Source organism: Apaloderma vittatum, unplaced genomic scaffold (genome assembly GCF_000703405.1).
Source record: "Apaloderma vittatum isolate BGI_N311 unplaced genomic scaffold, ASM70340v1 scaffold6540, whole genome shotgun sequence".
NCBI classification, from domain to species: Eukaryota; Metazoa; Chordata; class Aves; order Trogoniformes; family Trogonidae; genus Apaloderma; species Apaloderma vittatum.
This window is the reverse complement of record NW_009692798.1, coordinates 32,139-93,789: the sequence shown is the minus strand read 5'-3', so window position 1 is coordinate 93,789 and position 61,651 is coordinate 32,139. Positions and strand designations below refer to the sequence as shown.

Genomic DNA, 61,651 nt, shown 5'->3' with positions numbered 1-61,651 from the left:
TGTCAAATCCGTGTCTCTCCATTTTAGACACGAGGGACGGTGTCAAACACCTTGCACAAGTCCAGGAAAATGAAATCGGTTACTTTTTCCATGTCAGCCAGCACTGTAGCTTTGTCGCAGAAGGCCACTAAATTAGTCAGGCATGACTTACCCCTAGTGAAGCCATGTTGGCTGTCACCAACCACTTGATTATTTTTTATGTGCCTTAGTACAGCTGCCAGGAGAATCCGTTCCATGATTTTACCTGGCACAGACGTAAGGCTGTTTTGGTGGTTAGTCTTCAGCAAAACTTCAAGATTCATGTAAGAAGAGCAAGACAGTACAAAATGCACAGATCTGGTGCAAACATACCCTTCACATATCAAGGACTCTACACAATTTTCTGTGTGTGTGTTGGGAAGGCCAACTGAGACACAAATATAACTGTCTTGCTTTGACTGAGCTCCGTCATTTACCCTCAGCAGAGTATCTGGCATGTTGAGTTTAATCAATAAAACTTTAACAAGTTGTTTTGTCTTGAGGCAGGGCATATATTCTGTGTTTGACACCCTCCCCCCAGTGATCTCCATTTTTAGTAGTAAATTCAAAAATATCTTTTCTGATTCACAGTCTGTCAAGGAGAAAAATATCTGAGGCTGAGCTGTATTCTCTGCCTTGTTTGAGAAGCTGTAAGAGCTCTTGGGCAGTTACATTTTTTTTAACTGTGCATGAAAAGTTCTTGACAGGCTGTGATGCCAGGAAAGTAGATTGTATACATAATGCATATAAATTCTTGTAGTGTTCATTGATTTGGAACAAATTTAATCTTCCAGTGACCTTTCTTAAAGAACAGTGCTTTTGCTGACATTGCTAAGTGTTGAATCCCTCTAGAGTGAGTATGGGAAACTTTGCACATGCAGTAGCATCTTCACTATCTTTGCTGCTTGAAGTGCTGCTAATCCTACCTCTCTAGGCACGCAAAGGAAGCTGGAAAAGAAGTAGCATTATCGATTAATGTGTCATGATGTCAGGATGTTTTTGGAAGAAGGAAAAATGTACAAAGATTGTGGATGAGAATTTAGAATAAATTGTGTGCTCTAAAGAAAGAGAAAATGTATTGTGATGTTTTTCAGTGTTTATAGCATTTTGAAGCAACTCCCAAAAATGCCAAGTAAATGGAAATTGATATAGAGAATTTTAGTGGCACTTGTGCTACTACTGCTTTGGGAATGTGTCAGTATAAAAAGAAAGAAAAAAAGAAAAAAGAAAAAAAAAGAAAAAAGAAAATTATCTATGGAAAGGAATTTACCAGGATTATTTGTATAAAACTTGTTTTTTAAAGCTGTAGGAGAAAGCTAGATGTCCTTGAACTGAAAAATTATGTTTCAGCCCACATTCTAAATAAAAAAAAATGTTTGAAATTCAGTAATGACTGACTGTACAGAAGTATTGTCCTTGGTCATTTCTTGAACCATATTTTGAAATTGTTGTTTAAATTTTAAATCAAAACTAAATTTTAATTAACAAATAAAGCATTCTGTTTTGTTGAACAACAAACTGCACAGGAAAAATATAATCCCTGTTCTGGTTGCTATAGCAGCAGAATCAAAAGCAGCCATAATAGAATGATCTTTAACCTAAAGAAGTAGAAATGCTTTGCTGAGCGAAGTATAGATTCTGGTTCACTAAAGGAATTATGTATGTGCTTATTGTCTTTTGACTAAATGGATTTCAAACCAAGATGAGAAATGTCAACTGAATCACTAATAGAAAACAAAATAGTTTTGCTATATCACTAAGTGTCATGATATTGGTAAACCTTTTGAAAAGAGTACTGCTAGAGATTGTAGACTGTGGCAGCGTCTTCCTCTTCATCTCCTCACCTAGCACATTCCTCAGATGATCAACCATGTCATACAGAAGTGCTGGATCCCATCTGTGACACGTTGCGTTGTATAATGCAGTGAGAACCTTCCTTCCTCTCTTTGTCTGTGCTTCAGCACACCCCATACTCACCCACACCTGCAAAGCTACACTCGGTTTACGTGTGTGGAAGCTCTTCTTTGTCCTGGGACATTGCTATGATACGATTATATTGCTCATCATTAGTAAGAGTCACAGTTTCAAAGTTAAAGTTGTGCTCAAGTATTTTTCTGGCCTGGTACATAACTAAGCACAAGGGAAGCAAATATTTCTTTAGGTTTAGATTGTGGAATCATAGAATGGTTTATATTGAAAGGGACCTTAATACCATCTAGTTCCAACCCTCCTGCCATGGGCAGGGACACCTTCCACTAGATAAGGTTGCTCAGAGTTCCATCCAACCTGGCCTTGAACACTTCCTTTATTTGAAGGAAAAATGCATGGAGTATACTATGTCCTCTGCTGTTTGGAGTGGTTGGGGTTACATAGAAATAGTCACGTAAACACTTCAAGACATGCCATTGAAAGATGCAAATGCACTAATGAATAACCTCAGGTCACTTCTCCTCACCACATTACTGATTTTAATTCGTCTGGGAAGTGGTAGCATTGAACATGATCAGGTTGGTCCTGGGAATGTTACAGAGATGTGGAAAGATGCGTCACCTGTGAGCAAATTAAGAGTCAGAAGCAGTTCCACAGGAAGCTGAGTAGGTAAGCTTTTGCACCTGGTAGGTCACTGAAAATGTGTGCTGAATGTTTGAGAGATTTTGTTGAATACAGTGATGGAATTAATTTTTGTAGTCAGTAATAACATTTCTATTATCTGTTTATTGTAGGTTGGAAATCTCCCAAATGATTATATGATAACTCTTAAATATGTCCCGAAGATGGATAGTCTGGTATGTACAAACACTTCAAGTTAATTTCAGTAAAGTAGCTCAGTGGAACCAGTGATGGCCATAACATTTTGTACCTAGTCCTATGCCTTAGTAAGTTACAATTAAATAATGGTTATTTCACTTGTCATATACTTCACAAGTGTTCATTTAAAAGAAATGTAGGGAGACTCCTTCAGTCACTTCAAACCTTTTTAATTATAGAAATCTTAGAAAAATGTTTATTAATATTAAATCTTTAAACATATTTTCTGGGAAAAATCAAATTATGGGATTATTTCATCATGTGAATAGAAATTTCTTGCTGTCTTAAAGAAGTAGTTTCTTTCTAATTGTAGTTTGGAATATACAGTAGAATGTCCTCATTTCAGCACAAAAAATACTGAGTAGCCAATAAAGAGAACCTTAAGTTCAGCAAATGCTAATTTCAGTAGCTAAACAAATCAGTAGAAAGTGAGGACATTATTTAATTCAGACATGCTTTGTATTATCTGTCTATATAATTCTATAGTTAATGCATAGTGATACTTTCAAATAAGCATCATCTATCTTCTTTGAAACTTTAAAACATTTTATAGTAAAACCTTCTTCATATGACCTTATTTCTTATTCTACTAAATATTTTTTGTCATTATTCCTTAATAAAAATGTTTAAAAAAACGATAAATTAAAAATGCTCCCTTGGTTGTTGCATACAATGCAGGAAAAAGGAGAGAAGGAAACAAGGTGAAAGTAAAAGTTATGCTCAATGCTATACTGTGTTGTTTTAAGGAAAGAAAAAAGTAAGTAAAGGACTAATTTGTCAGTTTAACGGAACAGTATTGTTCCTATCTTAAGAATGTATCTTTGTGCACATACAGGAGTAGATCGAAATTATCTGGTAGATGTAAGAACCTGGGATTGTGTGTACAAAGTTATAATGAAAACCCACTTTGCGTGCAATACAAATATGAAAACGCATCCTATCCTACAAGCTTGTAGCAAATCTAACAATATTCCATATTGATATTGGAGAACAATGCCAGAAGTAACATTCTCTCAGTCCTAAGTAACAAGAAGATGGCCAGAGGAAAAGGAGGTTGCAGGATAGCAAAAGGCCCTGAGCTGCAAGATTACAAGGTATTGTGGCAGATCTGGCAGTGCTCTTGGGAGTTTTGTTGGAAGGTTTTTACTAAAACTTAAGAATACTTTAGAAAAGTCAGTTTAACCTTGATTCTTTAGACAGAAAAACTCTGCAGAACAGATGCTATAGAAGTTGATAGATGCTATAGGTACTAGATCTTGTATAATTAAAACTAATGGAAAAAAATTCATTTCTGAAAAAAGCCCCAAACAATATCTGGAGAAAAACGAACTAAGACTGATTGCCACCATCCCCTGGCTGATTTGCTTTTTGAAATTCAAAGGTTTTGGTGCCTGCTGTGATGAGATTCACATCTGTGGAGGATAGCCGTAGCTGAGCGCTGCTCCCCAGGCTCTGGGATGAGCGCGATAGCTGCTGGTTGAGAGCCAGGCTGGTTGGGGGCTGTTCCCTCCACTACGCTCCTGGGAAGGTTGGCACTGCAGATGAAGAAGGTCAGGGAGCCTGCTTGAGCAATGAGTTCTGGTTGTTCTCACCGCTTAACTCTTACATCACTCTGAAGTTCAGTTTTGGCTGCCAGTACGTGGTTTCTTTTCTGTAGTCTAAAGGCGTGTTGTCTTGCTGCATCATATCCAGAACCTTCGATCCATTTTACAGTTATGACAAGTGGCCAAGAAATAAATAGGAAGAAAAGTTCAGAGCTGGGATTTCCATATTGCTTTTTTTTTGTCCACCACTTTCAGTCATGATGATGGAAGGTGCAGCTCTTGGCTGTCTGCCTTTGCAGGAGGAAGTATTCCAGCGGTATTCACATCCCACTTTGCCAGATTCCTCTCTGGCGATTTCAGGTTGTGTTATGCACACCACAGCAAAGGCTGGCTGAAGAAGTAGGTTTTGCTCAGGGTTCTGTGAGGTCCCTGCAAGGTGGACGGCTTTGCATAAGGCAAATGCCCTGCATTCAGCTCTGACAGGACTGAAACAGTGCCCTGCAATTTTTTTTGATAGATTTCAGTCTTCGGTGCATACATAAAGTGGGAAATGTACCCGAGGTAGCAAATCTGAAATACAGATGACTAAAGGTAAGAAGGCGGGGAGAAGGCAAAGCAGATGGGAAGCCAGTGTAGTGCATGTAACAAGAACAGACTGACTCGATCCATTAAACATAGGGTTGTTGCATTATGCACTAGCTCAAGGCATCTGAGTGGCTGTAAAAGTAGTCTCGCATAGAGTGCACTGTGTAGTCTGAAGGTTAAAAGGCAAAGATGACAGCAGTAGGGGCTGAACTCGAAAGAGGAGAAAAACTTCAAACTTTTAGGTAGATGTAGAAAAAAAAGTTAGTGAGAACTACCTGGAAGTACAAGTGAATTTAAGTTTGCGATTGCCCTAAAATGTAGATCTTGGTCAAAGTTTACACAAAAAATCAGAGTTAAACCTCCATTTCTCCTTGCAAACATGGCTTTTCTGAATTTCATCAGTTTCTTCCCTGTGCTTGGTAGGTATTGAGACAGCAAGTAATTGCACATCTTGATATTACTGAAAATTAAATTAAAGCTTAGCGGGTCAGAGTGGTTCAGTCAGAGGAGACTCCCACGCACATGCTAAACCACGGGAGCAACAAAATAGATTCCCTGCTGGAATCACCAAATGCTCACTAGGAGAAGTGAGAAACTTTTGCCAGCCCCTGCCAGAGGAGAGAATGCACACCCACAAAACCTCAGAGGAAAAGGGTTTCCAGATGTGCAGTTCAGGGAAGCACAGAAGTTCTGTCTCTGTGTTCCTACACCAAAGTAGCAGAAAATGCGTTGTCTGACTCTGAGGGCAGTGGTTCATGGCATGGCGCATCCTGCTTGAACAGGGTATGTTTCAGCAAGCTTTCTCTGATTCATTTGCTTCTGCTTCTCCCTTTCTATTGTTTTGCTTGAAGGAGAAAAAAATCAAGGCAAACGCCACCCATCGCACATTTTGTTTTGCTCTTTTTTAAGTCATTGTTTAGATAATTACAGAAGGTGATAATATTGACTTACTACTTGTTATCAGTGTGTGAGAGAGTTCTACACACGTGTGAAAACTCAGGTGGAGCTGAATAATGTATTCTCTAAACCTGGAAGCCTAATAGTCTGGTTAGTCTTGGACAGTGCAATGTGTGTTTTTCCTCATCAAAAACATTTACGCATCAAGGCAGAACGGCACCCATGTCAGCAAGAAAGTAATTTGTCACCAGCTGATGATATTGGTAGTAGTGGATACATTTTTTTGGAATAAAGAATCTGTATGCAGGTTGATTGCAGAAATTGAGTAAAATAACATTAAATGTAGAAGCAGATACATCACCAAACATTTACGCATTTCTACATTTCTGCAAGGCAGAAGGTAGAGTGGATGGATTCAGTGGATGCCCATCCAATGGGGAGCAATTGGAAACTGGTTTAGTGATACTGCAGGGTTGCTGGGCCAAGATCTCTACATCTGGCAGACTTTAATGATCCTGAGACATTTGCAACTATTGAAAAAATTGCTTCACATGTGGAATAAATTTCCATGACATTTACCATTAAAAATTAAGCAGTTATTGGGAAGGGATTTCCCGGCACATGTTACAGTGTGACTAATACTTTACTTGTTTTTTTTCACTGACCATATTGGGTTTTTCCTAGGCTGGGTGGCTTTCTTGTTTACTTGTCCACTGTTATGTATATCTGAGTAAAAGAAGTTAATGCCTTCCTCTGAGGCAGCAAGAATAATGACCAAGTTTCAGTCATGTGAGCAGCTATACAGACTTTATCTGCAAACTGATTGCGTAGGTGTCAGTGGCACAGATGTGGCAGATACCATGACAGGCTGTGCAGAACACTGTAAACTGTGCAGAACTCAGTAAAAGAAAGACTTCTAGATCTAAAAACTGTTCTCAGGAGTGACATTTAATGAAAAAGCTGAAGAGAAGGAGTTAACTAAGCTAACTAGTTTAAAGGCGGATAAAAGCATACATAGATTTCACGTAAAACTTTTGCAGAAACCTTCTTCCAAGGAGATGTAAATCAAGAATTTTGAGGGTTAACTAAGTTATGTAAGGTAACAATAATAAAATGAACACTGAGATTGGTTTAAAGAAAGTCTGGAGAAAAGTCTTAAAACAGTAGTTCTTTAAAAGAAATAAATAGGTTAATGAAAGCATGGACTAGGTTTCATAGTAGTATGTCCCAAGGCTCAAATTCTTAACAGACTGATGCTTAGCATTCATTAAGAATTTAATGAAGGGATGACACTTAACAGACAACCATAAATATGTCAGTATCAGTGAGAATAGAAACTTTACCAAAAGGACTGAAAAGAAAGTTGGCCACACTGAAGAAGATGGATTTTAATTTAGACTTTCAAGATAATGTAAATTGGAAAGAACAATCTAATCTACTTTTGCACATTGAGCTGCTTAACCAGTTTTTGCAAAAGTCTGATATTTAATCTACCTCTCTGTTTTTCTTTTTATCCCCTGACAGCCTAATCACTGTTGGTTGCATTTGATGGTGCCTGAATTTTCAAGGAGCCTACATAATCTTCTCCAGAAATTTTCAGATATACCAGATATGTCTGATGTTTTAAGCAACTATTCAATCATCAATAATCTCACAAGGATAATTAATGATCTTATGGCATGCCTAGCTTTTGATAAAAATAAGGTAATCATAAACAGAGTTTATGTTTATGCTAGATATTTTTATTTGAGCTTTCTGGATACAGTACTCCATAATAGTTTAAAAATGTCCAAAGCTTCATTAGATTTGTTCTCATTTCTATTCCTGTACATGTGAAATCCTCCTTTGTTTAGAAATGCACTGAGTACACTGTGCTAACGTTGGCTAGTCATTATCTCCTACTTCAAAGTAAAATGACTTACAAGGAATTACAGTGTATACAGTGACCTGTATACAGTTATTTAAATAGTCAAAAATGTAACTGGCATCTTTAAGATAATTAATTCATTCTGGTCTGTTTGGCAGAAATCTTCCTTGTCCATCCAGCTTAAATTTTTAATTTTGCTAGTGATCCTAATGTAAATTTAAATATAATTTGGTTGAAGCTATTAATATACTCGTAGTATGTATCACAGTGTTTAAAGCTCTGAAAGCTTCACCGTGGTTTAATGAACTTTTTTATACAAAGACACAGCAAAGATTAGAGGATATCAGCCTGTTTCCATGTATTTCTGGATTGCAACTGCAGCTGGAAGGATTTCAAGAGTCATACTCAAGAGACATCTGATTCTCTTGTGTGAAAATGATGGGGGAAAAGAAATTAACTTTCTGATCCGTTCTCCAGCTCTAAGCAGTAATTAAAAAATAAGTTCTGTAGTTGAAGGCTTTGTCTCCATGAAAAAAAATGGACAAAATCCATCATATTCTTTGGGGCAAGGATTTAATCTTCCATATATGTTTATTTTTGTCAAGTTAAGGCCTTAGCTGTTGTAATTGCACCTTTTTAACATCCAGAATGAATTAAATGGACTAAGACACTCAGTCTCATGTAGAGTGGCATAATCTTGTAACCTTGTCATATATTGACATTATACTGCTGAGGGTATTTAGACACTCCCTACCTTTCAATTTCAAACTCAATTCTATCCAATCTTCAATGTATCTCTTTTTCTCTTTTTTTTTTTTTTTTTCCTATTCCTGTCCTGATGATTCAAAACACTCAGCTGGGCTGTGGTTGGATAACAGGAGTTTTATTTCTTAGAATGAAGAAGTAAATATCCTGTAATTCTTTAGAGAAGAGTAATCTTAGGCCTAGTACTTTCAGCATTAAACATAAAATAATTTTGGAGCCAAAACTAGGAAGTTTTCCTTAGTACTTATTCAAACTGTATTATTACCACTGTCCTCCTTCTTGGGAGTACAGGGTAACCCCAGGCCAGGTTCAACCTGCTGGCATAAGAAACAGTTCTACAAAAGCCGGAGTCAGGTAAAAATGAAAAAAATGATCTTAACATGGCCCTTAGCCTTACTGTTTAGTCTGACTAGTACATTTGTCTGTTAGACCTCAGAATGATTGGACTTCCTTGTTTATAGTCCTACTCTTATTTTTAAGGGATCTCTTATTTATCAGGGATCTCAGCCTGCTTCTGTGCAGAAGTGTATCCCCGCTATTGTATTCTGTTCCCTGTACTCTTAGGGCAATAGCTATGATTGTGTTATGTTCCTGTGTCCAGATTAAAAAGATTGCAACGTAATGTGAAATCAAGGTAGGTTTTTTTAATGAGGGAAATAGAAAGTCTCTTCATTTTCAGTGTAGGGTGGGAGGCTGCCTTTCATACCTTGGCAATCTTTTAACATCAGATTAATAATTTATTTCTATTTGCAAGGCTGATTTGAAATCCTCAAATCAGAGAGCTTGTATGTTTTATGAAGATGGTACACAGCAAGTCTGGTCTTCTGCAGGTTAAAAATTTAAACTATTTTGTATCATCTTTGGATATTTTTGTCATCTGTTGAGGTGCTGCAATGAGCATCTCTCTTGACCTGCTTTCAAGCTGAATTCTATATTTTGTCCTAGGATTTTATAAAAGAAAATGGTCACCTTTATGAAGAAGGTCACTTCATTCCTGAGGATTTTTTTAGGCACTTTAATAATACCATTGAGGTCTACAAAGAGTTTGCAGACACGTTGGATAAGAATGACTGCATTCTGCCTTCAACAGTAGAAACACCAGAGAATGGTAAGATGGCTCTCATTTTGGGGAACAGAATCTAAGTAGATATAAGTAGGTGATTTTCCTTTGATTTCAGAGATGCTAAGGTTATGATGCTGTACTTCTGTGTCTCCTTTTTACTGCCAGTTAAAATTCCTACCAACACCAAAACTTACATTTCTGTTCTAAGTTGAGTTCTGTCTGGCAGTAATACTAGTGTCATTGCTCCTAGTGACACATCATTCCTTAATATAATCTAAATAACCTCACAATACTCTACTCTGTTTCTTTTCATCCCAAATATGTCCTGGATTGTCTTTTTACATTGTTCTTCCTATCTTCTATTAAAGCTCTTTTAAATTTTATAAGGCAGTAAAGGAGCGTAAGATTGCACTGCTGAAGGGATAAGAAGCTAGAACAAGTTGTAAGTTGCAGCAGCCTGAAGTCACCTCCATATTCATCCCACTCCTCCTGAAAAGGGCCATGTTTACTTCATAAAAAAATTTTTAACAAGCTCAAGTCAGGCTCCTGCAGCTCCTTCTCATCCTTCCAGTAAATGGAAGGTTTATATTCTCTTTTCTTTTACTCTCTTTAGTGACACCTGTTAGCTTTTTAATTAGGGCAACATATCCAGTTGCACAGTTACACCAGTAGTAACTAGAAGCAGATCACTGCCATAACCTAAGAACTTGTTTAAAGCAATTGCTTTTCCAGTGTAGCTATTCAGCAGCAGCTCAGTGTGTAGACATATCTGCCTCTTAATAAGACTGCCTTTTTTGGCTTAATCCACTTCATAAACAGCCCTGTAGCCAGAGTTTTAAGACGGTGCTATAGCCACATCAGAGTAGCCCTATAGCCCATCATCATATCTAGAGAGAACTGTATTTTAAGTTACATAATGCTGACACACTGATTTTCTATTTAGATTCCAGAGTCGCTGTCACAAAAACATTTGTGTTTCCTCCTGTTGCTGCCAGCTCCCTTAGGAATGACAGCATTGGCAGTAACACTAGCAGTAACAGTAAGTACAAGTGACTGAATTAATATATGTGTCGCCATTTTGTTCTGGTAGCTGGTTGTTACGAGAGCTCAGAGGAAAGGAGTGTCATTAATTGTGCAAATTAATGGGAAGTTACTCTTGCCGGATGGTGTACTATGTGTTTCTCAGCTGTCGTATCAAAATGCAATGAACTAGGCCAATCAAAGTTTAGAGATACTATCAAGTTACAATGATGTGACGGCTCTCTACAACTTGGAGAGGACATGTCTCTTCATTTTGGCTGTCATGAGGTCTCACTAATCATACAGGCTCAGCAAACTTGGCTGTCCCAAGACACCTCGTTTTAACTCTCAGAAAAGAAAGTTGCTCCAAACGAACAGAACAGCTGTCCTAAATCAGGCCCAGGGTCCTCATGTGGACAGAGAGGTTGCCTTTACATTGCTTTTTGAGAGTAATGTGAGTCCCAAGCTTGACACCAATTTGAAGACAGTCCCCATGTTTGCTTGCTGTAGTCACAGTAGGGCCAGCTCCACAGTTGGCATTCTTTTGCATAAGGTCAAGGACAAAGTCACTACACCTTTAGCAGCCTGTAATCTTCTCTCTGGCATGGCCATCTCTTTTTTTTCATCTGTCTTGGTAAATGTATTACATAACCAGTCACTGATAGATAAGAGAGCCCAACATTGTTGCTTTAAGAGCCTCAACATTAACCAGCATGACGTATAGGAATCTGAGGTGAATAGAAACAGCAAAATTTTAGGGGTGAAGAGAAGCAGCAAAATTTTAGGGACTTTTAGTGACATCATGTATAACAAGGTGAATACTCTCTGGAACTTTCCATGTGAACAAAAGAAGGGGATTTTCCTTAGAGGTTCCCAAAATGCTGATTAAAGCTTAACCATATTGTTGTTTCCCTTGTTCCTGTTTCCCAGACAAAACAGGATGACAATGTGTATCTCTATTACAATTTCCCCCTTTCATTTCACAAGCGTCCGTGTTATCTAAATGTATGATGAGGAAGTGTGCGACTGGTACTCCGTGAGCTTAAGAAAACATAGGCAAGGAAGCAGTCTGATGTAGACTTGGGGGCACAAATGTAGCTCCTGACAGTGGGACAGATACCACTGAGATTGCGTCTCTTCTACTGCTGCTTCTCTTGGAATGTGTGATCTAGTTATTCTCTGGAGTATTATCGCCATTCATGCTACCTCTTAATTGGCTCACAGCTTCTGTCAGATTTGAAGCCCTCCCTGATTGCTTTCTAATTAAGAGAAGTTCTTAAGTCATCATTCCTCAGAACCCTCTGAGAAGGCTGGAACAAAATCCACCTTTGCCTCCTGGCTGCCAGCCTGCCTCTCTGGAAAAGAGAAGTCTCACTGCCATAAATGTTCAGGTCTCAACATGTGATAATTTTTGCTGCCGTTGCTAGAGGAAGAATATTCAGCTGCAGCCTGAAGCAACAGGAACGGATTGAGGAGCCAAAAGAAAGACAGATAGATTACAGGAGCAGTTCAGATAAAAGGAGTTTGACCCAGTACAGTAACAGGGGGGATGCTGGGCAGCAGGGCATCAATGTGGCACCTGCATCTGTACTGTGCAGGGGAGTACAGAAGCAGGTTTATTAATCTTGTTTCATAGCTGGACTGATAATCAAGGAGAAAAAAAAGCCTAATTAAAATAATGTAGTAAGTCAAGGAAATTGCTTGACTGGCCATATGCTGTACAGGTGTGTTTTAACTGATAATCATTCTCTTAAGCAATTTATTGGAAAATTGGATATCAGTTAACAGCCTTATGTAGAAATGACATGAGGACTGCATGTCTGGGGCTCGGGGTGGTTTGAACTTGTAATCAGATTAAATTACATTAACTTGAACATTGTATGTTGACTGGTTACACTTGAGTCGTCTGTTTGGAGTCTTTTGCAGAGAGGGACTTTTGGTGTCGTTATTGGCATCTCTGTTTTACTCCCTCGAAGTGGTCTTCAGCACTGATTTTAGTTTTGTCTTGGCTTTATTGCTGAGTAAGTTTTCCCTACCTTCTTTGGAAGGAACAACAATGAATAAATGTTATCACTTCCCATGTGAAGAATCCCCAGCACAAGGTCCCTGTCTGTTGGCTTCAGTACTGTTCACAGAACAGCACTGTTGGATTCACATTTCAAAAAGGAAAACACTTGGAGAAGAGAGGAATCCTGAAAAAAAATCTCCAGACACAAACTACTGCAATATTATTTTTTTAGTGACCCTCTTTAATTTGAAACGGTTTTAAATTAGACCATTTAAAATTAATGATTTCTAGACCATTTCTAGACCATTCAGTTTGCAAAGAACCCCTCCAGATTAATAATAAATTTTGAATCTGTTAATAAAGTCTGTGTAGTCAGATGATTTGAACTGCTTAGTTCAAAATTCAACTTAGATAAACCTCAAGTGCATCACCTAATAAAATCATTTGTGAAATAATTATCATAAATATTGTAGATAATATAAATCAGCTAAATTACATCTTTTTCATGTTGTTGCTACATTTTTTGAGTCATATTTCGTGACTTCATTATTACACAACAATAAAATTAACTGGTATAATAGAGTAGAATTTTGGCTAAACATACACCAGAAGTCCTACCTTGAATAAGTGTAAAATGGAGCAATTACTCCATTCTATCTTTTTTTAAAAAAAACATGGCAATAGGGCTGGTTTCATCCTTGTAATGTTGAATATAGATCTGTAACGTGTTCCCACTCCACATCTTCCCTGACAAAATTCTCAAAATACCACCACCCCAAGCCCCAATTTATTTAGGCTGTTTTGTTTTCTTCTCTTTTGTAGTCCAATTTGAATTCAGATTAACTAGATAAAGTCCCAGTCTCATTGATATTTCTCTGGATCATTATACCATGTGTAGTCTAGAAAATTCAGACGAGATGGTTCCTGTGTAAAGAACAACTGTTAGAATAAGAAGTCTTCAGTTCTGATCTCTTATTTCAGTGTTTACACCAAACAATAAATAGTAGTCTTATTTGTTTTTCTCCCCCATCAGATGAATCTCATGTTTCTCTGATTAAAGCTTGAACTTACCAACTGTTACTAACACTTCTGACGCAATTTAGTCCTGCACTATTATTTATATTTTCATGGAAAGTTCAGTGTTCTTCAGTCTTTGCCTCACAATAATTTAGCTTCATTATTCTGTACTGAACAGCTCAAAGCACATGTAAGCATAGAGATCTCTGTAACTGTTTTTAGGAAGGTCTACTTTTATAATTAAACAAAGAATACTGTAGTTTAATTCAGTAATTGCATAATTTGAAAATGTTCACCCATGGCTTAATGCAATTGGTGTTGCCTTCTGTGCCTTTGTTCTTTTGTTCCAACTTTATATTTAATGGAAAACCCTAATGAACAGGTGAGAGCTGCTCTGCATTTTTATAGATAAGATCTTGTGGTAATTGTGTTGGAGCTGAGCATAAGTAAACTGAAAATTCCTTTAAGATATGTATGGCAAAAAACCCAAGCCAGTGCTTTGAATCATAATTGATTGCTAAACCTACACACATGGCTCAAGGTGGAGAGCAGCTCAATAACTTCATTGTGTAGCTGGGTGGCTTTTAATGTAAATATATTTTGTTCACAGCTTAATATCCCAATGTCCAGGAAGATTACATATAAATGTACATCAGATGAGCTCACTTCCTAAGGGTTTCTTCCATAAGGTGCAGAGTGAGAACTCTGAGAGATGCTGGCCTGCTTCCACTCCTCTTTTGCACCTTGCTGTATAGACTATTTTAGGTGAATGAGATACTGCAAAACCAGCAGTTCCTCTGGCGTTGCCCAAGGAGTTCACAAAGTTACTAATACACCTGGTTCCTCCTGTTCCTTCGCCTACTCTGCCTTTAAAACTGTGGGGAGTGGGAATCTTTCTAAGTACAGCTCTAAAGTCTCTAACAGAGGAGAGGATCCCTGTGGAAGGAGTAAAAGCCTATTGGCAGCCAGCTTGCTTTCCTTATCTCCCTTTTCTTCATTAGGATGCAGGTCCCTGGGAGGTTCTCCAGATTGAAAATTCACCAAAGTTCTGATTTAGATGTTACTATAAATAAAAGGCATGTGAAGAAACCTGCCATGACTCATTTCATTCTCTCCAAATCTTTCAAGAGACTTTTTTTCTGGACATGAAAGTGAAATTAAAGAATCCGTTGTTATTTGCTTTTAAAGGTAGTTGTGGGTTACTTACCTTTCAAATTAATTTAAGTTATGAAAAATAAAATCTGTTGTTATTTTTCCAAGGTAGACGGGGGTAGGTGTCTCAATTTGACTGTATTTAAGCTTTGTCCCCAGGTTTCAGGGCCCCACATGGAAAGCTAATCATGAATTCCTTTAGTTTCCACAGATGCTGGAAAAAGCGTTTACATTGGGGATATCTTCTCTGAAATTGGATTTTTCCACTTTTAGATTCCTCTTTGTAAAGGGAGCTCTTTTTGTCTAAGACTCACTGAAGTTTGTAAAAAGTAATGGTAAAAGTAAGGGTACTATACTATCACTGAAAAACCTGGAAGTGCGTGTTTGCCATAACACGTTGCCCAGCTTTGCAGAATAGTCAGAGTGCTTGTGAGGTTATACACTCTACCATAACATGTTATCAAATAAATTATCTATATGACATGAAGAATTTTTCCTTTGTTAATTTTTTTTTCACCTTTCAATTTTTTTCTGAAGTTTATGGGGCAGAATTTAGAAAACCTGACCATCCCCATAGGATTTACACAATTCCGATGCATAACTCAGCAGTATTTCACTGGAAGTAATGGCTAATGGTATTAGACGTACCATTGCTGCATTATTCTTGACTAGAGCACAAGATCAGTATAGAAATTTTCTTCTCAGATAAACAGGGGTTTGGTTGTTTTGGGGTTTTTTTTTGTGAAGTTCAGGCAGACCCTTCCCAACTTGAGTTTGTCCTGTTTTCTTGAAGGTCAGTTCTGCAAGCAAAACTTCTTTATACACAATCTGTGGTGGATTAGGATTGTGAAAAGATATGTCTCTCCAGTTAATTTCTGCTCCTGATTCTAATGTCCGAGCAGACTAATTGATAGCCTCTCTTTTTCAGCTGATGTTCCCCTCTGTAGACTCTGTATGCTGTCTTTCTCTTCTCCTCTGTAGACAGATGTCTTTCACAGTAGCCTAGCATCGGTTCTGCTTGACCCAGGTTTCCTTTTAGTCTGCTGAGTCTACCAGATGCAAGTGAAATTAAAGCCACTATAGTCAGAAACTAGAGTTTTTAAACAGTGTATGTGTTACAGAGATATGTGTAGTACATAAATTACACTTTTTGTTTTCTTACTTTTTAGTTCTGTCAGTGTGACTCTAGAAAACACTGCTGAATTTCAGAGATAAAAAGAACATTTGTGTAAAAGCTTGCAAAATATCAATCAGAAAATCTCAGAGAAAATGAGTTTCCACCCAGTTATGGGAATGCTCCTTCCTAAACTAAAGGGTTTTCTCAGAAGCTGTTTAATAATGTACTAAATGCACATCGCTTGGACAAGTATATCACACCCTACATAGTTAGACATTTACTGTTTGCATGAACATCACAAATTTCTAGTGCTACAATCCATTTTCACCTCTCTATCTAATCACCTACAATTTTCCAGGGCTTGCAGTTTGGTTCTTTTCTTGTAATCTGGCAATACCTCCACCGTTCGAGCTGCAGACACGAAACCTTGAAATGAACTAAAACTGGGTGGATGGTGTCTAAACTAGCAGTTTCCTGTGGCTCACTTTGCATTTCAGAAGGTGGATCCCAGGGTGACTCTGTAGGACTTTTTGCATCCTGCTCTTGATTAAATAAATGAAGGGCCACATTTTAGTCTCAGCATACATATAGCTCTCTGTGAGGGGAATGGAATTGTTTCTTTACATAGAAGACTGGGATTGGGACGCTTTTGTACAAAACATAAAAATGTGATTACAACAAAATAATACACAGCTAGACTTCAAGGTACAAGGGTTTGATCTTACTGAAGTCAGTGGGACCTTTCCAGACATCGGAAGTGAAGTTAGACTTACTTTGTTAAATTAACCTCTCTCAAGAAGCCTCGTGTTTATTGTTCATTGGCGGCCAGACAAAGCGTCTATTGAAAGTCAGTGGTGTGTTTCTTATGGAACTCAAGCAAATGCACAAAATCACAGATATATTCTCTTCTAAAGAATTTATTTGTGTTACAAAGACCTTTAAAAATTGATAAACCCAAAACTTTGAAGTCTGGGAAAGGGAAAATTCTTTACAAATGACACAAAAGAAACGGAACTAGTGTTGGAATTATTCAACACAGCTCCTTCAGAAATGGGAGGAGAATGGGAGGAGAATCTTTGTGGTCAAAAATTTCCTGTGAGATTTTGTATGAAGTACACCTCATGTACACAGTGCTTAGAAGTTTCTGTTCTGCTATTTAAGATGCTGTTATGTAGGTGGTGTATAAAAGTTCTCTTGCTAATAGAGTTGCCCTGAAGATAGTTTTCTACTATAAATCTGTCTTCACTAACGAGAATCTGTAATTACAGAAGAGGCGCTTGGCTTCATTAGCAGCTCCAGCCTGCAAGGGATCAGCATAGCACTGACATCATTGCTGTCTCTTCTTCTTGGCTTTGTTTTGGGAGCCATATACTGGAAGGTAAGAAATACTATGTTTAATTGTGTACATAGTGATACCACATTTTGTAGCTATGGGAGGTGGAAAAAACAGAACCATTCTGCATTTCAAAGCTAGAGATGTCTGTTGTAAGCTTCACTGAACTGTGTGACATGCAAATATAAATCTACGTTGTCGGATTCTTGAATTCCACCACCGAAGTACAAATCCTGTCTTATCAGAATGATAACTGTCTAATTGGAAATTTAAAAAATAAGATTCTCCCGATTTCCTAGTTCTCCTATTATATCTGGAGAAGGGGATTCTTTTGCTTTTGCCCCTTGTGCCCCTGGCTGCAATACGAAGGCTTTGATAGTGAAATTATACTGGTATATTAGATGACAAGATTTGTCCTACATTTTGCAAGATGATTTAGATATTGAAAATCTGAAGCAAACTGAAATACACAACAATTGTTTAGGGAGTTGTTAAAGTAAGCTTTAGGATATTAATATTTAATGCATTTTGTTCCTAGAAAATACATCCCAAATCCAGACCAGAAAGTGATGAAACTACGCAGTGTCATGACTGTCAAGAGGAAAATGAGATAAGGTATATTGGTTCACATTATATACCTATATACAAGTATAAGTTTATCTTTGAGAGCTGCTTCCTGAAGGTTTCTCTGTCTCTAAGACAAACACACAAAAAACCAGACAAAAGTCTTGCTATAGAGGCAGAAGTACGGAAGAAATTTCCACGTACAAAATTGTTTTAAGGGGACATTACCCTTACTTTATCTGTCCTTAATCTTTACTGTGAGAAAGGATAGCTGAGACCCATAGGGAAAGCAACAAAAAAAAAGTGGATTTTGGTATTTACTGTGCAATGTGAACATAGGTTGATACAGAATAAATAAATAGATACATTATATTCCAAAGAATTCACTTCTGTTACAAAATAAGACTTTTAAAAATTGAAAAAAAATTTGAAAAATCCGAAACTTTGAAGTGCAGGACAGGGAAAATTCTTTACAAATGACAAAAAAGAGAATTAGTGTTGGAACTGTTCAACACAGATGTTTCAGAAATGGGAATTATACATTGTAAATAAACAGAAAAAAACATCTTCCTGTCCGTGCTCCTAAATTCTTCTAAATACTTTTCCACTAACATTTGTTAAGTTCTTTCACTTTTTTACATTCCCCAGGGTATATGCATATAAGCATCTATGTTTTCTGGTTTGTTTTGTTTTATTTTGTTTTTTCAAACAGCTAATGAGAATTCATTCAAATCCTAATAACTTTCTAAGGTTGTCCTGAAGTGATTCATGGCTCTATTCATACTTAAACACTCCTTTATAAGTTTTTAGGCAGAAAAAAATCTTTGTAACTCAGTCAATTAAATGTACAGTAGACATAACAGTTAAAGTTATTCAAAGTTGCTTGGACACGACTTGGGCAAAGAAGTCTATAAAATTCAGAAAAGGAGTTAGGGTTATTTTAAGTTAGAACATTCACACTAAAGCATTTTGAGAGTATTAGTTAAGCTCATATTTTGGGGTGCTTGGTCAAATTTTAACTATGAGGTATTAAGGGAAAGATCTGATGCAGATGGCAGAAGGATATGTCATACCCTATAGGCTTCTCACACAATGTGAAATGCCTGGTGCTGCTCACTCTTGAAGGCAGAAGTAGGCAAGATTCTGATCTAGCAGTTTGATCACAGGAGCTGAAATTTTCATATAAGATTCAATAATATATTCTTAAAACAGATTTTCTTTGTGTAGAGTGCATAGAATGAAAGAGGGTGTATTCACCAAGTATATTGGTTGCTACAAATAACTCATCCCTCACCTTATCCTCATAGGGATTAAAACTCACCAAATGGAACATGCATCTTCCTTTTAACTTCACAGAAATTAAAAAACATTGCTTTATAGGAAGAAAAGAAGAAAGAGGAAACAATTAGTTAAATGCAGGATAGGGCCTTAACATGAAATTTAAACTGAATACATTCTCCATCAGATGCCTTCTTAAATATAGGATTTTTTTTTTCTTCCTCCTCACATTGAGAAATTTGTAATATTCAGCTGTAACTAGGAAGACCTAATAGCAAACATAAATTCTCTTACTTTGGGTTCCTTTTTATTGTAACTAACATAAACCTTTCCGTTCTATTTCCTTGAAACAGTAGCATTGTAGTAATGAAGTACTTTTTTTTCCTTTCTTTTTTTTTTTTGTAGTATGTTGCAGCAAAAAGAAAAGGAACATCTACAAGTGTAGCTGTTGCTTTTTCTCCCTCAACACTGTTACTATTTCATGTACTGGTAAGTTGTTACAGCTGAGAGTGTCTTACCATAGGCTTAATAATTTCTGGCTGCTGAGATATAAAGTGATTCAGAGTCCATTTGGGGAAAATATAAAATAAAACTTGTTATCAGTAGGCTTCATTTGTACCTAAGATCTTTAGGAGCTAATGTATTTAATCCTATATCATTAATTTACACATTTGACTTTTAACCTGAATGTTACAAAATGAAATATGCTGGAATTCCAAAATTAGGGAAGGCTACTGCTTCCCCTTTTTGATTTGGCAGATGATATGGAGAAGTCTCCAACTGTTGTCCTACAGCTGTTTCAAAGCAGCATGACCAAAAAACAAAATCATTGAACTAGCAGGTGAGTGTAGGAGAACAGGCCAAGCAGAGCTGAGCTTCTGTGAGTTGTTGCTTACTCAGCACAGTTTGTAGTCCTTGTAGCCTTATCAGACACATCATTGTTGCATTAGTATGTAGGCGTGAGCAGCAAAGGTGAGTGAGCTTTCTCTCTCCCAGCTGTCCTCTGCAGAACGGGGCACGTCTCTGGCAAGGGGCTTCTTAACACAGGAGTTGTGCTGTACTTAACCCACAGCATCTCTGGCAAGGATCTGGAAGATTCAGGCAATGCTGAATGTTTCATTTTTTATTGTGAGTGGAAAGAGCAGCATTAAGAGTATAACAGGCAATCCAGGTTTTGCAGTCCATTCTGTAGCAGTCTCTCACAGGTGTCTTCCAAAGCATTCATTGTGATCAAGTGAGATGCAGCCTGAGAGATTTCCAGTCTCCTTAACTGCTTTGTTCTAACATCTGCTCACTGAGAAGAGAAATCATCACTGCATTGGACAAGGCGTTTGATTTTTCCCAGAGATGTAAACTGGGTTTGGTATTGGCTCGTCCAGATGACTTCAAAGGGGTGTTTGCTGACAGAGATTGCCAGATACCTAAGTGCACAAACTTAACAATCCCATAAAGCCGTGAGAGTTGTTTCATCACCTTAGATGCCATCAATGACATCTTCAGGGTAGTGTGTTCTTGGACCAGGAAAATACACCTTAAAACATTATTTTTTTTTTCCCAGAATAGAGTAATGTCTATGCAAGTGTCATTGAACTTATCTGTTTCCAAAATTATAAGAAAAAATATGTTACACGTCTGTGAAAGGCACTGCTGTTTAGTAGTACAGGGAAAAAGACTAATCTGCAAAATTATAATTTCTATTTTTTCTCTTCAGGCAGGTAACAGTTCCATGTTCGCTTCATAAATGAAGCAGCTTTAAGCACATTCGTATTCCTTCTGGAGTGACAGACTGAGTCTGCATCTGTTGTTGCTGCCCATGACTCCATAGACATGATACAGAAATGAGGACAATTTGTGTTTGTTACTGTGAAACCAACACTGAATTGAACAATGACAAGAAGAGTGTGCACTTAGCAGGACTATATTTTGTGTGAATATCTACCTTGTGTGGCATTTGGAGATTTTTTAATTGCATCAATACTTGCAGCAAACTCTGGAAAACAAAGTACATGTCCTGAACAGAAAGCTTCTTTCAAATGCCTCCAACTATGTGTAATCATTGAATATCATAAATACCTTTGCATCCTTAATTTAAGTTCTGTGTCCTCTACCTTACCTTGGTGTCTTCAGATGGAGTTCTCTGAACTGGCAGAACATGCAGAAATGGATAGAGATAACATACTCTTCAATACTGTATATAAAACTTGAAATCAAAGTCATGCCATGGACCCATGTTCTAGCCTTTTACTTATAAGGAGCTGTGTTTACGCCTGGCAAGGGTTGTGTATACAGCAACATGTGGTCTCTGTCGGGTGCCAGGTGGCTGGTTGCCCTCCCCAGAAAGCCTCAAGAATTCGTCAGTGTTGGTGGTCTTTGTTCAGGAGAAGTGAATACTGGATGAAGACAAAGTAAACACAAGGTGACTGCACCTCATGGAGCTTCAAAGCATTAAGAATAGCTGCTGCGTACGTGAGCACTGGTGAAATTTCCAGCCATGCCAAGGGAAGAGAAAGTAAAGAGTCTGAATTGCGTTCGAACATCAGGATAAAGACAAATCCATGAAATGCATTTTAAATGCTGAAGATGTATACCATTGATACCTTGTCTTTAAATGCATACTATAAAAAATCTGAAAGATCCTGAAAATGTATTTAGCTTTTGCTTACATCAGCTGTAATTAATGTTTGCTTTGTGTTTTAAGTGATTAGTACGCTTTAATATCCTGGCATTCTCCACTCTTAAAGTTAAATCTCTTGAAAGAAGAGAGAAAGACTTTGTTTCCCACTTGTCTTCTGCATCTATTGCTATTATAGCATCCATGGAAGCTGTACAGGACTGATGTACAGAAATGCATTTTCAAGTAAATCCTAAAAATACCATGGTAAAAGTTACAAGTGTAGTTGTGCATCTTTTCATTTTGGCTCTTACCAGATAATGGGTATGAGTTAATTATCTGTATTTAGGGGTTTGTACTTCAGAAGGTAAAGATGGCTCACTTTAGATGACAATCTGTCATCTCTCATTAAACTGACCAGGTCAGCAGGTGTTTTAGTTCAAGTAACTTGAAAACTTTAAGAAAAAAATCCACCACCCTTTTTAATGTTTTGCGTAATGTTGGAGTTCTCTTTAAAGCATATAGCTACTTGATTTTTTAAGAGTTCTTGTGGAAATTTTAATCATCTGCTGAATTTTCTGAGAACCATGCATAAAAAGAATATGACATACATATAATATATTTGTGTGTGTGTGCGTGCATGTGTGTGTGTGTATTATTGGTAAAACTGATTTGTCTTTCATATTTACCAGTGAAGAAAAAATCTCAAAACTTTATTGTGTTTGATGGCAGATCTTATGTGTGCACGTAGCCAATCTGTGTGGACTTTTGACCCTGTTGAGATAAATATCAAAATTTCTTGTGAATTCACTGATACAAGAATTTGATCATGTGGAACAATTTTTTTTTGTTTATACTGAGGCCTTTTTGCACTTCTTCAGTGCCAGAAAAGGATCCTCAAGTCCTGCTCAACTGGTATATATTAGCATATTTCCATTAACATTAGCAGAGCTTTGGAGTTGGCATCATCTGAGGAACTTATACTAGATCAAAAGAAGCTTAGTGTTAAGAATTAGGCCTTCATTTATATTCAGAAGGTGCTAGAGTGCTCACTACTTATTAAGAAATAATTAAGGTTGCTCAGCTCATCATTTCTAAAAAGCAAGTCTATTCCAAATTTTAGCTCTGCAAAAGTCAAGCAACAGAAATCCCCATCTGTAGCTCAGTTTCATATGACAGTGTGCCGTGCTTCACTGACAAGGCCCTCAGACTTTGTATTTCAAACTTTTTTAAGAGTCACCCTGAAATAAATGTCAGCATGACCTAATTGATGGAAAATTTGCACCTTGTTGGTAAGACAGAGAATAACTTCAGAGTGGTTTTCACAGAGCAGGAAAATATTCACAGTAAATGGAAGCAATTATCCTTACACATTTTACAGAAAGCTTAAATACTTCATATTGCTATACAGTACATTCTCAAAGCCAGCTTTTGCATTTGAAGTTTTGCAGTACTTTTCTTAGATTCAGTTAAACAAAAATATTGTATTTATTAATGTTCTTTTTAATAAGAATTTTAGTTTTCCTAAATGTGTTATTTTTCCATAAAATCAAATACATAATGATGTTACACATTAGTGTGCCTCAAATTTTACTTTGGTATTCAAAATGCATATGTTTTAGGCTCTTTGGTTTATTGTTCAATACTGTAGAAAATATCAGTTATAAATTGAAACATACATTAAACCTAGATAGACTGCTGCAAAATGTCCACCTTCCAAGAGTAGTATCTTAAAACAGTAGCTAAAATACTTTCAAATAATGTCAGATACTTTAATGTCTTCCAGGGACCAAGGCAAGTTTAAGGCTACATGAGAATAGAAAGGAATTCGTGTACAAAAGTTCCAACTTGACATCACAAATGTTGCTCTTTGAATATGCATTGAAGTAGTACGACACATGGAGTAGCAGAACTGTTGTTGAAGCTCATGGTTTTCCTGTTTTCTACACCTGCTTTTGAGAGACCTGAACAAAACATTGGGTCTTCTCAATCATTTTGCAAAGCAAAAGGACACTTCTAGACACTTCTAGTGGATACAGTGGAGGGCATAGAACTTGGAAAAGTGTTTGCAAAATTATTTGAAAGTTTCTCTGCTCAATCTGTATGCCCGCTGAGGAGGCCCTTACTTTGACTGTAGTGAAATTTTGAACAACTACTGACTTTCAAGTCATCTTTGAAATGAATGGAAATAGAATAGATTACTGCTCAGTGGGAGTAGGGATGGCAGAAATAGTCCTTTAATTGCTTCTTTTTCCAGTTGCAAGCTATTTAACTTCAGAAAAGTGATCGGTTATTTGGTCTTCTTTTTTGGGTAGAGAAATCTCACACATTAACACAGTTATAAAATGAATGCCCTTCATTTTACAATGAAATTGGGGAAAAGCAAGTGTTGTATTTTTTATATGAAAGTCAACCAAATTTGTTTCAAATATCTGTGTTTTGTGAGAAACTAACATTTTTAAGTTTCCTTTGAAGTAGTTGAACTTTGCATGCAATTAATAGTGGCCTTGTGAGAATTAAAAGCAGATAGTGATATGTTGAGTAACTCAATGTGCTACTTTAGATGCGTGTTTACTTGAATAAATTGACGGTACTCATTTTGTCACAAGGTCATTTTATAAGTAAGCTTATAAGTGATATACTATGGAGTATGTGTACAACCTGCACATTTCTTAGATGCTGATCTCCACCAGCTCTGTTTTCTCTGTTCTCTCTTTGTAATATGCTGAAACTGTTCAGTACACACAGTACAACTACTAAATTGAAAAGCTAACTGTATATATAAAATACAGATATTTTGAGTTAGGTTTACATTTAAGAATTATCCAACATTTTTCAATTCAGGAATCTGACGTCTATTAAATGCAGATCTGCAGTAATGGTGGCATGTTGCTATTATGTTATCAAATTGATGGAACGCGGAAACTTCAGACTCTTTAGTGATAGAGACACAGACATTTGCTGGTTGTATCATGGGCAAATTCCTTTATTGCAATGTAAATGTCAGCACAGTCTTGCATAGCTACATTCTGACTGAAGGTAATCAACAAAGTTTATAAAATGTGATGTGTATGTATATATGTGTCCTATAAAAGATAGATGTTTTCCCAAATCCTTTTTTATACCAGTTCAAATTTGGAATTTACATTATATACATATACTTTATTGTTCTAAATAAAGACATTATGCGCTGCCAAATAATTAGCATTGTGTCAGTCCCGTTTAAGACCTTTTCCTAAGTCCTGTCATCTCCTGGAAGAATTTTTGCTGCAATGTATGCTACTAGAGGCAGACTCCTTCAATAATACATTTTGTTTCTTAATCATGCATTTTGAGTTCTTGTGCCACTAGAGTATATATCCTTATTATCAGCCTTTGGTGCGGGTCCATAGTGTATCTATGATTATGAAAATTATTGCAATTTCAGAATTAAAAGTTTCTTGTAGTTCTTTAATGAGCTTAAATTTGTTTGTGCCCTGCTTTAGGCAGTTTTCCACATCCCTTTCTTGCTATGAAATATATGTTGGGATTTTAATTTACTTTACCACTAAAAAGTCTGAACGTTATTAATGCACTTCTTTTGCAGTGAGTGGCATTTACCAACAAAAAAAAATTGTTACAAATCACAGGGTTTTTCAGCTGAGACCAGAGCTTATCCCATAAGAATGACATCCTTCATTTCAGGTTTCAATAGCTTGTTGTGGCTTTTCTGTAGAAGGCCAGTACAGGCAATGAAGTTGGGAGGAAAAACTTTGCTGCTCAGGTTGCTTTGGCACTTCTCTGCTCCTGAGAGAGAATGAAAGGATGTCAGCCTAAGAGAAGGAGATAGATAAACCTCATGAGGCTCTCAGCCTACCTTGGAAGAGAGGTAAGGAGCCTTGGAAGAAGGAGAGGTGAAGCTACAATAGGAAGATACAGGAGCATCCCAGTTTGAACTAAACAGAACCAATTCTGTTCAATGATTTTACTTTTCAGCTCAGTCTGTTCTAAGAGGCTGCACTTTCTGAAGTTAAAACCATGTTTTTGCAGACAGTGTCTGCTACTAAACTGGTAACACCTGATGTTTATAGTTACTATGAAGGACTGGTATGCAGGAAGACTCTTGCTTATACTTGCTCCTATAGCGACCAAGGTCACTGCTAAATTTTGTGTGACATGTTGGTAGGTGCCAGGAAGTAAAAGGGTTGAGCGGACGTAAAAAATTGCACCTCCAGGGAGAAATAGACAGGATGAGTGACCCAAACCTGACCAACAAAAGTATTCCATTCCATGTATGTCTGATTCGGTATAAAGCTGAGGAATCGTGGGGGTTAAGCTCTCTTGCTCTTGCACTTCTTCAGTGGCCAGCATCTGTGGGTGATTTCACCTTTGATCCCAATCCTGAGTTCCTGAATCCAGTTCCTGTACCTGTTTCCGCTCTGCTGCTGAGCCTGGAACTTCCCTGGTACTGCCTGCTCTGTAGCATCAGTGATGATTGCTCTTGGTGGGAGAGGGATGTTGAGTTAAATATTGGGCTTGTATATGTATTTGTACATATTGTTTTCATTATTTCCTTATTAGTGCCATTATTATTTATTAAAGATGTTTTAGTTTTCTCTTCTAATGCACAAGTCTCTCTGCCTTATTCCCTTTTCCTTTCCCTTTTGAGGGGGGAGAGGGGTTAGAGAGCATCTGTCAGTTGTTTAGTGGCTGGCTCAGCCCTAACTCCTGACAAGGGGACTTACAAATAGGAATGACATACAGACGGACTGATGAGAAAGAGCAGGGAGCAGTGTCAATGGGCTGTGAGACAGAGGAACGGTATTTGGGGATGGTAGAACTTAGGACATGGACAAGAATGAGAGCTACAGCTCTCATGTCTCATGTCTGAGCACAAGAAATGTGAAGCCGATGGACTAGGAGAAAGCCATAGAGAGATGGAGGTCTGCATAGATGTTGTAGCAGAAATTATGCCCTGAGAGGCAGTAGTGGTGACTCAGGTTAGTCAGATGTACAATGGGCTGCACAAACCGGGGATGAGCATACTTCGTGGAAAGCAGCTTTAATGTAAGAAAAGGAGGCAGACTGTAAGTTCAAGATGGCAAAATTAACTGTAGGGTACCTGGAAATGACATATGAGAACTCTTAACAACAGAAAAACTCTTGCTGAAGTCAGGAGCTGGTAACTAGTAATCTAGTTCAATGTGCAGATGGAGATTGGTGAGGAATGATGTCTCCCGGGCGTTCATACTGGGACCACTGCTGTTTCATATCTTTATCAATGACATAGTGGGATCAAGTGCACCCTCAGATGGGTTGTTTCAAGGTTTCACACTGCATTAACAACTTACAGAACCACTTCTTTACTGTTCTTCATGTAGCTATTGATCATAATTTTTCTGCTAAATTTCTAGTGTTTCTAAAATGGAGAAGGTTTCCCAATAGCTACACTGAAGCATGTGCAAACACAATCAAGTTTCATGTTATATGCTTAAAGCAAATTATTAAGTGCTGGTGTGTAGTAGAAAGTAAGGCTAAATGAAAAATGACTGCGAAAATTGTGAAGAGTGAGAGAATGCAAGTTTAGCCCTCTTTTTTCTCCACCACATTCTAAGGAAAGCTATTTTAACACATAACAGGAAAAATTACAAATGTGATTATAGTTCCCCCGACTTGTGGCTCTTTCTGCAAGATCCCACGATAAGCAAGCAGGAACTAAAAATATAGATTACACTTTTTCCAGACAGACGTGAGCCTCGGGCTTCTGGCCAGTTGCAAAATACAGCGACAATTTTCCTTCTTTTTGTCAAAGAAGATATTTTCTTGAGCTCATGGAAAAATATTCGACTGAGATCACAAAAGCCTCTTTGTTTGTCACCAGTTCTGCTGCGCAGAATAATAGCATGAAAGTAAAATTGGCCCAATTAGAGCAAGGAAGCTGCAGAGCAGAATGTATAGCTTTTGTCAGTTTAAGTGACTACCCCAAGTGACAAAATGTCATCTTAGAAATTTCACCTTGTCATCTCCTGCATTGTGATTGATGATTATTAGGACCCCACAGGTTATTTAATCTGTCATGTTCTTAAAGTTAAATATTTTAGACCTTCCTTTTTCTCAGTCATGCTGTCATCATTAACAAAACACAGAACAGCCTTCACCTTTAGAAATGACAAAGTGGGGATGTGTCTTAAAAACAATTAATAGCATCAGTGAAGGCAGAGACATAGCATCTAAACCTTTTGAATCACATCCCCAAGAATAATGCAATGAGTTCTTTGGGACAATTACTCCTTTGCGAGAACTTAAGAAGAAACTATCCCATCAACACGATTGTACTGCTCAGCATTTTTTTCTAAGTCTTGTTTCATACTGTTCTGGAGAAATTCAATTTCCCCAGTTAGTAAGCACTGTGCTTTCTTGATTTGGTTTTAAATACTTTAACCTTTGGATCAAACGAAGAGTTGTGCAAATGAACAATGTTGTCACGTGCTATAATTGGGTACTCACTACATTTCAAATAGAATCACTGACAGCAGCAAAGTTTTAAGCAGGAATACTAATATGCCTATAACGTACTATGTGCACATGTGTGGGATGGTGGGTGCTGGAGGATGGGGTGGGAGAGGAGGCAGTGTTTGGATTTAACAAACTTTACAGGTAACTACCATGAAGTTCAATCGTACACCCTGAGGAATGGTTGTGTGTTACAGAATCTCTTCACAAATCCAATCTTGGCTAGAATGAGCCTCAGGATTGCCAAGTCCCGTATGCTGATCAAAAGGCTTGCTGGGCACCCCACCCTGCACTGCACTTCTCAGACATCAGCAGCTCGGCACCGTCACCCTTCCTCCCCTGTGGCTGCACATGCCAGAACGACATGCACTACCATGTCCCTGGGGGCACATATAATGAATCTATCCACATAGGCCACCAAGGTTATGTCACTGAGAGTCAAAATCTGGCTCCAGGTTGCATGACTCAAAACAAGTCTTCTATGTTTCAACCTGGGCCATAACTGGAAACTCCCCAAAGGCACAGTTTTCCTCTTGCACACCTAAACTTTTGTGGCCTGTTGCTATCGAGTCCCTCTTTCAACCCCCACTCCAACTCCCTATGCTCTCCTGTTGAGTCATACTCTGCAATTAAAGCCTTGTGTATCCCAGTTGTCCTTAGCAGCCCTACCATTAACAGTTTTTATGTAGGCAGTAAACATTTGAATTAGTATTTAGGAAGAAAACACTTCAAATTGTTTAGCAAAAGATTAGACTTCTGAAATTGTCTCAGATGGCTTACTCTCAAAAGTTGCTGTATTTGTAACTCGGGTGAAGGGTGAGGTCACCATGACCATCAGATGTGGACATGGTGCAGCTATAACTGGAGTACTTCTAGTCTGACTGCAAAGTGTACTGCACAGCTGTACGCACGCAGGCTGCAAGCACTATAATTCTCTGTGAGAGTTTCCTCAGAGAAAAAAAGAAGGTTAAACTGCATAGATATGTTAACCCTGCTTTCCCCTAAAAGTATCTACCCATCAGATTTAAGATAGCAACAGCTGGTCAAGTTAATCCCCTGCTAGTTAGTGCAATTCATTCTCATAAGGTTCCTGTTGATGAAACTACCTGAACAGACTGACTGAATTGCCTCTCCTGGTGGACCTCTTGGTCTTGATCAGGTCAATTATAGCCTGAGCTCATTTTTCTGGATTTCTTCTTACTGCATCCCCACCACCTCCTGCAATCCTCACCTATCTCCACTCATGAGTCAACTCGAGCCTTGTGCTCTTTCCATCCCTTAATCCATATCCATTATCAAACCTTGCTCTGTTGACCATTGCTGGTGAGCAGTTTGTCTTTCCTGTCTCGAGACACTCAACGCACCTGGCCCAACACTGCCTGCACCTTCTTATGGCCATCCAGCAGCCAGGCTTGCATGCTCTGACCAGTTGTACACCAAGAGGGAAGCATAAGGCCTTGGAGAGCAAACAACATCACAGAACAGAATCATAGAATCATTTAGGGTGGAAAAGATCTTTTACAGAATCACAGAACAGTAAGGATTGGAAAGGACCTCTGGAGATTGTATAGTCCAACCCCCCTGACAGAGCAGTCACCTAGAACAGGTGGCATAGGATGGTATCCAGGTGGGTTTTGAATGTTTCTAGAGATGGAGACTCCTCCACCTCTCCAGGCAGCCTGTTCTAGTGCTCTGCCACCTTCAAAGTGAGGAAGTTCCTCCTCATGTTTAGATGGAACTTCCTATGTTCGAGTTTGTGCCCATTATCTCTTGTTCTGTCAGTGTGCACCACTGAAAAAAAGATTAGCCCCATCCTCCTGACACCCGTCCTTTAATTACTCATAAACACTGATAAGATCCCTCCTCAGACTTCTCTTCTGCTGACTAAAAAGCACCTAGTCCCTCAGACTTTCCTTGTAGAGAGATGTTCTAGTCCTCTAATCATCTCCATAGACCTTTTCTGTACCCTCTTGAACCGGGGAGCCCAGAGCTGAACATGGTACTCCAGATGTGGCCTCATCAGGGCAGAGCAGAGGGGGAATGGCCTCCCTTGGCCTACTGGTCACGCTTTTCTTGATGCACCCCAGGATGCCATTGGCCTTCTGAGCCACAAGGGCATATTGCTGGTTGATAGTCATCCTGTCGTACACCAGGACTTCCAGGTCTCTTTCCACAGAGCTGCTTTCCATCAAGTCAGCCCCTAACCTGCACTGATACATAGATTGTTCCAATCTAGGTGCAGTACCCTACATTGCTCTGGTTGAATTTCATAAGGTTTCTCTCTCATGTCCAGGCCATGCTGGATGGCAGCACAGCCTTGTGGCATGTCAGGCACCCCTCCCAGTCTTGTGTCATCAGCAATTTTGCTTTGAGATTATCAAGTCCAACTGTTAACCTGGCAATGCCAAGTCCACCACTAAACCATGTCTCTAAGTATCTCATCTACATGTCTTTTCTATATCTCCTGGGATGATTACTCCATCACTTCCCTGGCAGCCTGTTCCAATACTTGACAAGGCTTTCAGTGAAGAAGTTTTTCCTAATGTCCAATCTAAACGTCCCCTGCATCTTCAAACATCCACTGTGTCTTTACCTTGCACCAGCAGTACTGCTCCACAGGCTGTGGGAAGCCAAGCCAAGCCTGTATAATTGTCGCTCTGCCTTGGTCTCAGAAGGCTTGCATTATGTTTTGCGTAGCAATCCTGATTCAAAAGGAGAGAGGCTCACAGCCTTGCTTGCAGCCTGGCAAGCAGGCTGATTTTTTTTTTCCCTCCTTCCTGGGCAAACACTTTATAGAGTCATAGAATCATTCAGGTTGGAAAAGACCCCTGGGATCGTCAAGTCCCACCACTAACCCTGCACTGCAATCCTCATCCCTAAACCATATGCCCCATCACCACATCTAAACGAACTTTAAACACATTCAGAGATGGTGATTCAACCACCTCCCTGGGCAGCCTACTTCAATGTCTCACTACACTTTCTGAGAAAATTTTTTTCCTAATGTCCAGTCTAATCCTACTCTTGAATCCGTTCCCTCTTGTTCTGTCACTAATCACGTGTGAAAAGCAGCCAGCACCAACCTCTCTATAGTGTTCTTTCAGGAAGTTGTAGAGAATTATGAGGTCTTCACTTAGCATCCTTATCTTCAAACTAAATATCTCCAGCTCCTTCAATTGCTCTTCATAAGATGTGTTCTCCAGGCCTTTCACCAGCTTTGTTACCCTCCTCAGCACTGGCTTCAGCACCTCGATATCTCTCTTGTATTGAGGTGCCCAAAACTGAACACAATGCTCAAGGTGCGGCCTCACCAATGCTGAGTACAGAGGGACAATCACCTCTCTTCTTCTGCTGGTCACAAAATTTCTAATACAAGCCAGGATGCCGTTGGCCTTCTTGGCCACCTGAACACACTGCTGGCTCATATTCAGCCGCTTGTCCATTAGAACTCCTAATTAGCAATTAAGAGATTTAGCGATTAAGCTATTGATTAACAGGACAAATATCCATCATTCTCCTTGTGTGCAGTGATGGGGAGTTGGGTGCCTGATTCCTGATATATATATATATATATTAAACAAAAAGAAATAAAAAAGAAAGCAACACTTCTAAAGAAAAGGTAAAGATAAACAACAATGCAGGGAGTCAGACTGACTGAATGCAGTCCAAGACTGTTACCAATTTTCATGACTGTTTTGTAAATGCCATGTCTAAATATAATGACAGTGACTTAAAAATAAACTGAAAAACTTGACTTTTCTACATTTTTAAGATTAGAAAAATATAATGCCTTTGAGAAACTGTACAGCAGCAAAAAAAATCAAATAGCCTTCACAAAAATGATAATCTTCTAAATTCAATGGAATCTGCCTGGCTCTGTATATTGTGACAGTGAGAAACCCAACAACTTGAAAAAGCAGCATCAAAGAAAGTAATCATGTTCTACAGCAGCTCTGCACTCAAGAGATCAGGTTTTGGAGGTTTGCAGGTCATTTATTTTTCAGGTGTTTGTAGTCTTGTGAATGATGTAATTAAGAAATACATGTTTACAAGTCCCAGAATTCTGTAACTTCTTTGGAAGTATAGAATAAGCATAAAAGAGGAGAAAGAAAATATTAATTTGTATTAACTAGTTAAGTATATGAAACTCTTTTGTATAAACCAAGGAATTTCACACAGAAATTCCTGAATTTAGTCTGCCAGTTTATAAGGGACCTTGTACATTGAAAATATCCTGTTAATTTGAACTGAAAGAGATATGAAACCAAATTTATGATGCAGAGAACTATTTACTGTCATTATGTAAAAAAAAAATAAATCATTTCCACTTCAAACTCTTCTGTGTGGTTCTATAAAGTGACAACAGTGCTCTAATAAGGACAGAGTTCATCTGCAGGAGACAGAGGCAGACATGATACAATTCTGGCAATTAAAAAACAGCCTTTAAAATATCAAAACACGCCATCTACTTGATAAGATGTTTCTCATTTTGGAAATGTAGAAATCTGTTTGAGAAGGAAGTAGCAAAACACAAAAACACACATTGCGTTTTTTCTTTGAAGAGTGCGAAATATCCTTTCTGCACAAAATCATTTTTCTGACTAAATATTTCTTTGCTATATCAGTAGGTTATTTAACTTGTTTTCAAAGCCATCAGATACATGTCTGAGCTGAGCTTAGTGCATGAGCTGACTCTTCATTAATTTTTTCCATTCTCATTACAAATTTCTTTCTGTTTCAACACATGTTTTGAAGCACTTCTGGAAATCAACCAAAGCTAAAACTCTAGTAAAAAACTATCCGCAGTCTCTAGAGTCTCTCTGTGTGTTTCAGTTTCCCACCGTTTATCACAGAGAAAAGCTGGCAGCTTTGCATGTAACAGCTCAGGTAAGCATTTCTTGCCTGTTTTGATAAAAAACCAACCAGGTCAACCTGAAATGCTTCAAAAACCGCTAGTATTTCATAAATGAAGCTGAGGTAGGTGATACAGCAGTGCAAGGGTTGAAGATTTCTCTCATTATATATTCTGCCAGCTGTGGAGACACAATGTCCAGCAAAGGACTGCTAATGGACACCTGAATATGTGAAAAATCACACCACAGCCTATGCAATCATCTCACTGCGGTCTGCTGGTAAGAATACATACAAAAGCATGCCAGCAGAGTAAGCTGGCAAATCCTTCATGCGAACAGCAAGTATGTTGACTGTGCATAGCAACACAAAGGCTGATACTTAGTCGCACCATATGATCATCAGAAATATCAAACACAACCTCCAGCTTTGAAGCTATTCCCTAGATACTAGATTTACGATAACCAGGAATACAAAGCCCTCCCTTCTTGCCTAATTTCCAGTTATATGAGGCACACTTTGTTCTTTCCAGGCAGTGTTTCCCAATGACAGCCAGAACAGCAGTGGGGCAAAAATAACCAAATCCACCATGTGTTACAGCTGGAGACAAATAGAGAAGAGAAAGGAGTTTTAAAGTACTTTTGTTAAAACATTACCTCTCTTGGTTCAAAAAAAGTTTATAAGTCAGTCAGTTTGTTTGCTGCAAGCACTGATGTGCAGAATTTGTTTCTCATTGTAACCTTGAGGACAAATATTCAAGTTATGGCCCTAGAAAAGTAACATCAGTTACATTTTATCCTTCTATTGGGAATATTTACTTAACCATGTACAAAATTGATTAGAGTCTACAAAATTTTTCCATTTAGAGTTCAGCCAAGCGTAGCTTCTGAATTGTTTATTCCAAGGACTACTGTACTTTTCTTTTTTTTTTTATTTTTTTTTTATTTTCAACCTTTTTTGCAATCCTTTTACCTTAAATCACTTCTGTTTGTTTCTTCAACTTATTTGACTTTTTCTGCCTACATCTAGGAATAACAAGCTATAGCAATTTTTCAGATGGAAACTACAAAAATACTAAAGAATTTTCAGCAAAAAAAAATAATATTTTGAAAGACATAGTAATCTTATATGGATCTAACTCTGGATTAGCATGCTAAGGTGGATCTAGATAAACTTTGTTACATTAAGTAGGTAGCATAACAAAGATACAAAAGATGAATAAATCTCATAGTAATAGAAGACAGGCATTTCAGATTGTGAGAAATCACCTGTTTTCTACCCCATACGTACAATTGCATGTAAGTTCTTCTCTTCTATGTGTCTAGAAATGCGTTCTGAAATGCTTTATCAGAAGTTCCTATTAAGTTGTAAAACTTCAAAATCTATCAGTTTTTTACTTTGATATTTTAGGAAAGCAGGCTAGAATACTAGCCCATCCTTCTAGCCAGTATGGAGTCAGTGGTATATTTGTCAGTCCTGAAGAAAGTAATTTTTACCTGCCATAAAGAGTCTGTGGTTTCTCTGGGTTTACTCAGCTAAACATCAATCTATACTCTTAAAATAATGTCCTTTAGTGTCTCACTTATAGATCCTTTCCTGCATTGTGTTATTTCCCTAAATAATGGAGCACAGGCTGTTCCTTTTCTCTCTTCTGCAGCCTTCTATACTCTTGAAGTCTATACTCTTGTGTCTTTTCAGACTTTTCCAGATTAAATAACCTTGGTTACTTCAGCCCTTCTTCACAGGCCATGTTTCCAGCAAGGTCCAATTGCTGCTTTCCTCTGGACTCTCCAACTTATTCGAATATATCCGAACAGTATTACCTATAAATTAGCAGTACATTCTTGAAGTGTCTACTGTTTGAAATAGGATGAAAGTATTTATTTAATTCTCTAGACTTGATCAGTACGTGCTGAAACACTAGAATGAAATCCCTCAAAGATTTTACTTTTCTCTGATACAACATAGATAAGAGTGAGCTCCTGTTGTTTACGTATCTTCTGGATCAGAGTTCTTGCCGTGAACCCTATCACCTTTTGAAGAACACAGCACTAGGTGTGCCTGTTTATTTATATCATGTAAAGTACTGTTACCTAAAATATTGAAAAAATTTTGTCTAAGAACTGGTGGTGGTTCAGAACAAAACAAGTTGGGGTTTTTGCAAATGAGAAAATACTAAAACTAAATCAACAGCAGACAAGTTCAGCCACATAGTGGCTTCAGTGTTGTGTATTGAGAGGCTCTCTTGTGTGTTATGATGAAATTAGACACAGTCATTTCAGATTTGTTTTTCAGCTAGGATGTCACTGTGAACAACAGCAGCTGTACTGCAGCTTCTCCAAACATTGAATTGAATAGCTGATGTGCTACTGAAGTTTTGTATTAAGAACCCACCCTGTATATCGAACAGAAATGTTCACAAGGTGTTTTCCTTAAACTTTCTGAAAAATGGTAATTGTATGTGACTTTAAAGCATAAGCATTTTTCCTGAAGAAGGAAATGCCATCTCTGTCTGAAGGAAGATTAAAGTTTGTCTACATGGCAGTAGTTTCAGAATATCTACTTCTGATTAAATACAGGAATGGTCTTTCTAAATGTGAGCTAATACTGTCTGGTCCAAATAAGTTAACACATTTTGAAAAGAGATTGAGTTCAATTGGTATAAATAGTCTCATTTTGAGTCAGGATGTCCAACACCATGTGGAAATTAACTGCATAATCTAGATAAACAGGAAAAGGGTTCTTTTTGCTTTAGTTAAAACCTTACTTTAATAGAAATTAATTTTCCTGACAAACAAGTCACCAGCTCCCATTTCTGGAAGAATATAAATGCCAAAACTGGAAAACTGTTGAAATCTATTAAACAAATGTACAAAGGTGGAAAATGTACATTATCTGAGAACTAATTATTTTTCCAGATTTTAAAAAAATTGATTATAACAAGACTTTCTCAGAATATTAGTATATATTATTCCACTACCTTCAGCAATGCATATTGTGTAAGTTATATAGCAATTATGTCTCTAAGTGTCTGTAAAAATACCATTAACTTTTGGGCTTCAGTCATTACAGCCATTCTAAGACATCAAATTTTATATTTTAGGGCAAAAAAAATCAAAACAAAAACGAGGTCTCTGGGACATATGGAAATGAAATCAGTAAGATCTCATAACTACATGGTGGGCAACAAGTGGATTGGGAGTAGTCCTGCAGAGAATAACTTGGGGGTGTTGGTTGATGAAGCATTTAACATGAACCAGCAATGTGCACTGGCAACCCAAAAAGCCACTAATGCCCTGGGCTGCATCAAAAGATGGTTGACCAGCAGGTTTACGGAGGTGATTCTGCCTCTCTACTCTGCTCTTGTGAGACCTTACCTGGAGTGCAGCTCAGGAGGCCCCAACACAAAGAGAACATGGATCTGTTGGAGAGGATCCAGAGGAGGGCCACAAAGATCAGAAAGCTGGAGAACCTCTTCTACGAGGACAGACTGAGCAAGTTGATGTTGTTCAGCCTGGAAAAGAGAAGACTCTGGGGAGACCTTATAGCAGCAGCCTTCCAGTACCTGAAGGTGGCCTACAGGAAAGCTTGGGAGGGACTGTTTGTGAGGACATACAGTGACAGGACAAGGGGCAATGGTTTTAAACAAGAGCAGGGTAGACTTAGATTAGACATTAGGAGGAGCTTCTTTCCTGTGAGGGTGGTGAGACATTGGAGTTGGTTGCCCAGAGAAGCTGTGGATGCCTCATCCCTGGAAGTGTTCCAGGCCAGGTTGGATGAGACTTTGAGCAACCTTGTCTAGTGGGAGGTGCTCCTGCTCATGATGAGGGGTTTGGAACTAGATGATCTTTAAGGTGTCTTCCAACTCAAGCCATTCTATGACTCTATGATTCTCTGATTCTATGAAGTATTGGTGCTTTAGCAGCAAACTGCAGTGAAACCTATGTTTTTAGACTTAGGCTTTATGCTGGGTTTTGCTCTTGCTTATATGAAGTCACCTGCTACATATGACAGCATCAGTCTAGTACTCTTTGGAGCACAAGTTAGAATTGTCTGTAAAAATAAGGCTTGTATCACCAATGGACTTATATATGATAAAGTTTGCTCTTCAGATAAAATCTCTAGTTGATCCTGTGTTATGGGACAAAAGCACAGAAGAAGCTCCTTTTGAGCAGTGTAAATCACACATAAGTATCATTACATATATGAATGGTCTCCTTTTCTCTGGGAAGCAACTTAAGTTCAAGGTGGGTGTGTGCAATGTTTCAGACTACGTTCTATTTGCTTGTCTCTCACGAGGCACCTGAAGTTAGTTCAAGACAGGGATGGGAGTGGTGTGGCAACAGCATGCTTGGCAGACAGGTGACCTCTCTAGCTTTTTGAAATTGTTCACTGCCAATTGCAAGGGCTAGACATCACACTTTTCCCTCAGAGAGTATGGAAAAGTGCTGCACAGCCCAGACACTGAGCAGGTCTGCAATTTCCTCTTTCCTATGACTTCACCTTGAGAATCTGGGTCTCCTTTTTTTTTTTTTTTCCAACTTAGACCTGTGCATAGATCCATGTTTACTAGGAAATGTTGGGAAATGAGTACACACATCAGATAATGAGGCCTAGTGAAGCACAAACTACCTTAGCACAGATCAGTACTTTCACTGTGAAGCCCTACCTGTGAGGATCTGCTGTGAGGGCATCCTTAGTGGTGACATGTTTGTCCTTGTGCATGGTGGGGACATTGTGGGAGGAATACTTCATCCTTCCCATCACGTTAAGCACAGTTTTCTCCAAATTCATTTGCAGCCTGCTCTATCTGTTTCTTTTTCATCTCACCTGGCAAGGAGCTGCTATCTATAGCAGTGACACGAGAACAATACTTTATGTAAATAGTTTCCAAGTGGAGGTAGTCATTAATGTAGACAGTTATGAAGGCAAATGAAACAGCATTTGGCAGCAAGCACCATTAATGAGACTGTCCCTTAGGAATTTAGTCTGAATCAGAACACGCCTTTCAGATTTCCTTTTTTTTTTTTCTTTTTTCAGGAATACAAAATAATAGAGCTTTCTCCTGTTGCAACTGAGTTTATTTACAAAGCAAGCAAGGGCAGGGCTGAATGGCAACGTAGCAGAAGGTTCAGTATCCATCATTAACCTGTGGTTTGTAGGGTCCAAGCTTATGCAAAGTCCAACTCAAGCTTCAAGTGATAACCACAGCCACATGTACCTACCTCCTAGTGTTCACAATCCAGATAGGTTTAGGTAAGTGCTAGCTTGCCGTTTGTGAGTGGTTTATTCCAATCCTCCTGCCCCACCACACACACTCGACCAGACACACAAGCACAGCAGAGCACACTGAAGAAAACTTAATCTGAGCATGCACAGCTCCATCGAACATTCTTGTGCAGATGCCAGCTTGCAATGGCTGGGCACAACAAACTGATCTCAACTGAAGACGAGAAAAAGCAGAGCTAAGTGTCGCATATAAAGGGGTTTAGGGGAGGATGAAAAAACAAGCTCTCCTTTGTTGGCAGAGACACTGTAGAATGTTTGGGGAATGTGGATTTTTTTGCTTTTACTTTTTTTTCTTACTGCACATAAGGAAAACTGAAAGAGTAGCAGGAAAACAAATAAACATCCATTTTCTCAGGCATCTGTTACAATACATAAATCCAGGCACAGTAGTTGACGCACAAAAGGTGCTGTTCAGTCCCCAAAGTGGGACAATTGGCAGGTACATGATCTCTTGTCCATGCTTAAACCATAGAACCAAATCAAGACCATAGGATAAGAATGCAGATTGGAAAGGATGCCTGGAGATTGTTCAGTCCAACACTCACCAACATTTAGGACCTCTATCACCAAAAGGACAAAAGGTATTCTAACCTTTCAGAGAATGTAAGTGTAGCACCTGAGTTATGTAGACAAGATAACTACACAGAGAAGTAATACCTAAATAATGTGAAGAAGAACAAATGAAATCAAGGTATGGAAAGGAAATTGGAAGTGGAATGAGACATAGGAAAAAATACAGAACAATACTTACACTTTCTGAAGTGTACCATACCCACTTCTCTTCTTTAGGATCTGTTTCTCCCTGATTCATATTTGTGGGCCTGTGCCCTTCATTAAATGCAGGGCAGTGAAATACACGCTGTAGTTACATTCATCCACTTTAATAAGAAATTTGTTGCAATATAATGCACTACATAAATAGCTCTTCTTCACCCTTGAGAGGAATGGCTAGAAAGCTCAGGACCAATGCTCAATCTCTTTTACCCTGAAGTCAGTTTTCTCTAGGGTTTGGATTTTTACTTTTGCAAAGGCACCAAAACATAAATTAATTTTCTGTAGTTTACTAGGGACAACAAGAAAAGAAAAGGTTCTCAATCTTTTAAGAGAGTGAATTAATGCAGCATTGTGGCAAAACATTATGTCGCGTGTATGACCAGTGAGTGAAAATACAGTGAATCAGAAACTTGAGTCTGGATGACTTCTGTTTTTTTCCAGATGTTACTTTATTTTTTCCATAGAGAAGACGTTCTTTTCTGATTTGTCACAATGTAGAAAGCACAGAAAAGTTTAACTCTGTATGCTTACAACAAAAATATATCTGCCTTACTCCAAAACTACTCACATACTATGTATTAAATGTTTTGAGTTTAATCTGTGGAACTTGATTTCCATTCCTTGTGGGCTACTGGACAGCAGAAAACAAACAAACACAAACCCACATGACAATTGAAAAGAAATACTGTGATAGGTGATATGGACAGAAAAGGAGGAGCTAAGTGAAATTGTTTACTGGTTTCCAAGTAGCACAAAAGACTAAAATTTTCTGGGCTGCATGACTTAATGAAGAAAAAAAAAATCTATAGCTTATGTGATGTGATATTCTTCTAGAATATTCACTGAAAAATTATCTTTTATATAACAGCAATTCATAAAAATGAATGTCCTGCCTCCTCAGTGGAAACTATGATACTTTCCCATATTCGAAGAGAGTCTCTGTATAAAATGCCGCTTTAGGATAGCCACCAAACCACAGTTTATATTCTGATTAATTTTCCTCTTTCACAGGATTCAGAGTAGTATTTCTATCTCTACGTTTATTTACAACATCTTGGTTTGCAGGAGGCAGCAAACAGCTGCAATACGGCATGAGTCTTGAACCAAAACAAATAACTCATACAGCCAGTGAGTTTCCCAGAGATACATCATCAGGCACAACAAAAGATCAACTAAGCTCTTTCGGATATTAAAACAACAACTAATTTGGAAGGAAATGCCAGAGTACTGAGATGTTAGACACTAACAATCAGATGAGGATTTTCATAAGTCTCCACTTAGCTGGGTATTCCATCAGGACTGCATAACAAGCCCAGAATTAAATAACCGCAGATAAAAAGAGCTACTGTTCAAGCATTTAATCATGAACTTTCTTCTAATCTAGACTAGGAGCCAGTGTAGGGGTGATCGTATCAGCACCAGCTGTGGGCTTCTGAGAGGGCAAAGTGGCAGATGGAGTTAAAATATGATGCTAGGGAGAAGGAAAGAAGCCATAGCTTTTTCAGCAATAAGCTTACCTGACTATTTCTGTGAGAGAGAAATACTTGCTGGCTGTTTTTTTATTTCTCTGGTTCAGCAAACAAGGCAGTGTGTTTATATTATGGCTAAAGATTTAACCAAACACACAGTTGTTTCTTTTAATAATTTTTTCATCTAAATTGAAAAAATGTTGCAAGGCCCTGTTTTGTCTTTAATAAGGTATATATATTTAAAAAAGGTCTTAACTTGATATTAGTATCAAAGTTGCAGCACAAGTTTCTGGAGCAACTTTATTTCACGAAAGGTTTAATTAAACTATTTGATTTTGTACTGAAGTGAACTAGAAAAATATTTATAAATACAGTTTATTTGTAGATACAGATACAGAAAATTACAATATCTAGATACTTAAAAGATTACTTGGTAGCCAAAGGTCAAAATCACCCACTATAAACCATAAATAACATCCTTCTTAACTTTGGAACAGCAGACCCTGACACAAAGCAGGTGTTAGAGATTTTGAACTGTGTACCTTAACTCCTTCTGTTCACTTTTCAATGTACTGTAAATATGTAAGTCATCTGTCACTTAAAGTTTGAAATTTTTCAGGCAAGAACTGTATTTTGATTGAAATAAAAATACATACAAAGATCACCTATTGCTGCAAGCCACAAAGAACACGAAGTAGGGCAAACTCTGATATGGCAGTGCATTTATAGGTGAGATGGGTTGTAGACCAGGGAATCTACAAATTGGCAATCTACTTAGTGAGGCAAAACCCATGTATCAAGAGAAAATCAAAGCTTTTCTGTAATCCTGTCCTATCACCTCCCTTCACTAAGCTTACAGGATCAAAAGTACATTTCAGGGCAGCTTAACAGTTCAGCAGACTTCAAACAGAAAGGGAGAAACATCCTTTCAGCTGATGTTCAAGCTCTCACTGATCTCGGTGAAAGCTGGGAGAAAATGAAATCTTTCCGTGGCAATTATGTCACAGGAGTGGGTAGAAGAGAGCTGGCACAGTTCTCAGTGGGTGGGAACACCAGACAGCGTCATGCTATGCCCCAGGCTTCCGGCATTGTTCCTTCCACAAAGTAATACTGAAAGATTCTCCACAAGCAATACTGAAAGAGTCTCAGAAAGTTTCTGGCAGGCTTTCAGTGAGAATCCCGTGTCCCAGCCTCAGTGGTGGTGTGCCCAGCCCTCATCCCTATCTCCTACTGCCCTGAACCACTCAGTTGTGCACATCTCCACTCTTCCCCTTGTCCTCCTCTCTTTTTCTCATGTCCACCATGCTGTTCAATGTTCAGGGCATCCATTATGTCCTTCCACTTAACTTTTTCTAGCCCCTAGAAAGCTTCTCCTCTCCACAGTGTCAGGTGACCGAACCGCCAGGTTGGTATGTGGAAGGATGCTGGGACGACCCAGTAAGCTTCAGAGGAAGCAACACAAAGGTAATTCCCAGGCAAGGCTGGGTGTGAGGAGAGGGGAAGGAGGAGGATTAGGCAAGGCAGGAGATGACTTCCATCTGCTCTGTCAGGCTGCCTCATCCACTCAGACGCTTGCAGACATGGAGCTTCAGCCTAGGGGAATGCAGGTATCAGGGTTTAGTGTAGGTTTCTACAAAATTTCCTGGGGGCTGCAAGAGGTGTGTGACATCAACAGGTCAAACAGGGGAAAAGAGAGAAAAAGAGCCCTGGCAGGCTAAGTGTAAGAGGGATATCCACATCCATAAATTGTGACAGTGACACACAGCCGTCTGTTCAAAATGAAAACCAAACTTTTTTGCAATGGAACTGAAGTTGGATTAAGATATAATATTAATACAAATGATGACAATTATTTGTAGGAGACCATTCATATATCAATTACTCAATTATGTATAAACTCTGTATACACATGTTAAATATTTATCCTCCCAGCGGAGAAACACCACAAAATATTTTTTTTTAAAAACATGATGAAGGCAAATAAAAAGTCTCAATCATATCTATTCTTCAAAAGTCCTAGTGTCAAAGAATGATTTCATATTTTTTATTGTTCTTACTGGCAATCTTTTCTCATATCTGGCACTAATAGTACTACTGTCTTCTCTATCTCCTCCCTGCTGTCCCTCCCTAGGAAACTGACTCTTTCTCGTGGTAGACTTTAGTTCTCAGAACTGATGGACCAAATGCTTCTAATTATGACAGAAGTTTCTCTGTCTATTTTCATGCTCTTATTTTTTATGTCTGTCTTGAAGAAACATATCAGATCTGCTTCCTTCCATATGGATTATTTCTGGAATTATATGAGGAACAGCCAACAGTAGCCACTTTGTATATATTTAGGTTGTTAACTCTTTTTTTGCTTGCTCAATTCATGGATTGGGTATGTCAACACAATAAAAGTATTTTTATTAATAAAACTGTGATTTTGCCAATTTTCATAATCAGGTCCTTTTTAAACGAACAAAATTTTTTACTAATGTGTTAGTAAATGTTTTATAATGTGTTAAACTGACAACTACAGAGAGAGTCTATAAATATCTTAGTAGGAAAGGAAGGCTGCAAATGACTAAGGAATTACTACTACGTTGTTCCCACCCTCTCATTCCTACCCCCTTCAGAAAAACTTTTAAAAACTTATCTTGAGTGAATGAAGCTGCATAAATTTAAACTAGAATTCAGGCAGGCTAAAAACAACTAGATCTCAAATAGAAGTAACTTTTTTGTTCAAGCATTACTTGATAGTAAGATAGATCAGATCATTTTCATCAGAAAGAATATAAGGATTTTGCTGAAGATCTGAAATTGTCGGAGTCTTATGTGATTGAAAAAAAAATAAATTCTATACATGGTATTAGAAAAAAATGATATTCTCTTTCACTAAATGAAACATAGAGCACTGAAACATACAGAAGTACCATTTGAGAAAAACTCAATCTATGAAGTTAAGAGCATTTCATTCTTTGCTTGAGTAATTTTGCATTTGAAATGCAAAATGCACTTCCTGTTTAAGTGTAATGTTATTATTTTAAGGATGCCAGATGGAAATAATTCCCTCATAATCTTAGAAAAACTTCGGACTCTCATCAACTAGTGAATAGTTGATTTAAATCAAGGAAATAGACATTAAAAGAAGTTTTGTAAGATTAATTTTCACATCAGTGGTACTGAAAATGAGACAGAAAGAGAGAGAACAAGCTGGCCCAAATCCACTTTGTTAATGCCTAGGGAAGGGAGTATTAAATGCAATTATTCACTTAGGCTATGGGATATGTTTCACTGAACAAAATTGTCTCTCTCATGCTTTTGTTTAGTTCAATAAGAGTTAGCTTTTCCCTCCTTTTTCTTCCTATCTGTCTCTTTCTTCTTTGTGTGAGAGTAAGAGATTAAAGAAAATTACAGAAAAATATGGTCTTTCTGGAGACTTTTCTGCTTTGCTCCAATTAATCCAGCCATACTTAATACAAGGTTTGTTCTTATAGGTAGTTATAAAAGTCAGCCATCTTAGGCTCAGACTTCAAAGGCCTATGTTTGCATTCAAGGCACTCGGTTTGTTCTTCATGGCTTCTGAAACCTGTGACTTTGACATTTTGAGCTGTGATATAGTGTGCACGTAGCCCCAGCCCTTATCAGCCAAAATTCTGAGGTTGTCCATGAAACAGTATCCAATTTTTTCAAGGAGAACACGTGAAAATACATGGGAACACATGTTATGCTACTAGATTTTAACTGCGTCTATGCTCCCAGTGATATTGTCCCCTGGGAGAATTTCCTGAAGTGCAGGCCAAGTTGCGCAGCATAGGTCACGTTCTCACTACAAATAGAACTGCTCTTTGAAGCACACAAGCTGCATGCACACTGAGTGACACTTGGCCCAAAGCCCTCTCCAGAATGTCCTCTAAATGTCTTGTGGTGCCTGTCTGAAACCATGAAAGATGTATCGCTTTGTTGTGATCTGCCTCCAGTTGCTCTAGGGTAGGTTTATATTGAACATTAGGAAACATTTCTTCACTGAAAGGGTTATCAAGAACTGGAACAGGCTGCCCAAGGAAGTGGTTGTGTCACCATCCCTGGAGATATTTGAAAGATGTAGATGTGGTGCTTATGGAAATGGTTTAGTGGTGGACCTGGCATTGCAAGATTAATGGGCTTGATCTTAAAAGTCTTTTCCAACCTAAATGATTCACAGAATCACAGAATCGCAGAATCAGAGTGTCACAAAATCGAAGAACCACAGAATCACAGAATGTCAGGGGTTGGAAGGGACTTCAAAAGATTATCATGCAACCCCCCTGCCAAAGCAGGATAACCTAGAGCAGGTCACACAGGAACACGTCCAGGCGGTTTTTTAATATCTCTAGAGAAGACGACTCCACAACCTCCCTGGGCAGCCTGTTCCAGTGCTCTGTCACCCTCACAGTGAAAAAGCTTTTCCTAACGATTTTGTGGATCCTCCTATGTTCCAGCTTGTATCCGTTGCACCTTGTCCTGTCATTGGACACCACTGAGAAGAGCCTGGCTCTGTCCTCCTGACATTCGCCCTTTAAATACTTATAAACACTAATAAGGTCACCTCTCAATCTCCTCCAAGCTAAAGAGACCCAGCTCCTTCAGCCTTTCCTCATAAGGATTGTTCCACTCCCTTAGTCATCTTTACAGCTCTCCTCACCCAACTCTCCAGCCTGTCCTGGTCTCTCTGAATGGCAGCACAGCCTTCTGGTGTAGTCAGCCACTCCTCTCAGTTTTGTGTCATTGTAAAACTTACTGACAGTGCACTCTATTCCCTCATCCAGATCATTGATGAATATCTTGAATAGTACTGACCCCTGAGGGACTCCACTAGATTCAGGACTCCAGCTAGACTCTGTCCCATTGACCACAGCTCTCTGACTTCTTCCCTTCAACCACAATCCACCTCACTACCCAATCATCCAGACACACTTCATCAGTTTGGCTATGAGGATGCTGTGGGAGACAATGACAAATGCTTTACTGAAGTCCAGATAAATAATGTCCACTGCACAGCCATCATGTATCTGCCTGGTTATGTCCTCACAAAAGACTATCAGGCTGGTCAAACATGACTTCCACTTGGGAAAAACATGTTGACTGCTCTTAATGATCCTCTTACCCTTGATACGCCCAGAGAAAGTGCCAAGGATAAGTTGTTCCATCATCTTTCCAGGGATGGAAGTGAGGCTGACCAGTCTGTAGTTACCTGGGTCCTCCTTGTTGCCCTTTATGAAGACTGGAGTGCAATTTGCTTTTCTCCAGTCCTCAGGCACCTTTCCTGTTGCCCACAATTTACCAAAGATGAGGGAGAGTGGCAATGACTTCTGCTAGCTGCCTTAGCACCTACAGATGCATCCTATCAGGGCCCATGGATTTATGGACTTCCAGATTGCTTAATTGATCCCTAACCCAGTCCTCATCAACCAGGGCAAACTCCTCCTTTATCCTGACTTCCTCTGGGGCCTCAGGGGACTGGGGCTCCTGAGGACAGTCTTCAACAGTATAGACAGAGGCAAAGAAGGCATTCAGCACCTCTGCCTTCTCTGTATTCTCTGTCTCCAGGGCAACCACCTTATTCACCAGTGGGCCTACAATGCCTCTAGTGTTAGTTTTGTCTGCAGTATATTTGAAAAAGCCCTTTCCGTTGTCCTTGATCTCCAGTGCAAGGTTTAATTCCAAAGAGGCCTTAGCTTTCCTAGTTGCCTCCATACATCCTCTGACAACAGCCCTATATTCCTCCCAGGTGGCCAGCCCCTCCTTCCATAATCTATAGACTCTCTCCTTCCACTTGAATCTGCCCAGCGGTTCCCTTTTTAACCACGCAGGTCTTCTGTTTCCCCTTCTTGATTTCCCACTGATTGGGATGCTCTGATCTTGAGCATGAAAGAAGTGGTCCTTGAATACTGATCAACTCTCCTGGGCCCCCTTACCTTCTGCTACTCTGTCCCATGGGGTTTCCCCTAACAACTGCTTGAAAAGGCCAAAGTTGGCTGTGCTGAACTCCAGGGTTGTGATCCTGCTTAGTATTCTATTTGTACTGCACAAGATCCTGAACTCCACCATCTCATGGTTGCTGCAGCCAAGACTGTCCTCAACCTTCACTGCTTCAACTAGAACCTCCTTGTTAGTGAGCACAAGATCCAGCAGTGTTTCTTTCCTAGTTGGCTCATCCATCATTTGCATCAAGAAGTTATCATCAATGTACTGGAGGAACCTACTGGACTGTGAATGGCTGACTTCTAGCAAATTTGCCTTCCAGTAAATATCTGGGTAGTTATGATTGATTTTATGATTTTTCTGTTGAAGTTACCTAAAATACCACAGAGTATGCCACTGAGCCCAACAGTGTGGTAAGATGTTTATGGCAGACATTGCATACATGGAGGTATGGAGTAAAGGCGAGGACTCTGAACCTGCTGAGGCAAAGTTAAAGACAGTGCAGACCAGGGAAACTCAGTCCAGAGTGGCTCTGAGAGTCACTACTGGAGCAAAGCACTTCCTGAGCTACATCACAGAGGAAGAAATGACTGGTTTGTTCCAAACAAGAATTTGGGAGGGAACTAACATATTTATTATGTGCTAAAGGAGGTGGGACCTGAGAAGAAACCAGAGTGAAGTTACTCTCAACTTATCTTTCCTGGTGGCTGTCTGCTTGTTCTGAGCTGGAGGTAACGTGTTCAAATTCCAGAGAGGATTTGGCAAGCTATCTCTCACCTTGCCTAAACACTGGCATTGTGTAACATGCTTTGCATCATTGGTCACAATTCCTATTTATGTTTCTACTTTTAGCGACATATTTATACATAAAAAGCAAACGTTGAAGAAAGGCTTCTTTGTTGACTGTTTTCCTTTGCTTGACAGATCGTTTCATGAAGACTAATGTTCTGGGGTTCCCCAAAGAACTTATGAAAAGTATTTTCTCTTTAAACAGGAAAACTTCTTTTATTAAATAATATTGGACAGTTTTAGACAATGCTCAGTTTAGATAATACTCAGTTTAGATAAAGCTCAGTTAAGTCTTATCTAGCTTTAGAAAGGAGGTAAAACATATCCAAGGAGATTTGGGAAAAAAAGAGGGTGAAAAAGCCACCAACATCCATACCACAGGCTGTCTCCATACCTTCAGAAACCAAAGGTTTCCAAGCCATCTGGCTTTCAGGAGAGCACTGGCATTGTTTAGGGCTTGGGTCCCTAAATCATTTTCCTGGACTAGACTTCTTATCTCAATTCTTGCATAAAGCAGAGGTGATGCTGCATGCAGGCTCTGAAATCTTCTAAATATCCTTTGATCTCAGTTTAATCCTCCTTGTAAATGCTTAGTTTGTCAGCATTTCAGGCTGGACAGAATCTTTCCTGTTTGCATGAGCCCTTAGACTATGTGGTAAAAGGCACAGAGCAACAGTTCCTGCTCACTTTCCAGAGCTCTTGGCTGGGTAGATCATGACCCTCTTACCCATGTCATGCCTCTGCTGAGGTCTGTGCCTGCTCCACAGGAACAAACTGACATTTGTGCATAGGGGATCAGACTTGTTATTCTTTGAGCCATGTTTTCTGTCACTGTTTCCCCCAGCATAGACTGTGATTTAGATGCTTTTTTAATAAGTTGGCATTTTTCCTAGTGTAGGCGATCCTCCAGCAGTGTGCCCAGGTGGCCAAGAAGGCCAACGGCATCCTGGCTTGCATTAGAAATTTTGTGACCAGCAGAAGAAGGGAGATGATTGTCCCTCTGCACTCAGCACTGGTGAGGCCGCACCTTGAGTGTTGTGTTCAGTTTTGGGCACCTCAGTATAGGAGAGATACCGAGGTGTTGGAGCGAGTGCAGAGGAGGGCAACAAAGCTGGTGAAGGGCCTGGAGAATACATCTTATGAGGAGCGATTGAGGGAGCTGGGTCTGTTCAGTTTGACGAAGGGGAGGCTGAGGGGGGATCTCATCATGCTCTACAGTTACTTGAAAGGACATTGAAGAGAGGTTGGTGCTGGTCTCTTCTCACAAGTAATTAGGGACAGAACCAGGGGGAATGGTTGCAAGTTGCAACAGGGCAAGTTTAGGCTGGATATTAAGAAGAAATTCTTCACAGAAAGAGTGGTCAGACACTGGAATAGACTGCCTGGGGAGTCTATATAAACCCTTCAGAAAACAAATTTCTTCTCACCAGCCCTAATAACCATAAACAGAAGTAAAGGAAAGATATAAGGTGAAGGATTTCTTACAAAGTTTATTTTTCATCCTCATCTACTTAATATACAGTCTCTCAGTCTGCTTTAACCCATACTTGTAATCTGATTCAAAATCTTGACTTGAAAAATTCTACTGCAATAGAAAATACTATTTTTGGACAATATGTGGACATCTTGAAATAAAATTATTTTATTAAAGAAGCCTAGTGCTAAAAGAAGTACTAGAAGGCCATCCAGAAAGATTTTTAAGGAGACTGAGATTGTTGGCCTCTTTACAATGAATTGGGACAGTGTTGTATCACTTGTCTTTGGAGAAAGCAATCTCATTTTTGGCTATGCTGCAACTGCCTGTGATAAGACTTGGATTTTTTTAATTCATGCTCATTATTTTTAATACATAAGGAGTAAACAATACAATTGCAATTATACATGTTTCTTTAAAAAGAAAGGAAGAGACTTATTTGTTTGCTTTTTTTGGTGTGCTGGACAATACAATGGTGGGAGCCAGTTTATTACAACTTTTCCCACAGGCCTGCCCTTGGGAATAGCTCTCTATAAAATCCCATTTTTCTGGCCCTACAGAAATAGAACATAGTGCCTTTTTTAACTTAAAAATTATTACACCAGGCACCCTACTGCAAATGAGCTGGAACAAAGCTGTGTCCTGCAGTGTGATACTAATTTCTCTGAATATGTCCATATGCCTTCATAATGGAATATTTAGAGAAAGTGGCACAGCCACAAAGTATATAAACATAGAACAAGTAGATATGGCATTCTCAGCATTTCTTAGTGTTCTAAATGCAAATTTTAAAATATAAGCAGTCATTTTAACTTGGCCTTTCTGATGAAGCCTGTCACAATCACCCTAGCTGAGACATGGAGTACCTATTCTCCATCTGTAATGTTTAATATAATGCAAAAACTAAAAAAAAAATATTTATAAAGCATCACAAAACATCCATCAACACACTGGCATGAAGTATATACAATTCCCAGAGCAGTCTGCAAGGAACACAAAACCTAGCCAAACCCTGGAGATGCTAATGCAGATTCCTTAGGATTCTGTAGATCGTCTCCTCAAGCTGCAGTAATACTAGTGGCTTTAGATAATATGAAGAGCTTGTCAGAATTTAGCAAGGGGGTGGGAGACAAAAGCATCTTTTCACACAGGAAGGTTAGATTCAAAGTGTCTTTTATCAGGGCACAGTTTTTACAGCCTCTAAGACGTTCTCAGTAATCCCCACAGATCACAGATTTTCTCAGCATTTAACTAAGAGAAATAATTGAATTGCAGCTCTCTCTCTCCAATGTCATTCTGTTTGCACTTGCATATGCAAATTGCTTTCCGCCTGAAGTTCTGCAGAATCTGGTAGGACCTTGTAAGGAAGGAAAAAAAAACCACAAAACAGAGGAAAAGCAGATGGAAAAATAGATACAAGTTTTGCATAGGTTGCCACTTCTCATTTCTATGCAAGATAATTATGCATAAGCTGCTAAACCCAGGGTTGTAGCCAAGTATGCAGGCATACTGTGATGGATGTGGAGATCAATTGTTTGTGAAGACAGAAAGGGTTCGAACCCAAGCTGATACTTTTCAGTTAAACAAATTATGCCACCTTGTCTTGAATAATGAAAACGTTTACAAATATTACCTGCTCCTTTGTGATGGTCCCTTCTTTTTCAGAGATTCATAGGTTAAGCTAGGCTTGTGTTGTTTTGGGTTTTTTCTTCATTCATTATGAAAATCCAGGGCTGTAATTCACATACATTATTGACTACTCTTTCAAAAATTCCCTGAGAATGTTACAGGAAGTGTCTTCCATACCATGCAAGGACAAATGAGCCATAACTTAAAAAAGGTCCATATAGATAGCCAGAAATTAAGATCTCAGTAGAAACTCACTTTGTTAGCATGACTTGACACAGTGTGTAGTTTATGCTGATGTTACAGTAAGCAACATATTTGAAATCCACAGCGATTCAAAGTGATTCATTAATGTCCTATAATTTGAAACTTCCTTTCAATCAAAAGTCAGAAAAAATATGCAGAATTAGTATAACATATATATGTATCACATTAATGTGTGGCTATCCAGTTACATGTTTCTATAAAATAAAAGGGTCAGTGTGATGCCATTCATTGACCTAGGAAGTAGGAAATGCTTTTGCCCTACAATGAATGACCTAGCTACTCCCCAGCTCACCTGGAAAATAATTCTTCATTTGCTGCATGGAAAAATAAGGTTAGCCCTAGATCATACCCAGGAGACATTAACTTCTACAGTTTAGATAAAGCAGACACTTCTCTGGTGGCAGGAAAGTTGAAACTTTGCCCAAAATCCTGAGACTTACAGAGGCAACTTTCATCCTGTTAAACCTCAGCAGGAGAATTATGGTATTTGTGAAATAGGAACAGCAAATCTAGGATCTATTTCCATGAATGCAGTCAGACAAAGTTGTGTTGCTTACAAAACAGACTTCAGATGGGAAATCTGTAAAGCATCTGTCAGCTTCCTAGCTGACCTCTGCAGTATGCAATGGACCTTGAAAGTTAAAATGCTAGGTAGATATATGGTACTTCCTTTTATTTCTGGATGTTTGCAAACAGTGTCATATATTTATGTTTGGTAAATAAATACTTCTTTTGTTTGTTCTTATGTAGCCTGGTTTGAGATAAAAATCTAAGTGTGTTGCCTGACCTCACAGCATTCCATTCTTACTAACATGGAGAGCTTAAAAGCAGGTCCTGGTCCAGGCTGACAACGTTCAGTCCCCCAGAGCATTTCATGAAAGGATCCAAGAGTCATAAGAGCATGCTTCCATTTAAGCTGAGCAAGCTGGTTTGAAAGATGCTAACACAGATATCTGAGGAAAAAAGAAAAGAAAAACAAAGAAAACAAACCTCTTCTGGGAAGGTGTTAATATATTTTGATTTCTACCAAAAGATAACTTCTTTGGTGAATTATACTTCAGCATTATTGTAATGAACACAAATATTATTGGGTACTACGTTAATCTGTCAAAGCAAGTTAGCCTGTTAATTTAGTATAACAAAAGTGTCAGTTTTCCTTTATCGCTTGCATACTTTATTATCCTGTATTTTATTACGATAAATACAATTAGTAAAAAACTCATACACTTTATTTCCATTATATATGGCTGAAGAAAATTCCAGCTGGTATTACTGGAATTGTTGTAATCAGAAACATCTTATTACTTCTCATTTTGCAGATATATGGTCAAGATAATATAATAAGCTTAGGAAGTTGCTTTCTGAATTTCTGTACTTTATTGCAAACCAACTCTGGGAATGCTCTTCAGTGACAATGGTCACATGATAGTCTCTAGTTATCATCCATGCTGCCCAACGAACATAGTATACTTTGAAACTAAGATAAAAACAGTGCTTTAGATATTTGTTTAAAGAGCTTGTAAGAACAGGACACACATGATACCTCCATGTATGGTTTGTTTGGGTTTTTTTAAATAATATGGTTTTGATCAAACAGGAAAGACAATCAAAGACTGGCGAGATCACCCATCCAGCAATGAAATAATCACGCATCATTAGACCTCCATTCCTAGTCTGAAGAACTTCCCAAAGCTAACTTTTTAAAAAGAATTATAAAGTATTGTGGCTGAAAAAAACAGATTCCACAAGTGTCAAAAAATGAACTACTTATTTTAAAAGTCAATGCAATACTGTAATGATTTGACGCTGGCTGGCTGCCAGGTACGCACAGAGCTGCTCTGTCATCCCCCTTCTCTGCTAGACAGGGGGAGAAAATATATCAAAGAGCCCATGGTTTGAGATAAGGACAGGGAGATCACCCACATCTGCAATCCTGGGCAAAACAGAATTAATTTTGGGGAAATTAGTTAAATTTATTAAAGAATAAAACAGAAGAGTAGTGAGAAAAAAACCCCCAGATCTTAAAAAATAACACCTTCCCCCCATCCCTCCCTTCCTCCCAGGCAAAACATCCATCCGAGTCTGTCTTTGGAGCCGGCTGGCATTGGCTCTGTCAGACCTGAGGAAGTTTCTAGCAGCTTCTTGCAGAAGCCACCCCTACAGCCCCCACTGGTCATGGAAATCCATCCAGTCAAATCTAATACTAATACATAAATTTAAATAAATATATGCAAGCATATCATCTTCAAATTAAAAGCTTGGTTAAAAACTTTAAACTATTTTTTTATGTCATCCTTTCTAAAATTCTAGGCATTATAAGAAGATCCTAGATGCAGACAACTAGATAGCTCTGAAGTAAATATCTGCCTTCCTTCACATTAAAGTGCTTCCAAAGCTAACAGAAGACAGTATTCGTAATCATGAAATAACATAGCATATTCAGTTACTTTCTCAGGTGAGCAACCAAAAGTATACCAGAAAAAGAAGTTTAAAATAAGGTTTTTCACTTTACCCAACATGCAGAATTATGCGTATCTCTCCCCCAAGCATACCCACACCTCAGCTGCTCTGTTTCACTGCTACCATGTGCTGCTGCTCTCTTCCTGCAATCCATTAGACCTGCAAGCCCCCTCCTGCCTGCCATGGCCTTGCTCACCCCATGCTCTTCTTGGGACTTCTTAAGTATGGTAGCATCCAGCACTTGTTCCAGACCTTCCCGTGTGCATGTCCACCATGCACACCCTGTAACCCTTCATACCTCTCGCAAACAGCTCTGTGCTCTCTTGTTCTGACACAGTTTTTCTTTCTCTTTTCTGCCTCATTTGCCTATGGAGGCTTTCCCTCTGTTGCAATCACAACTTTTTAAGGCTACTCAGCCCACACAGGTCTTCCCTGTTCTTTTTTATCAAAAAACATATCTTGTTTGTAAGTAAGCGACTAAAATATAGCATGCCACCTACTTTCTTCTGTTTTTTTTAATATTTAGTTGCTATGGTGCTGAAGGCTTGTAGGGGCTGGCTAGCTTTCTGTCCCCTGGTGCTCAATGCCCAGATTCACCTGTGTCTGCATTGTCCTTATTATCCTAAATGTATGATTTGAAGGTCATATGAAATGGTCTCTAACTATGCAGAGTTCCTCCTTGCCTAGATCAATGCATAGATCAGTTACTCCTGAACTTCACCAAGAGTGGCAAGGAGAGGTGGAAAGTAGGGAGCTAAAAGCTGTCTGAAGTCAAGAAAACAGACATGATGTTTTGAAGTGCAGAAATATTTTCTTATTGTCCAATATGATATTTATTTTTTTTTGCAAGTACAAACCAGTCCATACTTAACAAATTCAGGGACTGACTGCCCTCTTGGAAAACTAACAGAAAAAAAACAGAGAGAGTATTTACATCTAGGCCAGGACACATTAGTCAGAGTGCAATGAGAATATATCAAGCCACCCTTTCCTACTGAGGCCATCTGGACTTTCTCAGAGCCTTTGAGATTTATGTACCCAGAGGCCATCTTCAGTCTGTGGTCTGGGGAGATTTCTCAGAGGAAAACATGGCATATACGTAGAGTCAATTCTCCTGCTTGGTCTTTCAAGCAGCTGAGGAATGAAGTTCCACGTTCAACAGTAACCTGTCACCACAGAGCTGTTAACAAAAATAAGGATTGCTTCTCCTTTGTCTTCAAAACAATAAATTAAACTTAATAAATTTTGTTAAGTGGAAAGTGGGGTCTCTGTGAAACCCATCTAGAAAAATTGACAATTGGGACACGACATTTTGAAAAACCTAATAGGCTTTTACTGTCCAGTAGACCAATCTCACCTGGCACCATTCCCAAACACTCTCTTGCCTCTTCTTGCCTGTTACAATAGCCATTTCTTTAGGTCAGGAAGCTTCTGCCAGCATCACTGCCATTCTGACTGCAGGCCAAAGCTCTCATGGGCATCAATATAGTTACCTATCTAGTGGATCTGTGAGAACAACTCCCATATGTTAAGAGCAGGAATAAGAACTGTTCTGGTCTATTTGGAAAGCCAAATATTTATACGTGGTTCTGAAACCTCTAAATTCCAGCCCTAGACCACTTTGACCATGTGAGACAAGGCTGTCGTTCTTTCACTAAGTCCTGCAGCATGACTTTGTTATGCTTTGGTCATAAGAAATCCTGCTGGAACAATGACAAGATGCCTTTGGAAAGGGGTATCTTGCTATTATAAAATGACAGTCCAACTCAGGCTAGTGGCCATTCCAGTTGGTTTGGTGCCACGAAAGTGTGAAGCCTACGCATATTTTCTTTTTCCACATCACAGTCAGAACCTTAAGTGTTCTCTTGCCTCATCCTTTCATCTTTGCAATAGAATGGACCTTTTTTTGTTTTCCTAAACTTCTGAGGAGCATAAATGCATTGCAACAGCCCTTCCTTCCATGGACATTTTACCTTTGTAATTCCTATTATAGGTCTACTTGAACTTGTCCCGTTTGAGACAGAAGACTTCCTTCTGTATTTTTCCTCCATCTCTTCTCTCTCCCACCTTCAAACAGTTGTTCCCATCTTTGATGTTCCTGCAAAAGTTCTTTCACCTTCATCCACTGCTGACTTTTTGCCCTCATATAATATAGCCACCATCTGATCAAAGATATAAATAGCTGTAAACAACCTTTCAGCCATTTTCAGCCTTCCTCTTCCATGGAAAGAACGTATGTGTTTCCTTTCAGATTCAGAACATCCAATGTTTCCATTTTAGACAAATGTTGTTAGATTTAAGTGACATCATTCAAAACCATGTATTCATCATCCAGACTGTTTCTAAAACTACTGTAGAGGACATGATAGTTAAGTGGTTCTGATATTTTACCCTTAATGACATTTTAATTCTGAACATATTACAAAAGACATTCCAAGAACTAGGAAGTGGGAATGGTCAATGAGTTTAGCCTTTAGGATAACCCTGCTGCCATTGTATAAAACACTGTAGCACAAACCACTTGTGTCCAGATGAATTTATAAAATGTTCTACATAAATATGATGATAATGGCAAGGGTTTAGAAGTCTGCAGTCTTTCCATTTGTGCTATTTATTGATCCGACAGAGTTCATGATGTGATACCATTCTCTGTTTGTTAGCATGTCTCTCTCTTTCACATTCACAGCTACCCTGTCACTTCCACGAGCCAGACAATTTGATCTGCAGGACTCTGATACACAGGAGAAATCAAGACCTTGCACTTCAGCTGAGGAGCGTATCACATAGCGAATTTCTGAGCTCATAACCATCCTGCTAGAGAAACCTGAGCAAACCTCAATGCCAGATCCTTCCTTCATTACATAACTGATCCAGCACATGCTCCTGATCACAGAGTGGAGAAGTGGCAGTTCCCTATTTATGCTGCAATGGCAGCTGGTATTGCAATATATACTATATCTAATAGAAGACTTCTTGAATAATACATCACAAAAAGCTGCATATAGATTCTGTATGCAATCCAGTGTTTTATGTCTATATGTTAAAATCAAGGGAGGTAAATGACTGTGTTGTTTTGACTTGAGGTTTAAAGAAATTATTTATAGATAAGGTCAATTCATATACTTTTAATAGGGTAAGATATTGTGAAGAGGAGTTGACAGACTACATGTCTTCCAGTGCATCAATATGTCTAAATAGGAACACTGTTTATACTGAAGGGCTATGTCTATGTTGTTATCAGATGCATAGAAGCTAGGATTTAAAAGACTGACTTAGTAATCAGCTTAGCTCCAAATGAATATGGCTAATCTTCCAAAACACCATTAAAGTATGATCCTTTCCAAAATGTGTTAGAGAAAAAAATCATCTACTTTTCTTCCTCTGTATAGAGCAGCTAAGTCATTTAAATATCATGTAGCATTTTATTCCCCAATAGACTGGTTGTGTAAATAATTGACATCTTGGGTGTGTCAGGTCATACCCTGACCAATTCATAATACAACTATCAGATGTCCTCTTGAGAAAGACTGGTTATAATGGTAAGTAACAGTTATGTAGCTAATATTTACAAAAGCAGTCAAAAGAAACCCCAACAAAAACAAAACCAAAAACCTCCTTATTTACAGTACATGGTAAAATGCTGTCTAAATGTATTTTGAGATTTTTTAGTATCTGATTAAATGGGCTAGAATACAAAAGATTCGCTTACGTTTCCAATGATGTTAAGTACCAGCCAAAGAGTTGTCAATGGTGATTACAGAGGTTATACCAGCCTACATATATTAGCCTACTTAGACTGATCAGAAGAGTTAGAAAGAATTTCCAGTGATTTAAATTGAAACTGAAGACAAAAGTGACGGAAATTTTAGGTCAAAGCTGTTTAACTGAGAATGATAACGACGGTAATTCATTTTTTTAATGGGCTTCTTAGAGTAAAGAAGATAACAGTAGGACTTCTAATCTGATTAAAGTAAGTATATTGTTAATAATCTTGTCTGATTACTTTGTAGCTAGTTAGAAATGTAAGAGTTAAACTTTGGCTGGGAATGTTGATAAGATTAGCTCTTTGTAATGCGTATGATTCACCTAGAAAGAAAACTCTTTGTGGAAAACCAGAAATATCCACCTTAATTCCCTGGCAAACATATGCTATTTTTTTTAATAGTAGACCTGTGACTAGCTCTAACAATGAACTTATGCTCAGAGAGTGGAGGAAGATGCTTCTCCTGGAAACTGCGAGAAACAACATCCCTCAAGTGGAAGAGAGAATTAAAACTTGACTCCTCAATTTCTCTGCAAGTATTTTAATCATATCAGAAACAAACTCTTTCCTACTGTTGTATTTCTAGTGGAGGGGAGAAAAAAGAAAAATCAATAAACTCATTTTGAGAATAATCCAAGACTAGGAAAGCAAATTAGTGACACACACCTACTAGGTTGGCGCATCGCTGGATTCCTTCTCATCAGTTTTTGGAAATCCATTCCAGGAAGCATTTGCTCAGTTGTTTCAGTAAAGACAATACAGTATGTTCACAACACGGTTCTGTTAAATACGTCTAGGGAATTGTCAGATTAAAATGGGAGAGAGAACATCTATTTATCTACTTTCATGTTTGGGTTATTGCTGAGCATTTTAGATGATAATTTGGAGTTTGGGCACATATGATCTTTAGCTGATCTGCCTCATGACTTTGCTACTTCCTGAGATGCTACAATCCCAAAATGGCGTGTCAATATACCAAATAATTTGAGAATGTAATAGTAAATGTACACATTTTACAACATGGGGAATAAACTTGATGAGACAGGGATGAATGTCTCATCCTTTTGAGAAGAAGTAGAAGGGAAGAAGACACCTTTAGCTGTGAGAGAAAGGCCAAATGGCCTTTCTGTTTGAGGATTCCTTTGGCACACTCTCTTAACTGGCTTGTGAATCAGATTAATACCGTACAAGCTAAACTGTTATATTTCTGCCAGATCCAGTGGGGAATTCTCACAATAGTAAGATGCCTTGTTTTTAACAAATGAGTTTTGTAAATGTATTTACAAACTAAAGGCCCTGATTGTTACTATTATTTGGCATGGTTCCACTGATTTCAAAAGCGTACAGCTGATTTACATCAGATGAGAGCAGAGTATGGATCTAGGAACAATGTCACAAATATGAGACCATCTTAAACAAAACACACTTGAGTTCATGACTAGGAAGGCAATTATCATGCTTATGGCTGAGACTACCTAGATATTTGTAGAAGTATTTGTAGAAGAGATGTGCTGTTGAGCTTCAGCCTGAAGCAACTGGATGACATTTGCCTACTGGGTTGTATTCTATAGGAACACAACTTTGTCTTCTCAGACATTGCTTACCTAGACCTGTCAAGCTTCCAAATGAGTGTTCTTTCCAAGTTAAGATGAGGAGATAATAGCAGGGCATCAATCCCCACTCACCCCTATGACAAAGAATAGATGTCATGCTATATTACCATACTATATTTTCACTAGCACTTCCTTGATAAATCTAAGTTTGTTTTTGTGAACATTAAATCAAGGAACCTACCTCTTCAGCAGCCGTGAGTCAACCCCAACAGGAAGAGTATTGCCAGAGGGAAACATTTGCCTGCTAGCTTCTCACGTCAGCCCACTAGCATCTGGTCAATTGACCCTACAGGGAACTCTGCTCATATTTTGGAAGGGCAGCATTGTTAGAAGAGTCAGAGTATTTCTGTAGAATACAGTTTTCCTGATCTTTTTGGCCCAGAAAAATGAATATAAAGTAAATCTCACCCTCTTCCTATAAAAACTTGGATCATTCTGAACATGTGATGAGTTCCAGAAGTCAGAGACACTGTGTACAAACATATGCCTTACTGAACTGCACAGCAGTGCTGAGTGACTGTATGCAGAAGTTAATTTCAGGCAAGTCTCACTACATTCTTTCTCTAGTTAAGGGAAAGAGAGGAGCTACTCCAGTAGGCAATTCAGAACATCTTAAGAGTTTCTGAATTTTCATTTGAAATAACCTCTTTCTATTAACCTCTTCCTATTCCTCTTTCTAAGAACCTCCTATTTACTGTAGGGACAATCCACAAAAATACCATTCATCTTTGAACCTGTTCCCTTTCTCCCTTTAAAAAAAAATTCACAGTGAATCCAGATTCTCCCCTAGTCACTCCTCCCATGAAATGAATCTTTGACTTTACCTACCAATCCATACTTCTAGAACTTTTACAGTGATGCAAACTTTTGCATCATCCATCCTTCTTGCTTGCTTGCTTGCTTCTTGCTTGCTTGCTTTCTTGCTTGCTTGTTTGCTTTTTTGCTTTCTCTTGTTTTCTGTCCTTCTTTCCTTCTTTGTTTCTTTCCTTCCTTTCTTATTTCTTTCTTTTTCTTCCTTGCCTTAGACTCTCATGTAACTTTGCCCAAACTTGCATAAATATCTTGTAGTTCATCATCCTACAGATAATCAGGGGCAGAATTTGAAACGCTACCAAATATACTGATTTATTTCGCTTAATCAACCAAAACAATTATCATACCTTAGTAGACTCAATCAATTATAATTGATACAGGAATTTTCCTGTAAAATAAATTTTGTTGGAAGATGTTGATTGACTGAAGCCAACATGAAGTTAGCTAGTTCTGCGATTAGATGTTTCATGACAACTAGTCCAATTAGAATGGATCAGATCTCTAACAATCCTATAGGGACTATACTGGCCCAGCATACAGCTGTGAAACTGTCTGGGCTCCAACAGCTCCTTCATTTAGTCATTTGTTCTGTCTGTATTTTCTACAAATTAAAACTGATAATTGGATCCATTCCACTTTCATGACTGGTTGTTTCATGTACACAAAATAAAAAATTTCATTTACTAGTGGCAAGGCTCCTTCAGTTTGTGGGAGACCTAGCTTCAAGTTCTACCTCTAAATTAGTCAGAGATGGGAATTAAACTTGGCCATAACACAGTTTATGTGAATGGCTTGGCTATTCAGTGGTTTCCCTTCTTGTGGAGATGTGAGAAATTTCAGAAACATCAGTTTCAACCATACAGAATGCAACCAAATTCCCTCAAGCCACCATTAAACATGACACAGCCTGACTTTCACCAAGCAACTTAAAATTGTAGGCTCTGATGCTTCAAAACCTCTGCTGAATTTTATTTTATGCAAAACAAGGATCAGATGTTCTTCCAGTCTTTACTGGCCCTGTTCCTAAAGCAGGTGACGAGAGTTAGGCCTAGAAAGGAGACATTTGGGCATATTATTTCATATAACCCCTACTTCCAAATTGTTATAAGTCAAAATTGTTGACAACTGACCCTCAAATTACTAATAACTTTTTGTATTTTTGTACTTTTCTCCCTTGTACTTTCACTATATAACAGAAGAATTTGAGAGAAAAAGAAAAAAAGTTTCTTTATGGAGTAATGGTGTCTGTCTTATCAAAGCTATCAAAATATGATGGTTGCTAACGAGGGGGCCGGTTAGCTCAGTCAGCTGAGCGTAGCACTAACAACGCTAAGGTCACGGGATAGCTTCCCGTTCGGTCCCCATGTGTTGCCTGATCTAGTCGAGAGGTGGCATCTCTGGTGACCGGGAGGCTGGATTAAAATGATCTCTGAGGTCCCTTCCAGCTTAGGCCATTCTATGATTCTATGATATTCCGTATGATCAGCACGTCAAAACACAACTGTGTCAAAGCAACTGATGTGCCCCTTTGTGGTATAACAATAATAATTTTTGAAATATTTTCAAGTTTCTGAATTTTCTGCTCAAAAAAATAATTATATAACCAGCTGGGTATGGCTTTTTTTTTTCATTTCAAATTTAGCCTTAGAAATGGGTTAATTAAATGCCATTTATCAAAACTCTTCATAAGCAGGGTTTTTCAAAGCAGTTCACATTTGGTGCTCCTCTTGAAAATATATTTGATATCTTGAATATACAGGCAAACAGACAGAGATGTTGGTTCTCATGAGCTGGATTAAGGAAAACACACTTAGAGCATGGTCCCAGGATTATATCTACAAAAGATGTAAATGGCAAAAACTTAAAATAAATACCCAGGTCAAAACACTCTAAATCACTTTTCAGTTACTGCCTAATTCTCAAGGCACAGAGAATTCACAGAGGACACACTTTTTGCAAATAAGGAACCTGAAGTTCAGCTTCTGTATATGACCGGGAGTGATGTATTTCACCTTCTACTAGACATCTGTCTCATGTCAAGCATAGTCAGAATTCAGATAGTGGTCATTTACCTCCTCCCTTATGCATCCTACAGGCAATCTCACTACACCCCAATAGATCTAATGCGAGAAAGTATATTCAGCAGCTTCAGTATTGCTCAGGATGCAAGAGATTAAAGGCCTGCTTCTTTCTCTGTTACATGCCAATCACTATCTCCCAGAGGGAGAACAATTCTCAAGACTTTTGTAGCCAAACATTACATGAAGAAATTGATGTTGCTCCATCTGCTATCATCCCAGAATGGCTATCTCTGTTTCCTCACTTTCCTGCACCCTGCCCAAGGCTGCTTCCTACTCATTTCCATGACTCTTTGTAAA

General features: G+C 38.5%; 1 protein-coding gene across 2 annotated transcripts; it reads left to right on the top strand.

Moving 5' to 3' along the window:
- Window positions 1-2,733: 2,733 nt before the first annotated feature.
- KITLG (KIT ligand) lies at window positions 2,734-21,145 on the top strand. Of its 2 annotated transcripts, XM_009868535.1 has the most exons (9): window positions 2,734-2,804; window positions 7,377-7,556; window positions 9,430-9,592; window positions 10,491-10,590; window positions 11,633-11,634; window positions 17,130-17,239; window positions 17,733-17,809; window positions 19,442-19,525; window positions 20,748-21,145. In XM_009868535.1, the coding sequence occupies exons 1-8, from the start codon at window positions 2,766-2,768 to the stop codon at window positions 19,479-19,481; spliced, it is 711 nt and encodes a 236-aa protein (XP_009866837.1). In that variant the 5' UTR covers window positions 2,734-2,765; the 3' UTR covers window positions 19,482-19,525; window positions 20,748-21,145. The 2 variants fall into 2 exon arrangements, with proteins under 2 accessions (XP_009866837.1, XP_009866908.1); XM_009868606.1 differs by lacking the exons at window positions 7,377-7,556; window positions 20,748-21,145 and having other exon boundaries at window positions 19,442-19,488.
- Window positions 21,146-61,651: the final 40,506 nt, after the last annotated feature.

Coding starts and splice junctions, on each gene's coding strand:
- KITLG (XM_009868535.1), top strand. CDS start 2,766: ATGATAACTCTTAAATATGTCCCGAAGATGGATAGTCTG. Junction 9,593..10,490: donor AGTAGAAACACCAGAGAATG/GTAAGATGGCTC, acceptor TTTTCTATTTAG/ATTCCAGAGTCGCTGTCACA. Junction 17,810..19,441: donor CAAGAGGAAAATGAGATAAG/GTATATTGGTTC, acceptor TTTTTTTTGTAG/TATGTTGCAGCAAAAAGAAA.